The following is a 72,089-nucleotide window of genomic DNA, read 5'->3' as shown; positions in this document are numbered from 1 at the left end:
CATCAGAGGATGAGATGGCCAGATGGCATCATTGATGCAATGGTCTTGAATTTGGGCAAACTTTGGGAGATTCTGAGGGATGAGGAGACCTGGACTGCTGCAGTCTATGGGGTTGCAAAGAGCCAGACATGGCTGGGCGGCTCAACAACAACAATGACAAGGACAATAGACATTAAGGAAAGCTAATGGTAAATATATATCAAGGGGAATGAAAGTAATATATTTTAAGTGAATGTAACCTTAAAGAAAACGTGTCACATTGATAGTCTGAAATTATTTAGAAATTCCAAATGAATCTCCACAAGCTTCCATGTACCTCTTTTTTTCTCCTTTTATGCAACCCTTCATCCTCTAAGAATTAGAATTCACAGCAAACTTCTGAATTCCCATTCAAAATTTCTCTTTACTATTAATATCATAATATGTTCCTGTTGAATTACATTGAAAACACATATGTTTTAGAACCGACATGGGATAAAATTGATATTTGTTTACTGTACTCAGAAACATCATCAGTATTCAAAATATTGCTTCTGTGAGTAATCCACTTGACATTTTTAAAAAGATCTTTTTAAAGTTGGAATTTTTCATTGTTATGAAACATTGCATGTATTAACAGGAAATGGACATAAAAGAGTTTAAAAACAATCTTAAAAATAGGTCAATGAAAAAAAGATACCTGAAATTATATGAACTCACCATTTCCATTTGTAGATCTTTTCTTGGATAATCACCAGTTTGTTCATCAAAGTTAACATTTTACCAGCGGTGAGCAAGTTTTCCCCATGATTAGAAGCATCTAAATCGGAATAGCACTCTTTGGCGTAGCTCTAAATTATATGCCATTTATTTAGCAGTTACTGTGTAATTAGTGTGTCTTAATTTGAGCATTAAAAATGTATTGAGTTCTACATGCAGCATTTATAATTACAAGATCAATTTGTGGTTAACTGATTTCACTGCTAAGATTTTGTATCGCGAATATTTATATGCACTTTCAAAATTGCCAACATAGAGAATTTTGTGTTGGAACTTCAATAAAAATAAATCATCTGTATTTTATACTGGGTTAATATTAAAATATTCAAATTATAAAACCTATGAAAGGACTAATCACGCACTAGAAAGAAACAATTACATAAGCAATCATATATATGTTCATACATTTACGTGTGTACATATATACACACACATACAAACACACAAGCACCCATGTTGCCATTTCAGGTTAAAATGTCTAATCATGCACACACACTAGAAAGAAACCAGTACATAAGCAATCATAAATATGTTCATATATTTATATGTATACACATACACACAGGCAAACACACATGTCCACATATTGGCATATAAGGTTAAAATGTCTATTTAAGAAGAATAAAAGCTTTATTGGAGCTTGATTTGTATTCCTCCAATACCAGACATTTTGAGCTAATGTGACCTTTTGAAAAATCATCTTATGAACTCAGTAAGCAATGTTCTGAAAATACTCCTATGTTGTACATTTGTATTGGCAGAAACATTTAGTTGTAAAGTCTATGTACTATCCTATGCCACTTAAACTTCACAATGACACAAGCTTGACTTTCTCCCATAACCAAGCATAAACATGATTGGCTTTGTAGATTGTGTCATGATATAGACATGTTTATTCTTTGAATAAATTTTATAAACTGATTTTTTCAAGGGAAAAAACCATTTCGGCTATTACTTGGAATTGCAGAACTTTACAGAACTATTTAAGAGCATAAATCTGGAATACAGCACAATTTGCTATAAGAAAGCATAATTAGATAGGTAGCTTGGGGTGCAAAATTTTGCATGAATGACCACATTAATTTTTCCCTTAAGTGATAATAATATTAATAAATCCCAAAGACTCATCTTAAAAATGCAGCTTCAGTAAAGTTGGCATAAACTGTGTGTGAGACTTTAAATGAAACAGTGGGTTAACATTTTAGGCATTAATGAAGAAAGGATATGAGAACAGAAAACAAAATTGGAAAGGAAAAAGAAGATTTAACTGGAGAGCTTAACAATAAATATATCTATGGAAACATAAAATACTTACATTTACCACCAGAGTTATATTTTTGGAAATTAAATAACATAGAAATTGAAATATCATATAAAATTAACATATAACTTTGACATTTAGTATAATTTATATACTTTATAGTAATATACTAGTATAGTTAATATGTACACTAATAAAATTTGAAAGTAAGTGGGAAATCTGGGGAAGATTTTGAAAATAAACACATAGATTTCCCACAGCACTAGTGGCAGATATTTAACTCGCCAGCCAGTAGCTTCATCTGCAGAGTAGTCCTTCACTCAGTTTCACTCACCTTTTCTGGGAAATGCTACTGTTTGGTCTTCTACCCTAAGAAGCATTTATTTGAAATGAAATGACATTTTCTTTCTGGAATTGTTCTAAGATGGACACCTATCACAATCTGGGCTACTCCCTTTTCTCAGCTTTGCTGCTGCTAAGTCACTTCAGTCGTGTCCGACTCTGTGCGACCCCGCAAGACGGCAGCCCACCAGGCTCCCCCGTCCCTGGGATTCTCCAGGCAAGAACACTGGAGTGGGCTGCCACTTCCTTCCCCAATGCATGAAAGTGAAAAGCGAAAGTGAAGCCGCTCATTCGTGTCTGACTCTTCGCATCCCCATGGACTGCAGCCCACCCGGCTCCTCCGTCCATGGGATTTTCCAGGCAAGAGGACTGGAGTGGGGTGCCATTGCCTTCTCCTTTTTCCCAGCTTAAAGAATTTTTTAAAAATGGAATGGAGAGGAAAAATTAATGAGATACACAGGGAGAAGGAAGCGGGGACAGAGAGAGAGAGAGGAAAAGAAGAGGGCAGAAACAAGAGGGAAGAAAGGATGGAAGAAGAAAGAAAGAGACAGAATGATATGGGGAGAGGTGGGCTGAAAAAGAGAAGTCTATCTTTAGTGCCAACAGTACAATGTAGTACACGTCAGTGACTCCTCTGCCAGCTCCACTATGTAGTAGAGGATACTTTCTATAGCAAGAGTGAAGAATGACGCAGAAATGCATAGACTAAAAATAAAAAAGAAGAAGAAATAGTATCTTGATGAAATTTTAATACCTGGTTTCCAGTAGATTCCAATATGATTTATATATTTGCCTTAGGTTCTTTGAGAGCACTAAAATCTTTTCTACTCAAGAGAGTTGAAGGGGCTTCTGTTTCTTGCACTGCAAAGAATCCTCATCTTGTGAAATATAGATGAAGGAAGAGTGATAATTATAAAAAATGTTTTAAAAATGAAGTAATTTAGATTTAAGGTTATAGTGAAAGAAGCAACGATGAGTTAGAAAGCACTAAATATTTATGGCTTAGATATATTTGTGTAAATATTTCATATTAAGAAAGATTTTATCTATAGAAGAAAGCTACAGGTTGAGGCAACAGGCTGCAGAAGACAAGTATATATTAAATTCAAATATATTTAGAATTTATGGTTGTTCATCCATCTACCTATCGTTTACTACAGAGAACTCTTGTAAGTAGAATCACTGTTGCAAATTATGACCTGTCAAGAATTGGATTAGTGAGATTCAGAATTTTTCTATCCATTTTCTCATAATGACATCCCATCCACTTCCAATTTCAATCTGTAAGTGCTATCTATATTTGTTTTATATTAATGGTTCATGTTGCAATAAAATTTTTTATTGATAACTTCTCCGAAAGAGCTTTTGGATAAGAATGTTATTTTGATTAATAAAGAGCCAAGGTCTCTGTTAAGTGCCCCTATTAATAATACACTGGAGGTGTTCTAAAGGTGAATGCCAATAGCTCTTCAGTCAACACTTCATCTTACAACTAACTATGCCTAAACACACACACACACAATGTCAGCTGAGCACAAAGACAGACAGTAGTCGAATATCTGTCCTTAGTCACTGAAAAAACAATGAAAAGATACAGATGCAGTTTTTAAGGAATGTGCAACTTGTATGATGAGAAAAATCAGTAAACCACTGACTGGCCATTTTTAGAATTTATCAGAAAAGCAATCAGAATGGCTCTTTTATTTTTGCTACATTTTTTAGCTTGATTGAATAGGTATGAAAAAATGACACCTACTTTAATCTTTGTGCTTTAAGAGTTGAGGAATGAAATGCTATTACTTCCATTGTTTCTGTAAGGTAGAAGGAAAGAGCAACAATCTACTCTCAGCTTAATTATTCCCCTTTTCTTTCAACATCCACAGTTCTTATTTAGGTTGAAATTATAAAAGGCTGCAGAGAATTAATTGGTCATTAAATGAATCTAAGTAATTCTTAAACAGTAAATGTATATTGATTATCTCTATTGCCTAGTTTCCTGGCTTCAATAAAAATAATCCATCTTTATTAGAAATATGTTTTAAAGTGAACTTTATACTCTACCATTTGGAGAAGGCTACCCACTCCAATACTCTTGCCTGAAAAATCCTATGGGCAGAGGGGCCTATCGGGTTCCAGTCCATGGGATTACAAAGAGTCCGACACGACTGAGCAACTGAACACACTCTACCAATGTCACTATACTGTTCAAGCCAAATGTATAAATATTTTGTCTCTCTTACTATTTTCCCCTCACTTTTTTTCTTTCCATAAGTATGAACATTACTGAGCATTAGGTACACCTCCATTCTTTTTTTGTATGCTTTCCCCAGATAATTTATGTTACAAAAAGACCTCAACTACCATATCAGTGAAAATGAAACATACATATGTGGAACACTCTTCACTTTTACATTTCATTGTAAAATTAGGGATACTTAACTTTGGGAATTATACAACTGTAAAACACTTTAGAGAATATATGCTTTAGATCTTTTATATCATGAAAGAGTGGTCTTCCCAAGTGGTGCTAGTGGTAAAGAACCTGCCTGCAAATGCTAAAAGATGTGGGCTTGATCCCTGGGTCAGAAAAATCCCCTGGAGGAGGACATGGCAACCCACTCTGGTATTCTTGCCTGGGAAATCCCATGGACAGAGTTGCCTAGCCAGATACAGTCCATAGGGTCCCAAGACTCAAACACAGTTAAAGGGACTTGGCACACAGCACATATGATGTGACAAATGAGAGGTAAAACCAAGTAGAAATCTGCACTTCTGTTATGTCTCGTTACAAAAAATAATAAAATAATCCTACTGAGTGTCAAATATTTACAAACAATGAGATTAAATATCTTTGTAATTTTTAAAATCAAAGTGAAAGTTGCTCAGTTGTGTCTGACTGTTTGCGACACCATTGACTGTAACCCGTCAGGCTCCTCCCTCCATGGGATTCTCCAGGCAAGAATACTGGGGTGGGTTGCCATTTCCTTCTCCAGGGGATCTTTCTGACCCAGGGATCAAACCCAAATCATACCCAAATCAAACCCAACCCAGAGACTGAACCTGGGCCTCCTGCATTGCAGGCAGATTCTTTACCATTTAAGCTACCAGGGAAGTCCCTTAGTAGTCTAAGATTTATACAATTTTTTTTTGTTGTTGCTTGGCAGTTATTTGAACATGTAGAAATTTCCTGATTAGTGTAGTTGGAACCTATAGTTGGAAACTTATCTGAAATTAGAAATAAGCATCAGACTATTTAAATCTGTGCTGTGTGTGTGTACATTCACTCAGTAGCCTCTTACTCTTTGAAACCCAAGGACTATAGCCCTTCAGGCTCCTCTGTTCATGGGAATTTCCAGGCAAGAATCGTGGGATGGGTTGCCATTTCCTACTCCACGGGATCTTCCCTACCCAGGGATCAAACCTGCATCTCTCCTGTTTCCTGCATTGGCAGGCCGATTCTTTGCCATATCTGATAAAATCTGAAGAATAGAAAAAAATGAATGAAATAATTAACACAATACTTCCCATAAAAGTCCAAGTTGAAGAAACTTACAGGGATATCTATGAGCTAAAATTTAATCTTTTCAAGGTATATGAGTTATTTTTTCACATAGCCAGAATATCAGAAATGCCAAAATATTATAAAAGTAAATATTAAAGTGGTAAAATTAAAACTAATTTATTGATATTTACTTTATAAAATCCTAACAAATATAATCCAAAAGTATTTACAAATAGGATTTTTCCCCAGAAAGGTAAGAATAGATTTTTTTCTTCTAACTACATGAGTATTACATGCAATAACTAACTACATGCAATTTGACTGATTGGTGTAGAAAATGAATACAAAGACAACTGAAAAAACAGCAGCAGCAATTATGGGTAGGGCAAAGATAGAGATTCAGTAGACTGTCTAGATATCAATAAAATACACACTTAAAATAACATTTCAACTTCAATTAATTGCAGACTAAAATAGACTATAATAGGTAACATTGAGAGCAGAGAGATATTTTATTTTCTCTTTTAGAGCTATTTGCCTCTCTCTGTCTCTCACATACACACATATGTATGTGTATACATACACACATTTATTTAATGATTATTTTTCTATTAATTTATTTTTTATTCAAGTATGGTTGACTTACAAAGTTGTGCTAATTTCTTCTGTACACAAAGTGACTCAGTTATGCACATATATGCATTCTTTCTTTATGTTCCTTTCCATTATGGTTTATCACAAGATATTAAATATCATCCCCTGTGATATACCTTAGGACCTTGTTCATCCATTCTAAATGCAATAGCTTGTGATTCCCAATTTCTGGTCCATCCCTCCTTCCTCTCCCTTGGCAACCACACATCTATTCTCTATGTATAAGAGTCCATTTCTGTTTTATAGATAATTTCATTTGTGCCGTATTTTAGATTCCACATACAAGTGATATATGCATTTGTCTTGCTCTTTCTGACTTAACTTCACTTAGTATGATAATCTCTAGTTGCATCCATGTTGCTGCAAATGGTATTATTTTGTTCTTTCATATTGCTAAATAATATTCCATTGTATATATGTATGTCTTCTTTATCCACTCGTCTGTTGATGGACATTTAGTCCATTTCCATGTTTTGCCTATTGTGAATAGTGTTGATATGAACATATGGGTAATATATCTTTTTGAGTCATAGTTTTGCCTGGGTATATTACCAGGAGTGGGATTGTTGGATTATACGGTAATTCTAGTTTTAGTTTTCTGAGTAATCTCCATACTGTTTTCCATAGTGGCTGTGCCAACTTACATTCCCAGAACAGTGTAGGATGGTTTTCTTTCCTCAACACCCTCTCCAGCATTTGTTTTGTAGACTTTTTAATGATGGCCATTCTGATCAACATCAGGTGATATCTCATTGTAGTTTTGACTTATATTTTTGATGACTATTTTTTATTGCATTTGTACTTTTTATTTCTGCTGGAAATGTACCTTATGTAAGTAACTTGATATACTCAAATATTTAAACATTATAATATTTAAATCATTTAAAAATCATATAATATAACTGATAGCACACTTTTTTACAAATTAATGACTCTGTTTAAGAATAATGCACTAATCATTGTAATGTGTTCAGTGAAAAATAAAATCCACATTCAAAACCATATGCTTCCATGTCTCCAAGGTATAGAGCTATATAATACCACATACACACTCACACACACACACACACACACACACACACACACACACACATGTTGGGAAAAAAATAAACATATGTGTAGTATTCTGAGACGTTCTATAAATTTCAACAGATTTCTAAAGGCAATTATAATTTCCCAAACTACAAAAGAATATTAGATGGTAATCAGGATGATCATGCAATTTAGAAGATACTTGTAATTTTAAATTTCTTTTTACTGGCTATCCAGTTAATCTTATAATTTTTAAAATTAAGAATATTTTGTAATTATTAAAATATGTCTACAAAAGCAATCCATATTTATTGGCACCAAATAGCACTAAAGATAAATTTTAGACCAATGCTAGAGCCATGGAAGAAAAGCTATGACAAATCTAGACAGTATATTAAAAAGCAGAGACATTGCATTGCTGACAAAACTCTGTATAGTCAAAGCTATGGTTTGACTATAGTCATGTATGGATGTGAGAGCTGGACTATAAAGAAAGCTGAGTGCTGAAGAATTGATGCTTTTGAACTGTGGTGTTGGAAAAGATTCTTGAGAATCCCTTGGACTGTAAGGGAATCAAGCCATTCAATTCTAAAGAAAATAAACCCTGAATATTCATTGGAAGGACTGATGCTGAAGCTGAAACTTCAATACTTTGGCCCCCTGATGCAAAGAGACAACCCGCTAGAAAAGACCCTGATGCTGGGAAAGATTGAAGGCAGGAGGAGATGGGGATGACAGAGGATGCGACGGTTGGATGGCATCATTGACCCAATAGACATGAATTTGAGGAAACTGCAGGAGATAGTGAAGGACAGGGAATCCTGGAAGTCCATGAGGTCACAAAATATCAAACATGACTGAGCAAATGAAATACAACAGAACCTGTTGTAAGTGTTCCTTAACTGCACAATCTTTTTTTTTTTTTTTTGTATTCACAAGTGACTTTTCTGAAATGCATTAAAAACATACTAAGAGACATTTACTGATTCTTATACATTTTCTTGGAAGTACCCCAGATTGTGTTTTGATAATGATGAACTTAATAGTACATGATAGATTGTACAATTTGTTTTAGTCTAGTTCCCCTGAGGAGCAAACACTGATGCATGATTAAATATGTTAGAATTTCATTAAAGTAAATGCCTATGTGAAAGAAAATAAAAAGGGAGTTGGACAGGCTGAGAGGGCAATAAAAATCTCATCCTAAGTGCCAGAGATGAAGAAAAAGTTTACTGGAAACATCCTAGACATTTGTGAAGTCTAAGATGTTTTGGTAAACCCTCTGGAAGTCTTCAAGCCAGTGTTGGTCACTAGAGAAATTTGCTTGTAACTGAATCAGGTCTGCCCTAATATTTCTATTGCACTGAGTCTTGGCTGGGAGAGACTGTGGAACATGTGTGCTTGCGAAACTGTGGTGATGGATTTCAAAGTGCAGTAACTGGGACACCCACAAGTTATATTATCAAAACTACCACGATTAGTGCATCTTATAACTTACTCTATAATTATTAGTATAACTCATTATAGATTTATTACCATTACTTTTTCTGTTTATTTTACTTAATTATTCATTTCTGTATATTTATGCATGTGGTATATATCTATTTTTGTTGTTTATTCACTAAATCATGCCTGTCACTTTTACTACCCCATTGACGGTAGCCCACCAGGATCCTATGTCCATGGGATTTCCCAGGCAAGAATACTGCCATTTCCTTCTCCAGGGGGTCTTCCTGACCCAGGGATCTTACCTGCCTCTCCTGCATTGGTAGGTGAATTTTTACCACCAAGTCACCAGAAAAGCCTGATATCTATATATTGTTGTTTGTTTACTCACTAAGTCATGTCAATTCTTTTGTGACACCATGGGCTGTAGCCCACCAGACTCCTCAGTCCATAGGTTTTCAGACAAGAACACCGGAGTGGGTTGCCATTTCCTTCTATTGAATCCACATCTCCTACATTGGCAGGTGGATTCTTTACCACTGAGGCACCAGGAAAGCCCATGTATCTATAGATACACACATATAAATAAATGCATGCATGATCAATTCAGTTCAGTCGCTCAGTCATGTCCGACTCTTTGCAACCCCATGAATCGCTGTCCATCACCAATTCCCGGAGTTTACTCAAACCCATGTCCATCAAGTCGGTGATGCCATCCAGCCCTCTCATCCTCTGTTGTCCCCTTCTCCTCCTGCCCCCAATCCCTCCCAGCATCCGGGTCTTTTCCAATAAAGCAGCTCTTCGCATGAGGTGGCCAAAGTATTGGAGTTTCAGCTTCAGCCTCAGTCCTTCCAATGAACACCCAGGACTGATTTCCTTTAGGATGAACTGGTTGGATCTCCTTGCAGTCCAAGGGACTCTCAAGAGTCTTTAACACCACAGTTCAAAAGCATCAATTCTTCAGCACTCAACTTTATTCACAGTCCAACTCTCACATCCATACATGACCACTGGATAAACCATGGCCTTGACTAGATGGATCTTTGTTGGCAAAGTAATGTCTCTGCTTTTTAATATGCTATTTAGTTTGGTCATAACTTTCCTTCCAAGGAGTAAGCGTCTTTTAATTTCATGGCTGCAATCACCATCTGCAGTGATTTTGGAGCCCAGAAAAATAAAGTCTGACACTGTTTCCATTTTTTCCCCATCTATTTCCCATGAGGTGATGGGACCAGATGCCATGATCTTAGTTTTCTGAATGTTGAGCTTTATGCCAACTTTTTCACTCTGCTCTTTCACTTTCATCAAGAGGCTTTTTAGTTCCTCTTCACTTTCTGCCATAAGGCTGGTGTCATCTGCATATCTGAGGTTATTGATATTTCTCCCTGCAATCTTGATTCCAGCTTGTGCTTCTTCCAGCCCAGCATTTCTCATGATGTACTCGGCATATAAGTTAAATAAGCAGGGTGACAATATACAGACTTGACGTTCTCCTTTTCCTATTTGGAACCAGTCTCTTGTTCCATGTCCAGTTCTAACTGTTGCTTCCTGACCTGCATACAGGTTTCTCAAGAGGCAGGTCAGGTGCTCTGGTATGCCCATCTCTTTCAGAATTTTCCACAGTTTATTGATATCCACATAGTCAAAAGCTTTGGCACAGTCAATAAAGCAGAAATAGATGTTTTTTTTCCGAAATTATCTTGCTTTTTCGATGATCCAGAGAATGTTGGCAATTTGATCTCTGGTTCCTCTGCCTTTTCTAAAGCCAGCTTGAACATCTGGAAGTTCACGGTTCATGTATTGTTGAAGCCTGGCTTGGAGAATTTTGAGCATTACTTTGCTAGTGTGTGAGATGAGTGCATTGTGTGGTAGTTTGAGCATTCTTTGGCATTGCCTTTATTTGGGATTGGAATGAAAACGGACCTTTTCCAGTCCTGTGGCCAGTGCTGAGTTTTCCAAATTTGCTGGCATATTGAGTGTAGCACTTTCACAGCATCATCTTTCAGGATTTGAAATAGCTCAACTGGAATTCCATCACATCCACTAGCTTTGTTTGTAGTGATGCTTTCTCAGTCCCAATTGACTTCACATTCCAGGATGTCTGGCTCTAAGTGAGTGATCACACCGTCATGATTATCTGGGTCGTGAAGATCTTTCCTGTACAGTTCTTCTGTGTATTCTTGCCACCTCATCTTAATATCTTCTGCTTCTGTTAGGTCCATACCATTTCTGTCCTTTATTGAAGTCATCTTTGGATGACATGTTCCTTTGGCATATCTAATTTTCTTAGAGATGCATGCATGATAGGCATGAAGAAATACATAGAAGCAATTATATACATGGAAATGAGTGCATTGATATTTAAATATATGCATTATATATATGTATATATCACACACATGTACATATATGTGTATATATATATATATATAACATTTACTTAAACCCTGCCTGAAATCTTAAAAGTGCAATGTATCGTTATCTATGGCTAATTACAGGTTTCAGAATATAAAAACTTATATACTATGAAAAATTAAAAATAGATAGAATGGTTATTATTGCACACATTTTAGCAATTCAGTTTCTGTTGAAAAAATAATGAGTATAAAGATTAATTATATAAGAAATAGAAAGGAGAGGGGGGCAAGATGATAGATTAGGAAAGCCCTGAAATTACCTCCTTCCATGGAAACACTAAAATTAAAACTACTTATATTGTAGTAATCTATGAGAATGACCTGAAGAATAACAGAAAATAATTCCACAAATAAACTCAATGTAGAAAAGGAGCCAGAAGATAAATAGGAGGGGAAAAGATGTGATCTAGTCAGGATCCATTCCCTTGGGTCAGTGACTGTCAAACTGGAAGAATACCACCGTCAGAGAGGACCCCAACAAAGAATGAGAGGGTCCAAGCCCCACATCCAGCTTCCCAGCTTGAGTACGTCCTGCACTGGAAGAGACGTTCTGTAATATCTGGGTTTAAAACCAGTGGGGTTCATGCTCAGGAGAACCGTAAGAAGGCTATAGGAAACAGAGGGTGCACCTAAGTCTTAAATACTTCCAGCACAGAGGAAATAACTGGAAAGAAACCTGGGTCAGATTGACTTAATGATATTGGAGAGTCTCCCGCAGAAGTAAAAGGCAACTGAGAATCTCCCTGGTGATGGTGATGCAGGCAGAAGTCAACTTGGAAGGTTTGTTCTGCTGTCATAACACTGACACGGAGAAGCCTTTGGAAACCCTTTTTCTAGCCTGTTAGCCTGTTCCCCACTGGACTGATAACAGACGCAATTGCTGTGAAACTGCGCAGATAGCTGAAGAGGGTCCCAGTCCTCCCCTCTAGCGGGTGGACCCCAGCCTTGAGCCCCAGCAGTCCCTGCAGACCGCGTGTGAAAGCATGGCCCTGTCCTCCAGCGGCCGCACACCAGCCCCGAGCCCCCACGGGCTGTGCAGAGAGCCTCATGCACCTGCGCTGCATGGCCAGCTGAATGGGGGCTGCCCCACCCTCCAGTGGGCACACGGTCACCCCCCAAAGCATGGCTCTGTAACCAGCTGGATAGGAGCTCAGACCTGCCTACCAGCACTCCCACAATAATTAGCCCTTTCACAGCTGAAGGGTGCATGGAACTCGCATATGGGGGATACCTAGAGAATATAGTTCTAGGGAACGGAAGGTATGCTACTGAGCCCTATAGGATATCTCCTATATCGGGCCATTTCTCTAAGATCAAGAAATATAACCAATTGATCTAACACATAGAAATAAACACAGAACACTAGGTGAAATGTGAAAACAGTGGAATGTGTTCCAAACTAAGAAGCAAGACAAAATTTCAGATGAGAAACCAAATGAAGTGGACATAAGCAATCTACCTGACAAAGAGTTCAAGGTAATGATCATAAAGATATTAATTGAACTTGAGAGAAGCATGGATGAATATTATGAGAATTTCAGCAAAGAGAAAGCTTGAAGTAGAGTCGAACAGAGCTGAAAAATAAAATAACTATAACAAAAATATATTCAAAGGAATTCATAATAGGTTAGATCACATAGAGGAACAAATCAGCAACACAGGAGACAGAGTATTTGAAAGTACCCAAGCTGAACAGAAAAAAAAAAAAGAAAATAGTAGTTTTTAAAAGTAAGAATAATTTAAGTTTCATCTGGGACACTAATGGAACTGACAGTCACATTATAGGAGTTCCAGAAGGAAAAGAAAGAGAAAAAGTGATGGAGAAATTATTTGAATAAATAATTGAAAGCTTCGCTAACCTGGTCAAAGAAACAGACATTCATATCTGGAAAGCTGAAAGAGTCCCCACAAGATGAAACTGAAAAAGTCCACACCAAGACAAGTTGCAATTAAAATAGAAAAATTATGAAAGAAACATAAAGAGCTTTACAGATAAATAAAAGCTGAAAGAGTTCATCACCAGTAAACAAACTTTACAAGAATTATAAAGGATCTTTTCTAAGAAGAAAAGAAAAAATATGACTAATGATATAAAAATTATGAAAGGAAAAATCTCATTGGTAGAATTAAAAGAGAAAAGTAGTAACATCATATATATCCCCAATACTTGAGATACAGAAAACAAAAATGTAAAATATGACATCATATATATTAAATATGGGGATGAGTAAAATAAAATGTTGTTAGAACACATTCAAGTCTAAAATAATCACACACATATAAATTATTATATATAAATCTTTTGTTAAGCACAAACCAAAAATCTGAAATATAATAGATGCTCAGACTAAAAAGAGAAAGAAAACCAAAGATAATACTAAAAATATTTATCAGATCACAAGGGAGAGAGCAAAAGAAGAGGAAAGAAAGAGAAAAGAACTGCAAAAGCAAACAGAAAACGAGTAATAAAGTGTCAATGAATATACATCTATCAAAAATTCCTGTTTATGTAAATGGACTAAATGCTTCAGTAAAAAGGCATAGAGTGACTAGTTGGACACAAAAACAAGTGAAGAGAAGTGAAGTGAAGAAGAGGATATTCCATACAAATGGAAATGGAAAGAAAGCAATACTCATATAAGACAAAATAGACCTTAACGAAATCTGAAACAAGAGAAAATGAAGAACATTAAATAATGGTGGATGAGTCAATCCAACAAGAATTTAAATATATGTAACATCTAAATATGTAAATTACCATCTAAATATGTAAAGAAAATATTAACACAAATAAAGGTAGTATGAGGCAATAAAAAATAGTTAGGGACTTGAAGCCAGGGCAAACCTAGATAGCATATTAAAAAAGAGACATCACTTTGCTGACAAAGGCCCATATAATCAAAACTATGTTTTTTCCAGTAGACATGTACAATGTTGAGAACTGGACTCTTAGGAAGATTGAAGTGAAGTGAAGTCGCTCAGTCGTGTCCAACTCTTTGCAACCCAATGGGCTGTAGCCCCCCAGGCTCCTCAGGCCATGGGATTTTCCAGGCATGAATACTGGAGTGGGTTGCCTTTTCCTTCTCCAGGGGATTTCCTGACCCAGGGATCGAACTCAGGTCTCCCGCATTGTAGGCAGACGCTTTACCGTCTGAGCTACCACCGAGCAGCCAAGAATTGATGCTTTCAAATTGTGGTGCTGGGGAAGACTCTTGAGAGTCCCTTGGACATCAAGGAGGTCAAAGCAGTCAATCGTAAAGGAGATCGACCCTGAATATTCATTGGAAGGACTGATGCTGAAGCTGAAGCTCCAGTACTTTGGTCACCCGATGCGAACAGCCTCTTCATTGGTAAAGACTCATGCTGGGAAAGACTGAAGGCAGGAGGAGAGCTGAAAGACAGAGGATGAGATGGTTGGATGGCATCACCGACTCAATGGACATGAGTTTGAGCAAGCACCAGGAGACAGTGAAGGACAGGCTAGCCTGGTGTGCTATAGTCAGTGGGGTTGCAAAGAGTCAGACACAATTTAGTGACTGAACAATAGCAAAGAGGCTGTAATCCTACACTTACACCAATGTCAGATCATCTTAACAGAAAATTAATATAGAAACATTGACTTTTAGTCACACATGAGACCAGATGCACTTAATAGATACAGAAGTTTCTATCCAATGAAGAAGAAAAAAAAAAAAAGGGAGATTACATGTTCTTTCAAGTGCACGTGGAGCATTCTTCATAACAGATAATTATGTTGGGCCAAAATCCAAGTATTAATAAATTTAAGATTACAATCACATTAAGCATCTTTTCCAGTTATAATGCTGTGAGACCTGAAGTCAGCTACAAGAAAGAAATCTACAAAAAACACAAACAGGTTGTCTAAACAACAAAACAATCAATGGATCATTGGAAAAAAATCAGAGGATATTTAAAAATATGGAGATAAATGAAAACTGAAAAAGAATTCAGAGTCTGTTGGATACAACAAAAGCAATCGTAAGAGGGACATTATAGCCATATAGGTCTACCTCAGGAAACAAGAAAAATCTAAAACAACCTAATTTTACATCTAAAGGGACTGGAAAAAGAACAAATGGATCCCAAAATTAGTAGATGGAAAAGAATAAGGATCAAAAAAATTAATATAGACACAAAATAGAAAATATCAATGAAACTAGTTTACAGTTTGAAAAAAATAAATGAGTGATAAACCTTTAGTCAGACTCATGACAGCCCAAGTTACTAAAGTCGGAAATGAAAGAGAAGTCACAGCCAACACTGCAGAAAAACAAAGGATCATGATAGATTCTACAAACAACTATAGTACATGCTAACAAAATGGAAACCTAGGGAAAAATAGATAAATTCCTGGAAAGATACACTCTCCTAAGACTGAACTGGGAAAAAGAAATAGAAAATATGAACAGACTGATTATCAATAAATAAATTGAATCAGTGATAAACTCCAAAAAATCCAAAAGTCCAGGGCTGTCAGATAACTTCACAGTGAATTCCACAAAACATTTAAAGAGGGGTGAGACCCTATCCTTCTCACTATTTCAAATTCTCTCCCTATGTAGAGTCCAGAAATAAACCCATGATATTATGGTCAACAAATCTATGACTAAGGAGGCATGAAAATTCAATGGAGAAAAGAAGGCATCTTCAATAAATGGTGTTGGAAAAACTGGGCAGCTACTTGTAAAAGAAACAAATGGACTATGTTTCCACACCATATACAAAAAAACTCAAAATGGATTAAAAGCTCAAACATGACACCTGAAATCATAGAAATCCAAGAAGAAAACATGCACAGTAAGCTTTTTTACATGAGTCTTAGCGATATCTTCAGGTCTGTTTCCTCAGGCAAGGGCTACAAAAACATAAATAAACAAATGGAACCACATCAAACTAAAAAGCTTTTATGCACCAAAGGAAAATGTTAACAAAATGAAAAGGCAGCCTGCTGAATGGAAGAAGGTATTTGCAAGCAGTCTCTCTGGTAAGTGGTTAATATCCAGGATATACACAGAACTTGCACAACTCAACATAAAAAACAATCTCAGTTTAAAAATGGGCAATGGACCTGAAAAGACATTTTTCATAAGATATACAGATGGACAACAGAAGCATTAAAAATATTCAGTATCTGTAATCATCAGGGAAATGTAAATCAAAACCACAATGAGATGTCATCTCACACCTGTCGAGTGGCTATCATCATCAAGACAACAAATATAAAGGGTTGGCCAACTTGGGGAGAAAATGTGGGATTGTAAATTGGTGAGGCCCATATGTCAAATGGTGTAGATATGCCTTTGGAAATTAAAAATAGAACTGCTATATGATCAGGCAATGTCATATGTGAGTGTTTATGCAAAAAAAGGGAAACATTTATTTGAAAAGAAAATGCACATTAGTGTTCACTGCAGCACTGTTGACTGTAGCCAAGATATGGAATCAACCAAAGTATCTATCGATAGGTGAATGAATATAAATAGTGTGGTATGTATGTATGTATGTATATATATACATGTATATATATTCAGCAGAATATCCCTCTGCTGTAAAAACTGGAACCCTGCCATTTGCAACAATGTGGATGGCTCTAATGGGTATCATGCTAAGTGAACTAAGTAAAACAGAGAAATAAAAATGCTGTGTAATCTCACTTGTATGTGGAATCTGAAAGGCAAACCAAAAGAAAGCAAAGGAAAAACAGATTTGTGGTTAAAGAGAACAGAATGTGATTGCCAGAGAAGAGGAGGGTGAAGGAGCAAAACAGGTTAAGGGTGTTAAGAGGTACAAACCGCCAGTTAGAAAATAAGTAATCCACAATGCTGCATTATACAGCATAAGGAATATGGTCAATAATACTGTACTATGTATGGGGACAGATGGTTCCTAGCTTTATCACAGTGATCATTTCATAACGCATATAAATGTCAAATCAACATAAAGTACATATAAAAGTAACATAATATTGTATATCAACTACAGTTTAATTTTCTAAACAAAATAGGAAAAATATGTCCACATTAGCATATGGAATAGTATTAATAGATTTCAAAGAGAAGTCTTAAATTACTAAGAAAATTTATTGCCATGTAAGTCCATGATTATGTTTCTCTTTATTATTCCTCTAGTTTTGGTTTTTCTTGTGCAAGAAATTTATCCATTGTAGTTAACTATATAAATTTATTAGTGCTGTATTTTAAATCTCCAATTTAACAGAAATTTTATCTTTGGTCTGTATATTTCATCAGTCTTGTCAAAACGACACAAAATCTTGAGCAATCTTTGACTACATTTATTTGCTTTTTAATTTTGGCTGTTTTTGTTTTCTATCTTATTGCTTTCCATCTTAATATCCTCTCTTGTTTCTTTGATTTTATTCTGCTGTTTTTCCATTTTCTTTAGGTTTTTTAATTCTTTTTTTTCTTGTGTTCTGATATATTGAAAGCGGTGTCTTTTAAGTATCAAGATGTTCAATTTTTTTGTCATCACTGTGTGTTTGCATGTTCAGAGGCTAGAGTTATAACATCAAATATGTCTAGCTGAATATTTATTTTACTCTTTTAAGTGGATATAAAATAGAATATGGACCATTGCCAACTATTAGGTGCCTCTTACTGACCTGTCTGAACTCATAAGCAACAATTTAGAGAAAGTGTATGACTTTATGGTAACTGGAACCAGACAGTTTTCATCATCCTTGATGCAATTAAGAGGTCAATCTATCCAGAGTAGATACCAGGAATAATTAAAATCAATAAGGAGAGCATTTTTTTTTATTATTTTTAGCATGCCCAGGATATGCAAAATAGTCAATGTGTTCAAACTATTCCATATTTTCAGGGTTCAGACGTGTTTCATTACAGAAGCCATGAAAATGGAAAAACTCCCCAAGCTAAAGTAAAGAAATATTCAGTTAATGAATTTGAAGTGTTCTTATTTGGATCTGTATCTATATTGCATGGCCATAAATCCGAAATCTATTTCTATTTTGTAATCTGACGTTTTTATTTAGGTGGTAAATGCAAATGTCTTTAAAATTAAGAGTTTATTGACTCAATTTGTGGGAAAGCTTCTGGCTCAAAAACAACTCAGAAATAATTTATTTATCATAGTTTTTTCTTAAAACTTGTTTCTTGACCTTAACAAGTTCCTTCTCATCTTGTGCTTCAAGAAGTCAACGCAACTGCAGCATATGGTTGCCAGGATACCTGTGCAGACATTGCCTGGTGAAAGTATAATGTAACAGCTTGATTTGTCATCAAAATGGAGAAATCTTGAGGGAAGGGTGATTTGGTGAGTGGCAACTGGAATTTGAAAATGCTGATTTTCCCGTAAGTTAACAAAACAAAAATTTTAGAAAGTTGGTACCAGGCACACGTTTGTGTGTATCATCTGTATACTAAAAGTTGCATGGATATATATTCCTTACGTGAAAACCACATGAGAAGGGATGATGGTTTATTATTAATATTTGTTAAAGATTTGTGTTTCTTATATAGAATCAGTAGATAATAAAATTGCATCATTTCCAGGATTAGCTTGTCATACCTGCTTAGTCTTACTGGTTTAAATACTTTAACAACAATTGACTTATTTTTTCATTTTTTTATTGAGATAACATTGGTATTTAATGTTATATGTTTCATGTGTACAATATTATATTTCTACTTCTGTATATGCAACACTGTGACAACTACCAAAAATTTAGATTCCATCTTTATTTTTCATGGTTAGTAAATATTACCCTTACAGAAGTTCCAGAAAAATCTTTTTTTTTTTCCTTGTTGATTATCCATTTTTTTTTTAATTTTTATTTTTTTTATTATTATTATTTTTTTTTCCAGTGGGTTTTGTCATACATTGAATAAACTATGATTACTGAGTTTACCATTTGCTATTTCTATACTTCCAAAATAAGCATCATTTAAAAAAAATAGAGAGGGTCTCTGGGTTAATTTTAGCATTTTGACCCAATTACTAATGTTGTTTGAAGTGTTCAATAGTTAGAATTCTTTAGGAGATGGAGTTCTCTGCAGCCCTAAGAGATATTCAGAGTTGCATGATATTTATTTGTATAAGCAAGATATTTTTAGAAATTTTGATTTATTTTCACAACATTGAAGCTATATATAAAGTGTCATATAACAAGCTATGAATGTCAATTGTGTACTTTCTTATCACAATTTGATACATTTTCTCCCATAAATCCTTCTTAATTTTGTGATTATGTTTAGTTATATTTTTAACATATTAACTTTTAATGGAATCAAAGTGGTTAAAGATGATTGATAAAGAAGACTAAAAATGAAGAGGAAAAAAGATTAAACTTTTAGGTGTACTAGGAAATTAAAATTTTAAAAGAGCTGGGAAGTGACTTATGAGTCGTTTACTGTTTAAAAATTGCAGAACTTCTGTAAATTAAATTTTCTCACTGCTACACCATTACCATGTTTTTAGAAAGGGCAAATATACAGACCTAATCTTTTTCAAGATAGAAAAACTCTTAAAGGAATATCAAGTTGTAAGAAATTTCTGTGTCAAAATCTTACATAACACATAGATATTTAATTGAGGATATTAATTTCTGTAGTCTAGATGCTGACACATAGCCATTTAACATTCATGTCATTGACAGATATTTATTCACCACTGCAAGATATAACATATAAAAATTTAATTATGGATATTCATTTCCTTCTTTTAGCCTTGATGTATACCCATTTAATATCATATCATAGATACATTTTTTTTCACCACCACAAGCTGTGAAATGTTAAAATTAAACTGCAAATATCCATTGCCTTGTTGTAGTTACATGCACATAAAAACCAGTCATCAAACTGTAGACAGATATTTTTCTCTCAAATACTTGTAATAAAATGATACCTTCAATCATTAGTAAGTGAATATTTAACCTTTTAAAGGATTACTGTAGCTATAAATTTAGATGTGACCAATTATCAAACAATAAATAATATGAAGCTAAAGTCATTTAATAAAACTTCAAAAATAAGACTTTGGTTTTTGCAAAATGAACAATGTGTGTTAAACAATGTCAAACTAGAAAGAAACACATAAACTCAAAAATTTGCACAAAATTCCTAACACTTGAAGACAGTCTCTGACAAGATTCATCTATGCTATAGACAGTCTCTCTTTACTGTATATAAAGAGATACAAAGATAGAAATAGATAGGCGGGTAGATAGATAAAGTTACAGAAAGAATACCATTTTAGAAAGACATGTTTAAAATGCCATTGCATTTAAATGAAGAAAATGAAGCTAAAGTCAACGTGAAGAAATTAATGAAAATGAATTTCAGATGAAGTTTGTCTTACCACAGAGATACAGTTACTAAAAATTGATCTAAATTTAGAAATAAACCCAGAATTGTGTAGCTCTACACTGGATCAACAGAGAGGCCTTATCAATACTGATATCTGAGCCTCCCCTTAAAGGTTCTGATTTGAGGATGTGGTGAGATTATTAAGAGCTTTAACTATGATTACAGTGTAAAGTCAGAGTGAGAATCATGGTTTTAAAGCAAGGAACATTATAGTGAAAATCCTAAGTTATGTAAAATTATACAGTGTTAATTTTGTATTGTTAAATATCCTTTAACTATATAAAAGTACACATAGTAAAAAGAGAAGAAATTAGCAGACTCACAATTCTATGATTAGTCTCTCACCTCCCTATTTTTTTTTTTTTTGTTGTTACTTTAATGTCTAGGAGTGAAATGTATTTTATATAATCAGATAATTCTCACTCTTGTTGAATTGGTTTGATGATCAGGATACCCTCCCCTAGCCCCACTCTTTTTTATTGAATATATTTTACTTACAATAGTGTATTAGCATACTATCAACTGGGGGATTTTTGCAGAAACTAACGCCTGTGGCCAGTGATGTAAATGAATATTGAAACACTCCAGTTAATAACGTTTGAGTAACAAAAGACTTATTAATAAGTCTCTGGTCAATAAATTGTTAGTTTGAAGTATGTGCATTCTGCATGCTGACTCACTTCAGTTGTGTCTGACCCTGTGACCCCATGGACTGTAACTCACCAGGCTCCTCTGTCCATGGGATTCTCCAGGCAAGAATACTGGAGTGCGTTGCCTTGCCCTCCTCCAGGGGATCTTCCCGACCCAGGGATCGAACCTAAGTCTCCAGAGGTTCCTGCCCTGCAGGCAGAGTCTTTACCACTTGAGCCACTGGGGAAGCCCAGTTTCAAGTAAACAACATAGCGATTCTTTTTTTTTTTAACAGATTACACTCCATTTAAAACTATTATAAAATATGGGTGATATTCCTTTTGCTGTGCATTGCAACCTTATTTGTTTTATACATAGTTTTTGTACCCCTAACCCCTACCGTTATCTTGCTCATCTTCCCTCCCACTGGTAACCACTAGTCTGTTCTCTGATCTGTGGGTCTCTTTCTGTCTCATAATACTCAATCACTGATTAATTTTGGAATCCACATGTGACTGAAAACACATGTATTGGCCTTTCTCTGTCTGACTTATTCCACTAAGCACAGAACTCTCCATATCCATCCATGTTCTAGCAAAAGACAAAATTTCACTTTAATGGTTGAGTAATATTCCATTTCATACACAAATACCACATCTTTATGCATTCTGTTAATGGATACTTAGCTGCTTTCATATTCTGCTGTTGTAATTAACGCTGCTATAAACCCTGGGCAGCATGTATGTTTACAATTAGTGTTTTAACTTTATTCTTTCATTCCATTCCTACATACCTAGGAATGGAGTTGTTGAATAATATGATACTTCTATTTTTAATTTTTTGAGAAATCTCTATACTGTTTTCAGTAGAGTCTATACCAATGTACTTTACAACCCTCAGTATACTAATGTTCCCTTTGATCCCCTTTTTTGCCAACATTTGTTATTTGCTGTCTTTTTGAGCATAGCTATTCTGACAATTGTGAGATGATCTGTTATTGTGGTTTTGATTTGGATTTCCCTGGTGACAAGTTTTCATTGAGTATGTTTTCTTGTGTCCATTGGATATCTGTATGTCTTCTTTGAAATAAATGCCTATTCAGGACCTTTGCCCCCATTTTTTTCTTATCCTTTTTTTAAGATTTTATTGAAGTATATTTGATTTATAATATTGTGTTAATTTCTTCTGTATAGCAAAGTTACTCATATATACAAGTACATATATATATATATGATTTTTCATATTCTTTTCCATTATGGTTTGTCACAGGTTACTGGAAATGGTCCCCTGTGCTATACAGTAGGACCTTGCTGCTTATTCATCCTATATATAATAGGTTGCCTCTGCTAATCCCAAACTTCTTGTCCTTTCCCTCTGCTACCCCACCTTCCCATTAACAACTATAAACCTGTTTTCTATGTCTGTAAGTCTGTTTTTGTTTTATAGATATATCAATTTCCTAAATCAAGTTGTTTGTTCCTTTGATATTGACTTGTATGAGCTATTTATATAATTTGAAATAGTAACCACTTATTATACATATCATTTGCAAATAGTCTCTCCCATTCAGTAGGTTGTCTTTTCTATTTTTTTTGATAGTTCCATTTACTGTGGTAAAAGATTTTATATAATTATGTTTAATTTGTTTATTTTTGCTTTTGTTTACTTTGCCTGAGTTGACAAATTAAAAAAAAATGTTTCTAAGCCTTCTGTAAAAGGGTGTATTGATTATACAGCAATTTTCTCTAGGAGTTTTATGATTTCCAGTCATATTCAGGACTTTCATCCATTTTGAATTTATTTTTGTGTTTGGTGTGAGAAAATGTTCTAATTTTATATGGGGTTGTGAAGATTTTACCAAACCACTCATTGAATCAAGTATATTTTTTCTTTTTTTTGCAATAGATTAATTGACTGTATATGTGAAGGTTTGTTTCTGGGCTCTCTATTATGTTTCACTGATCTATGTGTCTGTTTTTGTCAACATTATAATGCTTTCATGACCATATATTTGCAGTGTAATCTGAACTCAGAGAACATGATACCTCCAACTTTGTTCTCTTTTTTCTCAAGATTTCATTAGCTATTTGGGAGCTTTTCTTTCTTTTTTTTTTTTTTTTTATTTCTTCCAACAACAAAAAAAGAAGAAGCTATTTATGTTTCCACATAAATGTTAGGATTATTTGTTCTAGTTTCATGAAAACGTCATTGGTATTTTGATAGGAATTGCATTAAACCTGTAAATTGCATTCAGTAGTATGAACACTTTCACAGTATAAATGCTATTAATGTTTCCAATTAACTGGATATCTTTTCATTTATTTGTATCACCTTCAATTTCTTTCATCAATGCCTTACAGTTTTTAAGAGTATATCTTGTTCCCCTTCTTGGTTAAGTGTATTCCTAGGTATTTCATTCTTTCGAAAGATTTTCTTGCTTTCTCTTTCTGACAGTTCATTATTAATGCATACAGAAGCAATAGGTTTTTGTGTATTAACCTTGTATCCTGCAAATTTACTGATTCATTTTTTTAGCTCTAATAGCTTTTTTGGTGGACACTTCAGATTTTTTTATGCACAGTATCATGTCATCTGCAAATATAGTTTTATGCCTTCCCTTCTAATTTGGATACCCTTTAATTCACTTTTTTGATTGCTATGACTAGCACTTCCAATACTATGTTAAATAAAAGTGGTGATAGTGGGAATTCTTTTTTTCCTGATTTTAGAGGAAAAGATTTCAACATTTTAGCATTGAGAATGATATTATCTGTAGGTTTGCCATAAAGAAATAAAGTGAAATTCTCTCAGTCGTGTCAAACTCATTGCGAACCCATTGACTATACAATCCATGGAATTCTCCAGGCCAGAACACTGGAGTGGGTAGCCTTTCCCTTCACCAGAGGATCTTCCCAACCGAGGGATCAAACCCAGGTCTCCCGCATTGCAGGAAGATTATTTACCAACTGAGCCACAAGGGAAGTCCAAGAATACAGGAGTGGGTAGCCTGTCCCTTTTCCAGCAGATCTTCCAGACCCAGGAATTGAACTGGGGTCTCCTGCATTGCAGGTGGATTCTTTACTAACTTAGCTATGAGGGAAACCCTGTGGTTTTTATTTTATTGAGATAAATTCCTTCTATACCAACTTTGCTGAGAGTTTTTCTTTTTTTTTTTTAATCATAAATGGATGTTTAATTTTGCTAAATGCTTTACAACACCTATTGAGATGATCACCTTCTTTTTATCCTGCATTTTATTAATATACTATATTATACTGATTTATTTGCATATATTGAACCACCTTTATATTCCTGGAAGAAATCCTACTTAATCATGGTATATGATCCTTTTTATATATTGTTGAGTTCAGTTTGTTAATATTTTCTTAACAAATGATATCTACATCTGTATTTCTCAGAGATATTAACCTATAATTTTTTTTTATTTTTCAGTTTTAATTTTTGTAGTATCTGTCTTATTTTGATTTCAGGATAATAGTGGCTTTATAGAATGAATTTGGAAGTGTTTCCACCTCTCCAATATTTGGAAATGGTTTAGGAAGTATAGGGATTAACACTTTTTTTGTATGGTTTGTAGAATTCCCCTGTGAAGTCATCTGGTACTGTACTGTTGTTTGTTGAGAGTTTTGATTCAGTTTCAATACTAGTGATCCATACTGTTCAAATATTTCTTCCTTATTTATTTTGGAAGACTGCATGTTTCCAAAATTTATCTATTTCTTCTAGGTTTCCCAATTTGTTGGTATAGAACTAGTCATAATATTCACTTATAATTGTTTACATTTTGGTGATATCGGCTACAATTACTCTTTTATTTCATGTTTTGTTTGTGTTGGGGGAGTGTGCAATTTTCATGGTTCTGTCTCACCCCAGCCAAAATTTGAGATGCAGTCAAGTGTTAAGCTTGGTTACAGCTCAGAGTTTTATTCAGCAAGCAAAGGAAAGTACACTCTCATGAGTGCAGGTCGACCCCAAAGGAGAGGCCTTTATTTTGGGGGCTCCAAAATTAAAATCAGTCTTGGCTTCCTCTTTACATACTTCTGTCTCCTCCTCCGTGAGTCCGCCCTATGTAAACTGGGCTAGTCCGGAGGGCTGTGTGCTTCACCTGAGGTGCTCACTCCAGTCCTGATTTTCTTTTGTTCCATTTCGAGGGCTCATCCTTTCCTTGTCTTTTAGCCACCACCATTTCAGACTCCTTTTTACTATTCTAACTACCTAAGCAGGCTTCAACAATATATGAGCCATGAAATTCCAGATGCTCAAGCTGGTTTTAGAAAAGACAGAGGAACCGGAGATCAAATTGCCAACATCCGCGAGATCATCAGAAAAGCAAGAGAGTTCCAGAAAAACATCTATTTCTGCTTTGTTGACTATGCCTAAGCCTTTGAGTGTGTGGATCACAATAAATTGTGGAAAATTTTTCAAGAGATGGGGAATACCAGGCCACCTGACCTGGGTCTTGAGAAAACTGTATGCAGGTAAGGAAGCAACATTTAGATCTGGACTTGGGACAACAGACTGGTTCCAAATAGGAAAAGTAATACGTTAAGGCTGTATATTGTCACCCTTCTTATTTAACTTATATGCAGAGTACATCATGAGAAACGCTGGGCTGGATGAAGCACAAGCTGGAATCAAGATTTTCAGGAGAAATATCAGTAACCTCAGATATGCAGATGATACCACCCTTATGGAAGAAAGTGAAGAAGAACTAAAAAGCCTCTTGAAGAAAGTGAAAGAGGAGAGGGAAAAAGTTGACTTAAAGCTCAACATTCAGAAGACAAAGACCATGGCATCTGGTCCCATCACTTTAAAGCAAATAGATGGGGAAATAGTGGCAGACTTTACTTTTTGGGCTCCAAAATCACTGCACATGGTGACTGCAGCCATCAAATTAAGACACTTGCTCCTTGGAAGAAAAGTTAAGACCAACCTAGACAGTATATTAAAAAGCAGAGACATTACTTTGTCAACAAGGTCCGTTAAGGCTATATGGTTTTACCAGTGGTCATGTATAGATGTGAGAGTTGGACTATAAAGAAAGCTGAGCACAGAATAATTGATGTTTTGAACTGTGGTATTGGAGAAGACTCTTGAGAGTCCCTTGGACTACAAGGAGCTCCAACCAGTCCATCCTAAAGTAAATCAGTCCTGAATATTCACTGGAAGGACCGAAGTTGAAGCTGAAATTTCAACACTTTGGCCACCTGATGTGCAGAGCTGACTCATTTGAAAAGACCCTGATGCTGGGAAAGATTGAGGACAGGAGGAGCAGGGGACGACAGAGGATGAGATGGTTGGATGGCATCACCGACTCAATAGACATGGGTTTGGGTGGACTCAGGGAGTTGGTGATGGACAGGGAGGCCTGGCGTGCTGCTGTTCATGGGGTCACAAAGAGTCAGACAAGACTGAACGACTGACTGAACTGAACTGAACTGAATTATCAGGACTGTAATAGCTGTAGAATTTTGAAGGCAGGGAAAGATCTCTTCCAAATAAGAGAGTAAGACACACAGAGACCACCAGAAACTGGTGGGGAAATATTTGTCCATCTCAACAGCAAAGGAGTGCTTGGGTGAATCTTTTTATTTTTCCTGTAGTACCCAAAATGGTACAGATTTGGGAGGAGAAGGCTCTGGAGTAGGAGGTCAGAACTGAGTGGGTAGCCCCTGTGTCGACCAAGAAATTCTTGGGCCTACCTACCACATCCAGTTGGACCCTAGGCTCCAGCCCCATGATGGTTATCTGTGACAGGCGGGCTGGCTGGAGCGGGCCACTTCACTGCTGTTGAACCATCGTGAGGGAAGGCTGGGCGCTTGAATTTGAAGCTCTTGGGTCCCAAGGGTAGAGTGCTGCCCAATGTCCTAATTGATGGCATTTGTAGCAAGGCATTTCAGGAGACTTGTCACAGTTTAGACACTCTCTGGCCCAATGTCCTGCCTGTATACAGATTAGGCATTTGCCTCAGGCTTTGTCCTTCAAGGACTCGGGGTTTGCCATAGGGCTTCCTTTGAGGCAGCCAGCTTCTGGGCATGTCTTATCTCTTTCCTTCTCTTCCTTCCCTGGGCCTTGACCTCCCTCCCCTGTTCTCTTTTATAAAAGGTATTAGTGGCTGTCTGGACCATCCCATCTAAAGAGGAAGCAGGGTCCTGCTGCTGTAGCTGTTATAACTTTATCCTGATGCCTGATGTACACTGAGACAGGAATTTGTCCTTTAAAATCACCTGTCCTTCGTAAGAGTCGAAGTCTAGATTGGTAAACTATTGGAGGGCCTCTTTTAGACTTTCCAGAAAGGCAGTGGGGTTCTCTTTGGACTCCTGAGTTATTGCTGAGATCAGGCATGGTCCCACAACTAATAGGCTTCCTTCTGTTTCCATGGATCAGCTTCCTTAGGGGTGAGTCTTCCTGAAGGTTTTCCTACCCAGTACTGTTGCAACCTGAGAGTCAGGTATCTCCGGGTCAGGGTGCAGATCCCCACAGAGGATGAGGCGTGACAACCTTCTGTAGATCCAATCCCCAGGCAGGGTGAGGCATGCGAGCCTCTCAAGAATTGGGTCCCTGGGCATGTCGAGGAAGGTCGACCTCCTGGGACCCCCAGACTGGAGGGTTCCTGAGCAGGTTGGGGTGTGATAACCTCCTGAGGACCATATCCCTAAGCAGGTTGATGCAGGTCGACCTTCTGGGATCCCCAGGCTGGAGTTGGGAGTCCCCAAGCCTCCAGTGTGACTAGTGCTGAGTAGGATTAAGGGGTAGTTATCTTAACTCATTGCCAGTTTGTCCAGCATGAATGGGAATAGATACAGTGATGTAAAGCAATCCAAGCCTGTGCCCTGAGAATGGGAACCTAGTGAAACAGCCATAAGGCTTATCCTCTTATTGCTCTGAGGGAATGTAAACCACTGATTTCTTCCCTAGTCCTCCATAAGAGCAGTTTAGGGTGTTTCCAACGGTCAATCTAAATGCCACACCCAGAGGCGCCATGACAATTCCAAGACACTATAAAGAGACCAAGGAGTGGGTGGTTCCCCAGTTGTTGGAATGATCCTACCACTCATTAGCATATGAAATCACTCAGCTTACAACCACACCACATTTCATGGCCAGTGCATACACTCTCTGTGATGGCCCACACTCTGTGGACTGTGCGTCTCGCTAAATCTTAACAGATCTACCTGTTACCTATCACTGTGTAGCTCACTGAATTCTTTCTGCAATAAGACATCAAGAACCTGAGCTTCATTAGGTCTTGAAACCAGGCACCATGGGTTTTGGCCAGGTTAAAGTCCTGGTCAGACTCGGCTGCGAGACTAAGCATAGCACAGAGTCCCTGCCACATGGGTTTGATTCCCACTTGGGTAAACAGTTTCAAACACAACTTTCAGAAATGGAAGGAAGATGACCTGCCCAATACTTTGTAAACAGTGGCATAGATGGACAGAGGAACTGAAGGATGGGAGGAAAAAGCAGTGGGAAAAACGTGCCGAGGAACCCCTTTCATAACTTGCTGGAAAAACTCTAAATGCCTGACCTGTGTCTACAATTTTCATTGGCCTGATCCTTGGCGCAAAGGAGATTAAGGGCAGCAGAACTCTCACCCACTTGGGCAACAGCTACTAAGGCGCGGCAGATGGTGGAGCCTTCAGGACACGCTGGGGAGTAGCCCCTGCCAGATTTCCTCAGCTGCACCCACTGCCGCTCGCCTGTTCACAGGGGGTTCAGGGAAACAAGAAACAAGAGACTGTAAAGGAATTAAGACTTTGTTAGCTGTGTCCTTCTAGCCATAGGTGTGAGGACCTCCTACCTTAACCGGAGTCTTCTGGAATCTGAGCTGCGTGAGCTTTCTGCCGAGTGTGTTTTTGCTGTCCAAGTCTCCAGCACGCGGGCTTCTTGTCACTTCCACTGCGCTGGGTTTCCTTCACCTTCAGCTTCCACAGCGTGAGATTTTGCCAAGGTGGGCTTCTGCTGGGCTTGGTCTCCGCCTCACTGGGGCCAAGCTGAGGTTGCTTCAGCCAGGCTACATCCGAGACACTGCACCAGATATGTCCTGAGAGTGTGCAAGTTCCTTGGCTCTGTCTAGCTAGAGCCAAGGTTTGATACAGCGGACCAGTGTTACAGCTTGGTTACAACTCAGAGTTTTATTCCACAAGCAAAGGAAAGTACACCCTCGAGGCATGAGGGTGGGCAGCCCCAAAGGAGAGGCCTCACTCAGTCTTGGCTTCCTCCATTTATATGTTTGTTTCCTCCCCGCTGAGCCTGCCCTATGTAAATTGGGCTAGCCAAGAGGGCTGTTTGCTTTACCTGAGGTTCTCACTCTGGTCCTCGGATTTTCTTTTGTTCCATTTTTATGGGTTTTTTTCCTTTCTTTGTATTTTACCCACCGCTATTTTGGACTCTGTTTTCCTATTCTAACTATCTAACATTTGCATCCTTAATCTTTTTTCGTGATGAATCTGGCTAAATGCTTATCAATCTTTTATTCTTTTAGAAAACCATTTCTTGGTTTCATGAATCTTTTCTGTTGTTTTTCTTTTCATTTCTGTTTTATTTATCCCTTCTCTGGTCTTTATTATTTCCTTTATTATGTTGACTCTGGGTTTTGTTTGTTCTTTATCTAATATTCTTGCCTGGAAAATCCCGTGGAGGGAGAAACCTCACAGGCGATAGTCCAAGGGGTCGCAAAGAGTAGGACACGACTGAGCAACTTCGTTTTATTTTCTACTTTTCTTTATCTAATACCTCCAGATGTCAAGTTACACTGTTTATTTGAGTTTTTCTACTTCTCTGAGGTACTGTTATATTATATATTTATAAAGTTATCTCTTAGAGTTAGCTTTGCTGTATTCCATAACTTTTGCAAAGTTGTGTTGTCGTTTGTATTTGTCTTAAGGCTTTTTATGATTTCTTCTTTGATTTCTTCATTGACCCAGTGGTTTCTTGGTAGCATGCTGTTCAATTTTCACATCTTTGTGCTTTCCCCATTTTTCTTCATAAAGTTGATTTCTAGTTTCATACCATTGTGGTTAGAAAAGTTCTTGACTTAACTTTTATAATTTGTTTAGACTTCTTTTGTGGCCAAAATATTATCTATTCTGGAGAAAGTTTCACGTGCAGTTGAAAAGAATGTATATTCTGCTGTTTTTGTGCGGAAACCTGTAGATTTCAATTAAATCCACCTGGTCTGTTATTTATGGCCACTATTTCCTTATTAAGTTTCTGATCTTTATGATGTAAATGGGATGTTAAAATTCCCTATACTTAATTATGGGCTTCCCTGATAGCTCCATTGGCAAAGAATCCACCTGCAAATGCAAGAGACCCTGGTTCGATTCCTGGGTTGGGAAGCTCTGCTGGAGAAGGGATAGGCTACCCACTCCAGTATTCTTGGGCTTCCCTGGTGGCTCAGCTGGTAAAGAATCCACCTGCAGTGCCGGAGACCTGGGTTTGATCCCTGGGTGGGAAGATCCTTTGGAGAAGGAAAGGCTGCCCACTCCAGTATTCTAACCTGGAGAATTCCATGGACTGTATGGGGTCACAAAGAGTGAGACATGACTGAGTGACTTTCACTTTCATACTTCATTATGGTATTATTATCAGTTTCTCCCTACATATTTCTTAATATTAGCTGTCTATATTTAGGTTATTCCACTAATAGGTATATAACTAAAGGACTTGAAGACTTATATCCATTACTATGAACAAATGAACAAACAAACTTGAACATGAATATTCATAGCAACATTATTTATAATTAGGGCTTCCTTAGTGGCTCAGGTGGTAATAAATCTGCCTTCACTGTGGGAGACCTGGATTCTATCTCTGGGCCCGGAAGCGCCACTGGAGGAAGAACTGGCAACTCCCTCCAGCATCCTTGCCTGGAGAATCCTATGTTCAGAGGAACCTGGTTGGCTACAGTCCATGGGGTTGCAAAGAGTTGGACACGACTGAGCAACTGACGCACAAAAGGTAGAAACTACTCAAATGTCTGCCATCAACTGATCAATAAATAATCAAACTGTGATATATTCCTTCAATGGAATATTTATCAATCATCCAAGTGAATGAAGCCTTGATACATGTAACAATATGGGTGAATACTATGCTAAATGAAAAAGGCACAGAAGACCATGTGTTTTACGATTCCACTTATGTGAAATGCTCAGAATAGGTGAATTCATGGAGACACTGAGCAAATTAGTGGTTGCTAGGTGTTGGAGAAGGTTGATAATTGAGAATGACTACAAATGGATATAGATTTTCTGTTTGGATGATAGACATGTTCTAGAATTAGATAGTGGGTGATTACACAACCCTACAAATATACTAAAAACCATTGGAGTGCACACTTTAAAAGGGTGAATTTTATGAGATGTGAATTATATCTCAAAAAACAATGAAATTATACATCTAGATAAAATCATCCATTGACATTAAAACTATTAGTTGAAAGGTTGATGAGGAATTTATAATATATGAATCTATCTGACAGGCAGTGGATTTATTCAAAATTGGACTTTTAAAGTGCCTTCTGATGTTATACAGTGGGAAGAACACACCGTATAGATAGGATTCTTTCTAAAAAATTGAACATGGATTTATCAAGTCTATAAGATTGTAGGAAATATGAAGGATAGATAGACATATTAAATTATGTTTATGTCTATATATATATAGACCACAAGAATATAAGAAATCAAGTCAAGAAGGTGGGAAATTCAATAAGAAAGCAATTCAATCTTTTTGATAAACAAGTGTTCTGAAAAAAAAAATTGTAGGGAATGGTAATGCAGACGCAAAGAGACTTAAGACATAAGAGACATAAAAATTTGAACAAGAAAAGAGATATTTTTCCAAAAATTTAGGGAAATGTGCATGTCAGATATTAGAAGATATTAAGAAATTATTATATTCCTTAAAGTTCATAATTCATTAATATCATCTAACACTAAACCTGTGTAACTTTGCATATTATTGACTATGGGTGATAACTGGTGCTTGCGATTTATAGTACTATTTCTTCTCTTTTGTGTATGTTTGAAAATTTCCCCATAATACAAATTTAAAAAACAATAAGCCTAATATTCAGTGGCAATTTATCAGTATTAATTAATTCACCTTCTGATCTACAATTGCTTTGCTGGAGAAGGCAATATTGAGTCAATGAGATCATAGGCCTTAGAATTAGAAACACTTTGGTTTAATATGTCTTTGCTATGTTTAAAGCACTATTACCTTGGACAAGTAATATACTTTTCTGAATCAATTTTCCCATTTATGAACAGGAATAATATTACCCACTTAAGAAAGTTTTGGAAAAGCATGTGTAATATATTTGACATAGAATAAATGCTCTATCAATGTCAATTATCTTAGAACTTGACACAAAGTAATCCCTATTGAATATGACTCCTAAATTAAAAAAAGTGTATATATTTTCAATTTTAAGTTAATTCTTATTAAAGGTCAATCAATGATCATCCCCTAACTCCTCATGAATCTCCATAATGTATTAGGGAAGCCAAAATAGGCAACTCATAATATGTGAAAACAATTTGACAGTTTCTGATTTTGTTAAGGAGCTGCCTGATACAAGGTGTCCCTATTTGGAACAAAATCATGAATACTAAAAATGCGAGCAGCTTATTTCTGAAGAAAAAAAACACAAAAAACCTGTTTTAAGATGTTGGAGGGGGGAAAAACAAAAGCCAAACTATTTTAGCCATTAACAGTAAATTCAAGGTGAGGTTTTGAACCTGTCTTCCTTCATGAGATTAGCCATCTTAAAGCTAAATTCAAGATACTATACAGAAATTTTTATAACATTCTTACTTTACTTTAGCTTACTTGTTCCCAATTTTGAATCATTTATCACCTCATTTCCAAGAGCCCTTGTATCTCAAACCTATTAATCATTTCCATATGTATAGATTGTTTTCCTCATTGAAGACGATAAAGAAAAGGAACATGATCTCAAGATTTAAATTGTGTAATCTCCTCTTCTTTATGATGTCCTATTACCTTTGTCAATTGTTGTCACTTTATTTTCTTCATAATCAATAACATATATAGTTTCTGTATTTTTCAGGTCCTTATAGTTCTATTTTCATCTAATAGAAAACTGGTATATGTTCTTTTTATAATTTAAATTTATTTATTTTTAATTGGAAGATAATTGCTTTGCAATTCTGTGTTGCTTTCTGCCATATGTCAGCCACAGCTATACATATGTCCCTTCCGTCTTGAATCTCCCTCCAACCTCCACCCGTCCCACCCCTCTAGGGTGTATACAGCACCAGATTTCAGCTTCCTGTGGCTTAGAGTAAATTTCCACTGGCTGTCTAATTTTACATACGGTGATATGTATGTTTCTGTGCTACTCTCTGCATCCTTCTGCTTCCCCCACTGTGTCTCTTCTCTATGCCTACCTCTCCATTGCTGCTTTGCAGATAGTCTCATTAGTACCAGCCTTCTAGATTTCATGTATGGGTGTTAATATATGATACTTGTTTTTCTCTTTCTGAGTTACATCACTCTGTATAATAGTCTCTAGGTTCATCCACCTCATTAGAACTGACCTGAATGTGTTCCTTTTAATGGCTGAGTAATATTTCATTGTATATATGTACTAAACTTCTTTATCCATTCATCTGTCGATGGGCATATAGGGTGCTTCTGTGTCCTAGCTATTGTAAATAGTGCTTCAGTGAACACTGGGGAGCATGTCTTTTTCATATTCTTTATGAAGAAAAACCCAGAGGCTTTGAAAATCTTCTATGTACATATTTTCTTTATCTTCGCATATTTGAAAGTTCAGCTCATGAACTTGGACAGCAAATTAATTTAAACATTTTATTAGTCATTATTCTGAGCCTGAAATTACTTAGTAATATAACATTAAATATATTTAAATTAAATAATTTGAATTTAATGTAGTCTATATTAAATGTACACCTTTGTTTATTTTAAAATTAATAGAAGCAAATAGTAAAAAGTGGAAATGGAATAAAACAATTTACACTAAAACAACAAAAAAAATAGAATGAAAGCTACATTTCCCTTATCAATTAACCAATCTTTTCAATCAGAAATGTGTATATTATTTTACAACAAAATATTCTATGTATTATTGTGCCACCTTTCTAGTTAACAATATATTTTAGTGATATTTCCAAATCAGGAGAAATAGTTGTGAGTCATTTGCCTTAAAGAATACACAGTATTTCAATTTAAAACTACCAAGATTAATTTTAATTACCCTATTTAGATAGCTTATTTTTACTTATAGATCGATGATATTGAAAACAATGCTATCGTAAATATCCTTCCATTTGTATCAGGGCAAAGTACAGCAGCTTCTTAGAGAGTTGGGTTGCTAGTGTAACTGGTACATTTACGTCCAAATCAGTTTCTGAAATATTTGCATTGACACTGATAACAAAAAGAATACTTGTGTCTAATTTTTTCAAATCCCTTGTTTTTACCAAATATATGCAAGTTTTATTTTACTCCAATGGATAAAACATAATAGTTTGCAATTTTATTTCCCATATTTTTCAGGTTATGTGTGATACACAACATTTTCACATATTTGGGAGACTTTATTTTATTTTGTTTAATTTTGTTTTGTTTCATATTTTTGTGTCAAGCTATTGGTATCTTTCCCCCAATTTTTCCTTTTTTATAATTGATTTATATAAGAACAAATTTGAAGAGATTAGCCTTTTGTCTGTAGGATATTGCAATTATTTCAACAAGACTGTCATTTCAGTATTGAATTTATTTATGATTTTCTTCCATATTTTAAATCTATTTCGGTTTTAAAAATATTTTCTATTTTTGTTGTGTCCAAGATTTTTTTTCCTAATTTATTAAAACTATTAGGTTCTATGTAGAAGAAATGACCTTTCTCTTGAATGATTTTTTAAAAATTAAAAGTTCTGTTAGATTTAATCCTTTTAGTTTTATGGCTTCATTTAAAATTTCTTCCAAATGTTCCTAATTACGAGAATATTTTAAAGTGCTGCTATATTAATTTTGTAGCTTTTCTATCTTTTTCTTTGTAAAAAAAATTTTCCAAGGAAATAAGTATTTCTTTAAATTGCATTAGTTAATGTGCTTATGTCTATTTGACGTTTGATATTCTATTCAGTATATTGTTTCATTTAGCTATATGTCTGTTGTGTATAGATCTTGAGAGCTAGCTGTTTTAATCACTAGGACTTTAGAAAAATTTCTAATATTTGCTAATACTTGTTTGTTTGCATTGTCTTTCTTTTGTGTATTTTACTTGATTTTCTATCATGCTTATATTTTCAGAGGAACTAAACCAAGAGTCTGTAAATTTGAGACAAAACTTGGAAAATAATTGACCAAGGCAGCCCTGGATTTTGGGATCAAAATTAAAGAGAGAAGAAAGCCCATTCAGGTGAGTCTCAAATTCATAATTGCTTTTAATGTGGAGGCATTCTTTCTGATTTGTAAGTGGCTTGGGCCAAAGGCTCAGCATACGAAAAGAAAGCAGGGGTTGCTAAGAGGTAAGAACTCAAGCAAAATGGCTTTGGGGCCTCATGTGGCTGGGGTGAGAAATATTTAAGGGGGAAGTCATTTCAGGGGGAAAACAAAACAAAAACCAAAACAGAAAAGCTCCTATTAGCTGCAGACTCTTTGGTAGGATGAGCCACTTTTAGCAAAAGGCTTCCGCTTCAGATGCCACTGACTAGCAAGGCGAATGTGGTTCCGAGTGAGTGGTGCAACTGTTCTTCCTTCCACCCTCTTCTTTCGAAGCAGCTCCATGCGTGGTGTTCCGCCACGATGCTCATGACTCCTTTTTGGTTATACTGAACTCCTTAGTAACAAGAGGATATTTGATTAGTCACCGGTGAGTTCCTTCAAATTGATCCCACCAACACCATATTTTGCAGATATTCTTTTGTTTTTCATATCATAGAGCCTGCCCTATTCCCTAATTTTGTACTGATACTGTTTGTTTGTTTTTTTCCCAATTTGTCTTTATCTTTTGTTGATTCCTTAAGGTTGGGATACATCTGTGGTAGCTGGTATTTCACATCCATCTTTTCTATATACTACCATCAAATTATTTGTAGAATAAATGCTTCTTAAATTTGAATTTTTTGCTTCATCTTATTAAAACAACCTTTTTTTTTTCTCATAAGTGCAATTTTAGAAAAAAAGGTAATATTAAGAAAGCATTTGGTTTTTTACTCTTTCTGATAATTATGAGGCAACTAGTTAAAGATAAACTTTGTATTATGTGTCAAAATCTGTGAAGGGTCTAAGATTTTACCCTGCATGCAAGGTTACAAGTCAGCCTTCCACACTTTCACGGATACTGGCAGAGGCTATAAGACATCAGACAATAGGCAGTTTGGCTCATGGTCCATCAGCGTCAGATTTATGTTGGTTCTTCTTGCCATTCACTCCCTAATGGCGATGCAGAGAAGTCAGGTAGATGTTGCATGCACAGGGCATTTGTCCATTTTAAAAGAATCTCAAGCCTAGGAAATCCTACTCTTTTACCGTAACGGACAGCCATACTGCCCTTTGCCTCAGAAGGAGATTTTATCTCTAACTTCTAAGGTTGTTCTAAACTATATATGTATCTTAGTAAATATAGTCCAGAGGAAAAGGAGCAATTACTAATAGTATCTTCTTATTCATAAGATATGCATATTTCATAAAATATGAAGGAACCATAAATTACCTCCCAACATGAACAAAACCAAAAAATGAACACACACACACACACACACACACACACACACACACACACACACACACACACACACCCCTATCTGTTTAAAGGTATCAGAAGCTATTATGCTAGACAGGGCATAGAAAACAAGGACCCCTTACTTGGGAGTGGGAGAGAAACTTAAAGAGAGATTACACTATAGGCTGGACATACAATTTAATTTTTCTCAACTGTTGCAGATTGATCAAAATAAAAATATATATATATCTACTCTGTATCTAGGAAAGCACAAATAGAAAACAAAGGTGTACCTGAAAGCACTTTTCTCTAACCTGATTTTTTGCTAATTTGATCAGTTTACTTGAGCTAGAAGAATTTTACATAATCAGTTTTCTCCTCTGACCATTCACATATCCTCCTTCTATCTGGAAAAATGATGATCACCCAACCTGGAAAGCATATGTACTGGAAATGATTGCATGCATGCGTGCTCAATCACTTCAGTCCTGTCTGATGCTTTGCGAGCCTATGGGCTGTATGTAGCCCAGCCATCTCCTCAGTCCATGGGATTCTCCAGGCAAGAGTACTGGAGTGGGTTCCTGTTTCCTCCTCCAGGGGATCCTCCCAACCCAGGGGTCAAACCCACAGCTCCTGCGGCTCCTGCATTGCTGGTGGATTCTTTACCGCTGAGTCACCTGGGAAGCCCAGGGAACCTGGTACTGGGGGTCATATTCAGGCATGTTTACCTATTAGGTGAGCTTTGATCCACCCATGTGCCTTCAGCTTTCCATGCCATTATTATTCTTTCACTTGAAAATAAATATACGATTATTTACTTAATGGGCTTCCCTGGTCATGAAGATCACTGCCCAGACCTTCATGACCCAGATAATAACGACGGTGTGATCACTCACCTAGAACCAGATATCCTGGAATGTGAAGTCAAGTGGGACTTAGGAAGCATCATTATGAACAAAGCTAGTGGAGGTGATGAAGTTCCAGCAGAGCTATTTAAAATCCTGAAAAATGACGCTGTGAAAGTGCTGTACTCAATATGCCAGCAAATCTGGAAAACTCAGTAGTAGTCACAGGACTGGAAAAGGTCAGTTTTCATTCCAATCCCAAAGAAAGGCAATGTGAAAGAATGCTCAAACTACTGCACAATTGCACTCATCTCACACACTAGTAAAGTAATGCTTAAAATTCTCCAAGCCTGGCTTCAGCAATACATGAACCGAGAACTTCCAGATATTCAAGCTGGTTTTAGAAAAGGCAGAGGAACCAGAGATCAAATTGCCAACATCCCCTGGATCATCAAAAAACAAGAGAGTTCCAGAAAAACATCTATTTCTGCTTTATTGACTATGCCAAAGTCTTTGACTGTGTGGATCACAATAAACTGTGGGAAATTCTGAAAGAGATGGGAATACCAGACCACCTGACCTGCCTCTTGAGAAACCTGTATGCAGGTCAGGAAGCAACAGTTAGAACTGGACATGGACCAACAGACTGGTTCCAAATAGGAAAATGAGTATATCAAGGCTGTATATTGTCACCCTGCTTATTTAACTTCTATGCAGAGTACATCATGAGACACGCTGGGCTGGAAGAAGCACAAGCTGGAATCAAGATTGCAGGGAGAAATATCAATAAACTCAGATATGCAGATGACACCACCCTTATGGCAGAAAGTGAAGATGAACTAAAGAGCCTCTTATGAAGGTGAAAGAGGAGAGTAAAAATGTTGACTTAAAGCTCAACATTCAGAAAATTAAGATCATGGCATCTTGTCCCATCACTTCATGGCAGATAAATGGGGAAATAGTGGCTGACTTTATATTTCTGGGCTCCAAAATCACTGCAGATGGTGATTGCAGCCATGAAATTAAAAGACGCTTACTCCTTGGAATGAAAAGTTATGACCAACCTAGACAGCATAATAAAAAGCAGAGACATTACTTTGCCAACAAAGGTCCAGCTAGTCAAGGCTATGGTTTTTCCAGTGGTCATGTATGGATGTGAGAGTTGGACTGTGAAGAAAGCTGAGCACCAAAGAATTGATGCTTTTGAACTGTGGTGTTGGAGAAGACTCTTGAGAGTCCCTTGGACTGCAAGGAGATCCAACCAGTCCATCCTAAAGGAGATCAGTCCTGGGTGTTCATTAGAAGAACTGATGCTGAAGCTGAAACTCCAATACTTTGGCACCTTGATGTGAAGAGTTGACTCACTGGAAGAGACCCTGATGCTGGGAGGGATTGGGGGCAGGAGGAGAAGGGGACGACAGAGGATGAGATGGCTGGATGGCATTACCAACTCAATGGACATGGGTTTGGGTAGACTCCAGGAGTTGGTGATGGACAGGGAGGCCTGGCGTGCTGTGATTCATGGGGTCAGAAAGAGTCGGACACGACTTAGCGACTGAACTGAACTGAACTGAACTTCCCTGGTAGCTCAGTCAGTAACAAATCTGCCTGCAGTTCAGGAGACCCGGTTTAGATCCCTGCTTCAGGAAGACTCCCTGGAGAAGGACATGGCAAACCGCTCCAGTATCTTGTCTAGAAAATCTTATGGACAGAGGGGCCTGTCTGGCCACAGTCTATGAGGTTGGAAGAGTCATACAGGACTTAGTGACTAAACTACTTATTTACTTTCCACAATTGTTGGGATGATTAAGTAATTTAATAGAGAAAATGTCCTTAGTACTGAACACATAGAAAAGCTCATTAAGTAAGCTGTCATTATTATCAGGAAAAATAAAGAAATATAACCACTGTGTAGATAGGCCTGGTAATTTAATTTAATCAAATCTGTTAGGAAACAAAGAGCTAAATTACCAAGCAAGTATATTACTCTAAATGTAGATTTCTCATAGTAAATATTAGATATCAAAGTGAAATAAAATAGTCATAGAGTTTAAGAGTTACCAATGGTTAAATAATGACTGTATACCAAGTAATATGTAATTTATATATGAATATAATATAATATTCAATGGACATGAGTTTGAGTAAAATCCGGGAGTTGGTGATGGACAGAGAGGCCTGGCATGCTGCAGTCCATGGGGTCACAAAGAGTCGGACTTGACTGAGCGACTGAACTGAACTGAACTGAACTGATAATATAATACATATTCAGATATTTCTAAAAAAGCATATGCATTTCTCATAAATGGGAGAAACGGATATGACTCCCTAAAGAACAAATTCAAACTCTTATGAAATAATCAAAATGAAAGACTCAGGATATTTGAAAATCATACTAATTTTCATATGAAAATATTTAAATTAATTAATTATAGCATAAGTAGAAATGTACTCTAAATTTTCAAGAGTAAGATTTAATGTATGTAGCAATAGTAAGAAAACAAAAAAGAAACAAAATTCAGCTTATAAAATAGTAATCAACCAATCTATAATGAAATAAAGATTAATGAGATCTTTTAGTTTGAAAATCTTACTCAAATGCTCTCATATTACAAATTACTCAATATAAGCAAAGATAAGTAAGTAAGCCAGGGAAATGTGAACATAAAATGATCAGATATTTTAGTATCAATATAAAATATACAATAGAATGTAATAGCATAGCTGAAAATTAATGTTTCTTTTAATGAAAAAATGTTCAATATGTAATGGAAAAGTTTATTCAGTCTCAATTTATATAAAACATATATTGCTAATTACAGTGGAAAAGTAGAATAAAAATACAGTTGAGTTTTCTAAACATTTTTCTCATTTTGAATATGTCAGATTCAGGAATAAATAAAAACATGGAGAATGCAAGCATTTCAATTAAAGTTTGATATCAAAATTCATATCATACAAATAACTTTATTAAAATTCATGTAATAATTATAAATATTACCACATGTAAGAAAAGTTTAAGTGGTGGTAAGTTTAGAATAAGTGTTTGACAAGGATATAGGCAAAACTGTAAACATATTCTACTAATAAATGTGTGAATGGATCAAATTTTGTGGAGAAGAAATAGGATCATAGTAATATATGTGCATATATTTACCCATATCGGAGTTATTTTCAAAGCATGTACCATTTTACCAGAAAATATTACCTTTAGGAGTTCACCCTTAATGTAAAAACTGAAAATTTCATAAAATCTTAGATACAGAGATAACTATGCTACAAATTTATAATGGCAGCAAATTATTACAGAAGCAGTCTATGTCTACCTATGTGTATTTCTTAAATGACTCTCATACACTCTCATAATGCAGCCCAGATAAAGAAAGTGAATACTCAATACCTATTTGAACGTGCAGAAGAGAAAATACCTGCCATTGGTTCCTTTATTTTTTATTTTTAAAATTGTGACTTAAATTGAATAGCTTTCAACAGAGATGGAATTTTAAAATAAACAGCTATTTCAGGTGTATTAGAATATAGCATTGTCATGTCTTACTTGTGAAAAATAGTTTCAACCTTATTGCAATTGGCTGTACATATTTAAATTACATATATTTTCTCTGAGCATTCTAGTTCTTAAAACTTTTTCTCAGAGTGATATTTGAATAAATTTATACAGATATACATACAAGGATATCCTCTGAGTAATATGTAATAGTTTAAAATAGAAGCAGCCTATACGACTATCAAATAAGGTTTGGTTCAGTATTATTTTATATCCTATACTTAACAAAAAGTATGATGCATTTTAAAATTCGCACCTATAATAGAACTATCTGAATTGGTATGTACTTAGCATCAAATTCATATGAATTTAGCTCCATATTTAGTCAATAAATGAAAAACATGTTGGTAGATAGTATCAACAGTGTCATATCTGAGAGAGAAGGAGAATGAAAAAGAGAGAAGGAAGGGAGGAAGGCAGAATTAGTAAGCCTGTATACTAAAACACCAGTGATGTGTCCTTTGACATAGGATTTGTAGAGATCTTTCCTTTCTATCTAAAGCGAAACATGGAAGAGATTTTTACATATTGCCTTATCTTAAAACAAAATTATTTTATACTATTTTACTATAAAAAAGTATAAAATAATAATATTTTCTTATGTTTTTATTTTTCTGTGAAACATATTATTTTTAAACAATTTTAAGGGGAAAATAAAAAATATCTTTGTATGACTTCAAAGTATGCTGTATAATTTTACTATTTTCTAATTGATGTACAATAAGAAAATATCTTTATCATTTAACAAATCAAGGTATTATGAACTATTTCTTAGAAATGTATTACCCAGGGTAAAAGTATGTTTCCACATAATTTTTTCCCAATGAGTTTGCTTTGATACTTTTTCTTAGTTCTCAATAGTATATATTATTTATTCCATAAGGAACGGAATGCATATCACTGCAGCAAATGGATAATATGTAAGATGCACTTTCTCTTATTCCCCTTTTCCAGGCATTAATATTTTTAATACTGCTAATAATTTTACATTTTAAATGGTACCACCAATTCCAAAGGTGATAATTAAAAGATGAATCTCAAAGGAGCTGGATGAGTAGAAAATCCATGTAAGTCACTACCATGATTTTAGTGCCATTTTTTCCATTAGGCATTATTATCTTGAACATATATGTGAAGAAAATTTATTTGATTAGCAAAACTGTTACCCCTTCTGAATGTAGTTACATCAGTTCTTCTGTAGTTCTATTCATGTACATATATGGAAAATTTTGGTATAAAAAGCAACCACCTTAAAGTACTAACCTATGGTGATAACACATTTTTTGGAACAGTATTATAGTGATTTGTAATTATGGGCAGATCATGACTTGTCATAGTCTCTGAATGAAGAAACCAAACTATGGTGAATTTGGCACTTTCCCCCAAAATTCCACAAATAGTTATGCCTATCTCTAGCTGAAATCACATTTCATAAAATATCCAGTACTTTAATTTTACTTATTTTTGAAAACTTCATCATTATCATTATAATACATTTATTTTTAATGTACTTTATAGGAAATTATGTCTTATCTATGATAGAACTTACATGTAAATTTAAAAAAGGAAATGTAAAATAAATAAGATATAATTATTAAGCTGAGATAGGATAGCTGTTTAGTCGCTAAATCGTGCCCTACTCTTTGCAACTCCACAGGCTGTAGCCAGACTCCCGCATCTATGGAATCCTCCAGGCAAGAATACTGGAGTGGGTTGTCATTTCCTTCTCCAAGAGATAGGATACTAGTTATTCAAATAGATACATAAACATGTTATAACTTCCTATCCAACTGTCCAAATACAGTCACTTCAAAGCACCACAACCATGAAACTCCCCTCACCTTCATAAGGAGAGAGAAACTTGGAAATATGGGCAAAGAAGTACTAAAGTGCAAACAAAAATGAGCCAAAATAACAATATCATTTTACATAATTACAAAATAAAATTTAAGAAGAAAAGGAGCAAAAAGAACTGAGAATAATATAAAGCTCTCTTTAATTTTAAAGTCATAGTAGTTTTATAGTTTAAACTCCTACTTTGGCAATAGTAATAGTAATAGATTCTTCGATCATTGTCCAGTTAGGAATCCCTCTTGGCCTCAGTATTTTTTAACTGTAAAAAGTATCACAGCTCCAAGTCCACTGAAAATTTGACATTAAATGAGTTCATCTGACAAAAATCTCACAGAATTGCAGTTGACATATATTGAGCAGTATGAATAAACTTTTACAATAATAATTGTGTTTAGGTACAGTCACAAAGTCGTGTCTGACTCTTTGTGACCCCATGGACTGCAGCATTCCAGGGTCCTCTCTCCTCCACGGTCTTCTAGTTTGCTCAAATTCATGTCCAGTGAGTAGGCGATGGTATATAAACAGCTCACCTTCTGTTGCCCCCTTCACCTTTTGCCTTCAAACTTTGCCAACATCCGAGCCTTTTCCAATGAGTCTACTCTTCACATCAAGTGGCCAAAGTATTGGTTCTTCAGCTTCAGCAACAGTACTTCCAATGAATATTCAGGGTTGATTTCCTTTAGAATGGACTGGTTGGATCTCCTTGCAGTCCAAGGAACTCTCAAAAGTCTTCTCCAACACCACAGTTCAAAAGCATCAGTTCCTCAGTGCTCAGGCTTGTTTATGGCCCAACTCTCACATCTGTACATGACTAATGGAAAAAACATAGCTTTGACTAAATGAACCTTTGTGAGCAAAGTGATATCTTTAATTTTTAATATACTGTCTAGGTTTTTCATAGCTTTTCTACCAAGGAGTAAACTTCTTTTAATTTCATGGCTGCAGTCACCATCCACAGTGATTTTGGAGCCCAAGAAAATTAAATCTGTCACTGCCTCTCCTTTTTTGCCATCTGTTTACCATTAAGCGATAGGACCAGATGCCATGATCTTAATTTTATTTTATTTTTTGAATGTTGAGTTTCAAGCCAGCTTTTTCACTCTCCTGTTTCACCTTCATCAAGAGGCTCTTCAGTTCCTCTTCACTTTCTGCCACTAGAGTGTTATCATCTGAATATCTGAGGTTGTTGATATTTTTCCCAGCAATCTTGATTCCAGATTGTGATTGATTCAGCCCGGCATTTCACATGATGTACACTGCAAAGGAGCTACATAAACAGAGTGACACTATATAGCCTTGTCATACTCCTTTCCCAATTTTCCCAATTTTGAAACAGTCAAGTTCCATGTCCCTGTGAAGTCTTTCAGTCATATCTGACTCTTTGCAACCCCATGGACTGTAGTCTGCCAGGCTTCTCAGTCCATGGGATTTCCCAGGCAAGAACAATGGAATGGGTTTGCATTTCCTTCTCCACTGGATCTTCCCGACCCAGGGATCGAGCCCTGGTCTCCCACATTGCAGGCAGATTCTTTCCTGTCTGAGCCACCAGAGTTTTTACTTCTCCTTCTTGACCTGCATACAGGTTTCTCAGGAGACAGATAAGGTGGTCTGACATTCCCATCTCTTTAAGAATTTTCCTCAATTTGTTGTGATCCACACAATCAAAGGCTTTAGCGCAGTCAGTGAAGCATAAGTAGATTTTTTTCTGGAACTGCCTTGATTTCTCCATGATCCAATGAATGTTGGCAGTTTGATCTCTGGTTCCTCTATCTCTTTGAAACCCACCTTGTACATATGGGATTTCTCAGCTGACAAACTTCTGAAGCCTATTTTGAGGATTTTGAGCATAACCTTGCTAGCATGTGAAATGAGCTCAATTGTTTGGTAGTTTGAACATTCTTTGACATTGTCTTTCTTTGGGATTGGAATGAAGACTAATCTTTTTCCAGTCCTGTGACTACTGCTGAGTTTTCCAAATTTGCTGACATGTTGAGGACAGCCCTTTAATAGCGCCATGTTTTAGCATTTTAAATAGCTCAGCTGGATTTCCTTCACCTCCACTACCTTTGTTCATAGCAATCCTTCCTTCCTAAGGCTCACTTGACTGCATACTCCAGGATGTCCAGCTCTAGGTGAATGAGCACACCATTGTGGCATCTGGGTCATTAAGCCCTTGTATAGTTCTTCTGCGTATTCTTGCCATCTCTTCTGCTTCTGTTAGGTCCTTACCATCTCTTTCCTGTATCATGCCTACCATTGAATGAAATGTTTTCCTCAGCTGTTTGTAAAGCCTCCTCAGACAACCACTCTGCCTTCTTGCATTTCTTTTTTCTTTGGGATTGTTTTGGTCACTGCCTCCTGTAAAATGTTACACATCTTCATCCATAGTTGTGTTATTACATATTATACATTATATTATTTTGTTATATAATATAGTAGAAAATAAAAGATTATTATAGGTACTATGTCATATGTATCATTATATTTTATAAAAAGAAAATTTATTTGAAATATTATAAACCCAATGTGTATTAAAAAGGCATCAGTGGAATACTTATGGCAAATATTCTGTAAGTAGACAAAAGCCTCATTCTCCATGCATATTTATGTTTATAATTTGTTAGTATCTTATTATCCTGCAAACAGAAAAAAAAGTGTTCCTGAATATTCACAAAAGGTACATTGAAATACAGGTGCAAAATTTCTCAACAACTCTTATCAAGTAGAATCCAACTATGTACAAAAAGAATTATACACCATGACCAAGTGGGATTTAGCCCAGATATTCAAGGGTGATTCAATGTTTAAAATCAATTACTGTAATCTATCACATCAACAGACTTAGCTGCAGAAAAAGCATCTGACAAAATTCAACACTCATTCATGATAAAAACTCTCAGCAAACTATGAATAGAAGAAAACTTCCTCAACCTAGTGAAAAACAGCTACAAAAACCTACAACTAGCATTATTCTTAATGTGGAGACTAGAAGCTTCCCCCCTAGGATCTAAGGTACAAGATATCATTACATCTCCTCTTTAATGTTGTACTGGAAATTTTAACCAATGTAATGTTTCAGCTAATGCAACAGGAGAATAAAAGGAAATAAAAGGGATACAGACTGGGAGGAAAGACATAAAGTTGTTTTTGTTCACAGATGACATACTCACCTATGTGAAAATTCCAAAAGTATCGACCAAAAAACCTCCTTGGAACTAAAAAGTTTTGTAGCAGGGTTGCATTATGTAAGATTAATAGGCAAAAGTCAATTGTTTTCCTTTATATCAACAATGAGCAAGTATAATTTGAAATTAAAAAGCAATACAGTTTACGTCACCACCTTCAAAAATAAATATTTCAGTGCATATCTAACAAAGTAAGTATAGGATCTATATAAAGAAAACTGCAATACTCTGATAAATCAGAGAACTCTATAGATAAATATTTCATATTCACTGATAAAGAGTCACAGTGTTATCAAGACGCTAATTATTCTCAACTTGATTAATAGATTCAATGCAATCTCAACAAATGTTCCCTCAAATTACTTTGAGGATATCTATAAACTGCTCCTAAAGTTGACATGAAAGGGCACAGACCTGCTCTGACAGTTCAGTATTGGAGAAGAGGAACCAAGTTGGATGACTGATACTACCTGACTTCAAGGCTTGATATTTTGGTATATGATGCAGGGAGCTCAAACCAGTGCTCTGTGATATCTTAGAGGGATGAGATGGGTTGGGAGGGAGGTTTAAGAGGAAAGGGATATATGTATTCCTTGACTGATTGACTGATTCATGTTGATGCGTGGCAGAAACCAACACAATATTGTAAAGCAATTATCCTCCAATTAAAAATAAATATATTAAAAAAGACAACATATAATTAAGCAATACAGTGTGGTATTGGTGAAAGAATCCACGTATAGATCAGTAGAACAGAATAGAGAGCCAGAAATAGACCCATATTAACATAGTCAGCTGATCTTTGACAGAGCACCATGCAAAGATGTTGCATTATTATTGACCGTCTTCCCCCTGCCGTGCATTTTTATCCACATGGCTCATTTATTTCATAACTGGGAGTTTGCACATCTTTGTTTTCCTCCCCTTTCTCACATATTCCATGCTTCCATTCCCTCTAGCAACGACCAGTTTGCTTTTGCAATTGGAAACCCTGTCTCTTTTTTTGTGTGATTTTTATTTCCTGTAAGTGAAATAATATGATATTTGTCTGATTTATGTCACTTAGCATAATATCCCCCCAGTACATCCATGTTGTCCCAAGTGGTAGAATTTCCTCCCTTCTCATGGTTGAAGAAAATTGCAAGTATCCAATGGAATATTATTTCACATCTTATCTATTGTTCAGCTATGACTGTCCATCTTGATTATGTTGATATTAATATAAAATAATTTGGCAGTAATGAGAGGAAAATTAATAGAAAATACTTTGTGTTTATATATAAACTTTGATATAAAGTTATTCAAAATATTGAAAGTTATCTTATTCATAATGTGTTTACAGGGAAATACATTTGAAAATTTTACAGTAGTGGTGAGTTTTAATATCAGGAAATAAATTAAAAACATAATTATTTTTACTCTAAGAAACAAGTAAAGTTATTCTATATAAAACACATATTTATTGGGTTTTATAAGTATGTACACAAATGAAAAAAGATCCTCTTTTATACAGATATACTAGTGTTGAGGCTATCACTTGCTTGTGATTGGATTATTTTTTATTCTGTTCAGTTTTTTACATTACCCAGTAATTTTACATTATCCTCTTGGTTCAGAAAAACTTTTCCCTAGCAGTTATTGTTTGCTTATATACTTTGTTTTAACTCCTCAAATGTGACATTTATCTAGAATGCACTTGGATGGACAGTGAAAACATAGCTTATTTGTTAAAATTGCTTTCATTTACTTCATGAGTTGAAGAAGCAAACAGGAAACAAAAAATATAAAATTTTCAGTAAGATATTATTGGGTTAATCCCTTGTCACTTTACATTACTTAATATGTTTGGGTTAAGTGATCAGTTTTTGAGCAAAATCTTTCTCTTGTCCAAAACACTATCTGCATTCCTAAAGGATTGTGGCCAATCTCAAGCTACTGATAAGAGCTTATGAAAAAGAAGTTAGAAAGATATACCTACAGTTAACTCCAACTTAGTAAAATGTAGATGTTAGAGAAGAGTAGGTTTAGTTCAGAATCATAAGCTTAATAGTTAAAGTAAGCCACTATCTTTTGGAAATATTCTCAGATTTTCAGACTTCATTGTATTCCCCACTATCCCCTTAGCTAATAGCTAAGGGGATAAAGGAAGGCTTGCCAATCTCCTTTCTCAATCCCCAAATTTATTGTCTAGTGATAAGGATGGAAGGTAGAGAACTGCAAGATTAAGTTTAATTTTTTCATGTCAACCTATCCTCAATATGCAAACATTTAAATAAAAAAGACTTTTTAAGACAAATGCCTTGGTTTCCATATCTGAGAGTCTCCTGCTTTTGGATGCTCTAGTCACAACAAGGCCCCTTGATCAGAAGGTCATTCTTGATTCTGATGGCATTCATATAATGACTTTTAATGCTATGTAAGTATTTAGCTTGAATATTAGGAAATAAATCAGCATTGAGATGCACATTATGCAGTCTGATCTCTCTTTGGACTTGCTCAAGGTGTATGCAACTCTGATATAATATATAAAAGTTGGTTTCCTTTTATATCTTACTAGCACTATGGTCAACTATGAGTCTTGATCATGTTCTCCATTAAGCCACTGTGAAAGTCTATCCCTCAAACACCTTCTGTGGGGTTACCAAGATCCTTGCTGTGTCAGGAAAAATGGAAGACTTCTCTCAACTTGGTGTCATACTATACACTATGTGGACATAAACGTTAGTTCGGGGTCCTATCTTTGAATGATCTTGCTGCCAAGATTGCATCTGCCTTGGGTTCACTCCCTTGATGACCTCACCATTCCTCATCTCAGGATTTCAATGAGAATGTGGAGCAAGTAACTCCTCCATTATGAGTTTTTAAAACTCAGAAGTATTGTCACCATGACACAAATCTTGCTACATTCCTTTCTTATCTCTACCTTTTTTCCTTATAAAAGCACTGGGAAAGAGGAAGAAGTCTTTTTTTTTTTTTTAACTATTATTTGTTCCACCTTGTATATATGATTCTTTCTATGTTTTGCTGAGATGTAAGTGATGGAACCAGATGCCATGATATTGTTTTTGAATATTGAGTTTTAAGGCAACTTTTTCACTCTCCTCTTTCACTTTCATCAAGAGGCTCTTTAGTTCTTCTTATCTTTATGCCATAAGGGTAGTGTCATCTGTGTATCTGAGGTTATTTATATTTCTCCTGGAAATCTTGATTCCAGCTTGTGCTGCATCCAGCCCAGCATTTTGCATGATGTATTATGCATGTAAGTTAAATAAGCAGGGTGATAAAATACAGCCTTGACATACTCTTTCCCCAATTTGGAGCCAGTCTATTCCCTATCTGGTTTTAACTGTTGCTTCTTGACCTGCATACAGATTTCTCAGAAGGGAGGTAAGGTAGTCTGGTATTCCCATCCCTTTAACAATTTTGCACAGTTGTGATCCACACAGTCAAAGGCTTTGGCCTAGTCAACGAAGCAGAAGATGATTTTTTTGAACTCTCTTGCATTTTCAATGGTCCAATGAGTATCGCTAATTTGATGTCTGGCTCCTCTGCCTTTTTAAAATCCAGCTTGAAACTGGAAGTTCATGGTTCACATACTGTTGGAGCCTGGCTTGGAGATTTTTGAGCATTACTTTGCTGGGGCAAAGTGATTTTTTCCACTCCTGAGTCCACTGCTGAATTTTCCAAATTTGCTGGCATATTGAGTGCAGCACTTTCACAGCATCATCTTTTAGGATTTGAAATAGCTCCACTGGCATTCCATCACCTCCGCTAGCTTTGTTTATAGTGATGCTTCCTAAGGCCCACTTGACTTCACATTCCAGGATGTTTGGCTCCAGGTGAGTGATCACACCACCATGATTATCTGGGTCATGAAGATCTTTTTTGTATAGTTCTGTGTATTCTTGCCATCTTTTCCTAATATCTTCTGCTTCTGTGAGATCCATAGCATTTTTGTCCTTTATTGAGTCCATCTTTGCATGAAATTTTCCCTTAGTATCTGTAATTTTCTTGAAGGTATTTCTGCTTGCTGCTGCTGCTGCTAAGTCGCTTCAGTCATGTCCGACTCTGTGCGACCCCATAGATGGCAGCCCACTAGGCTACCCCGTCCGTGGGGTTCTCCAGGCAAGAACACTGGAGTGGGCTGCCATTTCCTTCTCTAATACATGAAAATGAAAAGTGAAAGTGAAGTCGCTCAGTCGTGTCTGACTCTTAGCAACCCCATGGACTGCAGCCCACCAGGCTCCTCTGCCCATGGGATTTTCCAGGCAAGAGTACTGGAGTAGGGTGCCATTGCCTTCTCCCAAAGGTATCTCCTGTCTTCCCCCTTGTGTTTCTTTTCTCTATTTCTTTGCACTGATCCCTGAGGAAGGCTTTCTTATCTCTCCTTGCTATTCTTTGGAACTCTGCATTCAGATTGATATACCTTTGCTTTTCTCCTTTGCCTTTTGCTTCTCTTCTTTTCTCATCTATTTGTAAGGCCTCCTCAGACAACCATTGTGCCTTTTTGCATTTCTTTTTTCTTGGGGACTGTCTTAATTGCTGTATCTTGTACAATGTTGTGGACCTCTGTCCACAGTTCATCAGGCACTCTTGTCTATCAGATCCAATCCTTTGAATCTATTTGTCACTTCCATTGCTTAATCATAATGTATTTGATTTAGGTCATGCCTGAATTCCATGGACTATATAGTCCCCATGGGGTTGCAAAAAATTGGACACAACTGAGCGACTTTCACTCAAATATTGAATGGTCTAGTGGTTTTCCCTACTTTCTTTAAGTCTGAATTTGACATCAAGGTGTACATGATCTTATTCAAAGTCAGTATCCAGTCTTGTTTTTGCTGACTGTATAGAGCTTCTCCTTCTTAGGCTGCAAAAAATATATGCAATCTGATTTCAATATTGACCATCTGGTTTTGTCCATGTGTAGAGTTGTCTTTTCTGTTGTTTGAAGAGGATGTTTGCTATGACCAATGCATTCTCTTGCCAAAATTCTGTTAGCCTTTGCCGTGCTTCATTTTGTACTCCAAGGCCAAATTTACCTGCTACTTCAGGTATCTCTTGACTTCCTGCTTTTGCATTCCAGTCCCCTATGATGAAAAGGACATCTTTCTCAGGTGTTAGTTCTAGAAGGTCTTGTTGGTCTTCATAGATCCATTCATCTTCAGCTTCTTCGGTGTTACTGGTCGGGTCATAGACTTGGATTACTGTGATATTGAATGGTTCACCCTGGAAGTGAACAGAGAACATTCTGTCATTTTTAAGATTGCACCCAAGTAGTGCATACTGGACTTTCTTGTTGACCATGAGGGCTACTCCATTTCTTCTAAGGGGTTCTTGGCCACAGTAATAGATGAAATGGTCATCTCAATTAAATTTGCCCATTCCAGTCCATTTTAGTTCAATGATTCCTAAAATGTTGATGTTTTACTAACAAGGCATATATGAAATATATTGCTAACAAGACATAGATAACTCAAAGATTATTTTTGAAAGTATTAAATCATGAGAGCTGACAATATAATATGAAAGTGAGATACGTAAATATAAATTCAATGGTGTATGAGAAATAGTACTCTCCCTGAGCGTGGAGTATCAGGTGAGAGCTATATAAAAGGAGGCCTTAATTTAACTCAACAATGCATAATTATTTATCAAGGGACAAGCAGGAAAGAGGCTGCCATCCATGCAAGGAGGAAGAATACTTGCAAAGAAGGTGAGACATGATAAAATTTGAAGCTGAACCATGGGACATGATACTGGACCATGTCCACTAACAAATCTAATATGGTCTGAACTAAGGGAAGGTAGGTTTCATTGTATTAGCTGTGAAAATTGTGTATGGAAGAGAAGAAGGGTGGAAGAGAAGAGTTCACTTAGGAGGCCATTTACATGTTAAGTTAAAGATGGCTGAGGCATCTAGATAGAGTGTCCATGCATACTAAGTCCCTTTAGTCACGCCCAGCTCTCTGAGACCCTATGGACTGTAGTCCGCTATGCTCCATCATCCATGGGATTCTTCAGGCAAGAATACTGGGGTCGGTTGCCATGCCCTCCTGCAGGGAATATTCCCAATCCAGGGATCGAGCCACATCTCTTATGCCTCCTGAATTGGCAGGAGGGTTCTTTACCACTAGCACCACCTTGGAAGACCAGATGGAGAGCATAAAATACTAAAGTTCAGAAAAAAGATCAGGACTCTAGACACAGATTTAGGGTTCAATCGTTATTTATTAATTATTGGAGCAATTGTAGCAGAATGCAGTTGAATTACTTTGTATTGGCTTGGCCCAAAAGTTTTTTTTGGTTTTTCCATAACATCTTATGGGAACCAAAATGAACATTTGTCTAACCCAATATAATGAGATCCACATATACGCAAATACTCATATGCTGTATTTGGGTTTACAGATTTTCAGCTTGAATCATTTAGAATTTCAGGGTGTAGAGGAGGAATTTAGAGTCAACATATATAATGAAAGCTTAAATATTCATAGAAAATTTCCCACTGGAATATTTTAAGCCAAATTGAAGTTACAATATTATTGAAATGAAAGTGCAGTACCTAAGATTACAAGCATTTTGTGTTATTTAAAAAATAAAGTGATGATGTGAGTTTTACATTGACTCTAGACTTGTATTACTTTGTTGATAATAGCATTGGGTCCTAGAAGTACTGTATGCATAGGGTCATTCTACAGAAACAATGGTTGATCTGAAAATTTTAGCTAGACTCATCCTATTTTGATCTACATTTTTGTTACCCCTGGGCCTAGAATTTAAATCTGTTGAATTGCAGTTATTCCCTTTCATTGGGGATGCCTAACCATTTTGGCCAGCATTTATATACTTTTAATGCCTTACCACAGTTAATTTGCATGCCTATTTCATATTACATATTAACTCTTTTGGATGTGTAGAATTCTCTTGAAAGAATTCATTGATGTATAATTCATTAACATTCACTTGGAAGCTCCTGTTCTTAACAGATTTTAGGGAAGATAATTACTAGTACTGAAAGATGGTCTTTGGTATATTTTCTATATTAGGAAATATGCTTTACATTAAAAGCTCATCAAATATGCATAATACCTTATTAAGCCCATTATTATTATTTACTGAACAAATATATGGAGTTGACTCCCTTTGAATAGTACAACATACACTTATTAAAGGTATAATGCTTAAGTCCGTTGATACCACATTGCAGTTAACTTGTTTTACTTTATAAAGTGATTTTGTAAATGATTTTGCTGATTAGGGTTTTAAAGAATATAGAAGGGAATTAGGGGAATAATATAAGAAAAAGACTAATGACCTCATTAAAAACTGTTTTGCAGAAAGTGCATGCACTAAAATGCACACAGTAGCAACAATTAGTTGAGCGAATAGGCAATGAGTTCTGATTCTCTTATGTCACCAGTAAATTCTGCCAGTACATAATTTGTGAGGCATAACCTTACCTGCTAATGACTTTGTGATACAGTGCAGATAGATTTTTTACAAGGAAAATCAATAACTTCAGAAAGCATGTAGAAGGTTTTACTTAGACTGCTAATATGATTAAGTGTGGGAAAAACGACATATATAATTTCTTTAAACCTTTCTCTTACTGGAATAAGGACTTTAAAAAAAAAATAAAACCATAGTGACTTCTACTCTAAACGAGAGTTTGTTTAAAAAACAAAACAACGGACCCCAAATGAAGTCACTTATTATAAGCCACAGGTCACCAAATCAAGACTGACTTACGGGTTTGGTCTCTTCCAGAAATTAAATCTTGAACTAGTCAATCAGGAATCACCTGGTCAGCCCCAGTAAGGTAATCTGCCCAGTGGACAATTTGCCATCTCCTAAAAGGAAGTGACCTTTGCCACAACCAATCCACCTTTTGCTAGCGTAACTTCCTTGTTCCCACTTCCTTCTGTCTCTAAAAGTCTTTCATTTTGTACAGCTCTTTGGAACCTTTTGCTCTCTGCTAGATGGAATGCTACTTGATTCATGAATTGTTGAATAAAGCCAGTAAAATATTCTTAATTTACTCAGTTGAATTTTGTTCTTTTCTTTAAAAACTTTCCAGTGATTTTAGTGTAATAGTTGTATGCATATTTTCACATAGTTTTAATAACCACAAATCTATTTTGAAATATTATTGCTAAAGAAATAATATCTACTATGAGCAAGCCATGACAAAACTAGCTTCAATTCTGAGTAGATATAATTTCTGTAGTTGCATATCACAATTTTATATAGATTTTTTTTCTATCTGAGTACATGGCACTGTACATTATGTTACTATGGAGAATTAGTGTATACTTTTGTGGAGAATTAGTGTATACTTTCCTCTGCCTGAAAGATGATAGAAAATCTTAGGTTTCCTCAGGCTACTTGCTTCCAGATAGAGCTTTGACTTAAGATCCTCAGGAGGAATTTTAGATGGAGCTAGGGAAAGGAAGTGAAAACTCAATGATGAAAATTATGGTTTATATTTGCACTTCAATTTCTTGACTCTTGCTGCTGTGAATTATAACTTTACTACCACTTACATGTAGATTCAGAGGCAGCATGTGTGATGAATATACACATAAGTCTTTAAGTGATTTTAACTGTGGCTGATCTAACTAAAAATTCATTGCTGTCCTTTTTTAAACTCATCTGTATTTCTGCGTACACATTTCAGTGGAAAAATCACTTTGTATAGACTAGCCTTTTTTCCCCTCTGTACATGTTTTTATAGACTTAATTAGAGTTCAAAGATTCCAATATGAAATATTATCTTAGCCATAAATCTTATGTCTTTTTTCTTGCTTTGCCTTTTGAAGTTTCATTCTCAAGTTTATCTAGTAATAATTGGTGTGTCCTTTATTCCATTCCCTGGAATTAGCAGATTGCCAATTTTGTAATACACTAGCCTTAATGGGGTATTTTTAGACATCCAGAGGAAATGACACATTTCATTAATTTTATTTATATAGCTTTTATGATTCCTGCACTGATTTTTTTTTCTTGCAATCATTTATTTAACTCAATCTATACTCACTGATGGGGCTTCCCTGATGGCTCAGGGGTAAAGAACCCACTTGCCAATGCAGGAGATGTGGGTTCTATCCCTGAGTCTGGAAGATGCTCTGGAGAAGGAAGTCGCAACTCACTCCATTGTTCTTGCCTGGGAAACCCCACAGACAGAGGAGCCTGGTGGGCCTCAGCCCCTGGGTTTGCAAAATAATTGGACATAACTTAGTGACTAAACAACAGCATACTCACTGATGGACTGATATTATGGAAACCATGTTACTGTCAGTAAGTTACCATTTGGCACATATTTACTGAACACTCACCATGTTTTGGTACATTTCTAAGATCAGATAGAACAACGATAAATAATAAAATCTCCGTTTCCTATGATGTTTCATTAGTACTTAAAAGAAGAAAAAAAAAAGATAAAGAGATTGCTAAAATATCATGTGATGAGTTTAAAAGAAGTAGATAATATGGGATAACATTGAGAGAGACTCTGACTAGGCTAGACTTGGTCTAGACTAGAGTGGATTTTGGATGCTGTCCTAGAAAAAATGACACCTAAGAGGAGACCTGTATTTCAAGCAGTAAGTGGATGGGTTAAGAGAAAGAAGACAAATATTCTAGACAGAAGAAACAGCATGTACTGCAAACCAGGGTGAAACAGTGGCATTTTTAAATAACTGATAAATGTTGTTTAAATATGGAAGATGGGATGAAGATGAGGGGTAAGGTAAATAGGAGCCAGATCATACCACATTTGGATGTTGCAGATGAATGATGGGGAGCCAGTGAACAGCTTTTTAGACAAAAAGCAATTCGATCAAATGTGTCTTTGGAGGCATCACTCTGTACATAGTATGGAAACTAAATTGGAGAGAGAAAGATTTTATTAGAGGAAAACTGTTGAAGCAATTTGAGTGAAGGGTATCAGTTCTCTAAATTAGTAAACTTGTTGAAAATTGCAGACTATTTAGCAAAAGAAATTTATAGAACTTGGTCAATGAAGGGATAGGAGAAATGTAAGTCAAACACGGCTACCAGAAATTTAAATTTCGTTTGCTAAAGTGGATGAGATTACCATCATTCTGCTTATGAAACACATTAGGAGCAGATTTTTTTTTTCTTTTTGGAAAAGATAATGAGTTTTCTTGTTGATCAAATAAGTTTAAGGTGGTCTTGGGGCATCCAAATGAAGGTGTTTAAATGTTTAGCAGGAAATGTATAGGCAAAATACACTGATCAAGGGCTTAGATGAAATTTGCCAAGGAGAGTCTAAATCAAAAGAGAAAAGAAAGGGGTGAAAAAAAAAAAGCTAAGAAGAACAGAAAGAAGGAGCAGCTTCAGAAATGTGAACTGAATCAGTTCACATTTATTAGTTATTATCAAATAAGTATTTAATTAGTTATTATCAAATCTGAAAAAGAGAATATTCCAATAAGGAGAGTTGTCAATGCCACTGAGAATTTAAGAAAAGATATAATTGAAGTGCCGTTTGATTTATTAACAATAAAATTGTTGTTATCTTGCAAGGTTTTAGAGGTTATATTCAATATGGTAGCCAAATTCTAAAGGGTGGTCAGAGGGTTTGAGGTTAGCAAATAGAAAAAGCAAATTTAAATTAATGAAACCCTACCTGAAATTCGGGCTGGTAAGAGAGTTAGCAGTATGAGAGACAGTAGGATTAAACAGAATCACAGGGAGCAATGAGATTTTTTGTAAACATTCCTTCTACTCAATTTCCTTTTCTTCTAGCTATCTTTTCAGGAGACCTCATCTTTACATATCCTCCAACCAAATATTCCCAGTAGTAGATCCTCTTTGCCCAGTTCCAGAAGGAATGAAGAGGCTGAGCCAAAGCAGGAAGAGAAATACAGATGCAGCCAGATATTATATGATAATCAAGTAGATTTGACATCATCAGTGTTCAGAAGACTATTCCAGCCACAGTCATTGCTGAATGCAGATGACAAAGAGCACAGACACAATAGAAAGCACCACTTCACTTTAAACTCTAACAGGCTTTTCTACTCCAGGGCTCTGTTCTATCATACAAAGACACTTCCTAATACCCAGATCTTTAGAGGGTAGTGTCCTGGGGGCTTTCTAGCCCTGTGGAAGATGCTCAATTTGAATACCCCGCCCTCCGACTTCCATTTCACGACTCTTCTCGGCTCCCTCCTCTTTAAATAATTGTCCTCCCCGACGGTCCCAGCCATCCATCCCTTCTGGAGATGCCCTGACTCTCTCTACAGAATGATGAAGCTTCCCTTTTCTCAGTCCTTTCTGTGTTACAATACCCGAGTCCTTGGTACCTGCTCACCTCCTACCAGTTTCTTTTGGCACCTTAAATAAAAGGGTAGCAGCACTTACATAACAAGGCAAATGGCTTCCCAGGCAAATACTAAGTTCTGGCTCTTCCATGGGAGTGGGAACATGCTGGGGACTTTCATGTCCCAGGTAGAATGTGTTTTCTCTGTATCTTAGGTGAAATGAAGTACAGGTTAATGTCATAGGAAACATGTGTTCTCATTTAGAGGAGAAATACAGAAAATATGTCTATATCATAATAGAAATAAGAGCTTGAGGTAAAAAACTTTATACTATCACTTATAACTTTGTTACTGAGGCCACGTTACTTAGGGTCTCTGATAATCAATTATTTTGAAGAGTAAAGTGGGGACAACAATGATGTTTACCCACTAGGACAGTAGTGAGAATGAAGAAAGATAACATAAGGAATTCCTGGTATGTGATAAACTTTCGGTAAATGCTATCAATTATTATTAGTGACTTTTACTTTTGGAAACTAATAGTGTTACTTTCTAATCTTATAATTCTTAAAAGGAACTTGTTTACATTTTCACCTAAACTGTTTTCAAGCTTCTTTAGTTCAATAATTGTCAGCTATCAATGATTTCATATTGTTCAATGTAATATTATCTAAAAATGAATGATGCTACATGTTTGATTATGAGGTGGCAGGGGGAAGTGTTTTAAAGTACTTGTTCCCATTTTCCTATTAAGGGGGCAAGAGAACTTCTTTCATAAAAGAAAGACAGAAAAAGATATTTTCTAGTATGATGAGGGTAGCAGCAAACTTTTAAAAGTTTTTCATTGAATACTTAAAAATACAGTTTCTTTGCAATTAAAAAAATGTATTTTTTATGTTATTTGGGTTTGAATTTGTTGTAAAATTAAGCATTAGTAAAATTCTTAGTATATATTAATCTTTATTTCTTGTGCACATCTGTTATGATTGAAACACTATTATTAGTTGAAGTTAATGAATTTTCTAAAGGTCAGTGTACTTTTCTCAAGCATTTAGTCATTTTAGTTATACTAAGCCTTTTTTAGTAGTGCCCCAATGGAATTATTTTTTAAGCATTGACTTTCAATAAATATTATATTGAGTGGTTGTAGACACAAATTTCTACTTGTTCTCTCTGACTATAAGAAATAAGGAAGCACATAACTTGGCTTAACATTTTAGGTATAATTTAATGGAAAATGTAATTTTCAATATATATTTCTCTGTGGTCACAAGGAAGCAAAACGGGCAACGTGTCCTCTAGTCAACAAAGTTTTTAATATGATTTCCAGTAATTAATTTGAAATCCCCAGCTGACATACCTCAGTAAACAGTACACTTCTTAAGCTGTCTTTTCCTACAATCCATGAATTTCTGTTCAGGAAACAAACTAATATTTAAAAATGCCAAGCAACTTTTCAGTCCGAATTTACTATTCTTGGAACAAGAGAAACAGGAGAAAGAGCACCCTAGAATTAAGTTCAAACTCAAGTAGACTTTCTTTGGTATTATCTAACATGCAGAAAATTCTAGGATTCATCTTTTAAGAGTAAGACAACATTTTTTTTTTAATAAAAAAAGAAAATAAACCCTTAGCAACTGCCACCTCTGCTCCCTTCTTGCCCCTCAGCTAGTTCCTTTCTCTTGGAATCCGTTTTCTTATGAAAGAATTTGTAGTGCCACTCTCAATCTTCATTTAAAGAATGTCTATAAACAGGGGATTTGTATGAAGAATACATATTCTACTGTTATATTTTTAAATAATGGAATTCAGCTTTATTAAGTTCCAATCTTCTAGGAAATCAGTCCGGAAGATTCATTGGAAGGACTGATGCTGAAGCTGAAACTCCAATACTTTGGCCACCTGATGCAAAGAACTGACTCATTGGAAAAGACCCTGATGCTGGGAAAGATTGAAGGCAGGAGGACAAGGGGATGACAGAGGATGAGATGGTTGGATGGCATGACCAAATCGATGGACATGAGTGTGAGTAAACTCCGGGAGTTGGTGATGGACAGGGAAGCCTGGCGTGCTGCAGTCCGTGGGGTCACAAAGAGTCCGACACGATTGAACAAATGAACTGAACTGAACTGAACTGAATCCGTTAAAGGGAAATGTTAACATATAGAGGAGTATTTTGGAGACATGGTAATGAAATAACAAATGTAACTTTTTTTTTCTCAAACCCCTATTCAAAAATTTGCATTATTTAGTGCAATAGTAGGATGAAATATAATAAATTTGAATCATTACTTTTTTATGAAAACACATACCTGACTCTTATCTGGCAGCTTGTTAGAAAGAAAGAAATTAAAAGAAGAAAACTGAGGAAGGAAGGAATAAAGGAATTAAACAGGCTATCTTTGAAAGTGTTGGAAAACAATGCCTCACTGAATAAAAATATGGGCTTAAAGTTGGAGTATTAATAGAGAGCTGGGGGAACTTTCATTCCTGTCCACTGGCTGCAAGGGCAGAAAGGTCTCAAATGTATCTAACTCTCGGTGGATAAATCAACCCCAATTTTAAAAAGGATTTTTTTAACCTTTAAAGGTCTATTTCTATGCCACAATAAATGGTTTGGGGATTATCTAACACTTTGGATTATCTGCACCATTAGTGAGGATAATAAAGAGCTGACTTCATTTTGCATTGAAATAGCACGGTCTATTACGCTCATGAATAGTCTGAGAATGAAGCCTTGGAAAGTCTTTCTTGCTGCGTTTATGCACAACAGTTTAATTGACTGCAGCATGGTTGATGGAATTTTTACGTTGTTTACAAATTATGGTACATCCATCACTTATTCAGTAATTAGTTTCAAAATTATCAAAATTGATTATAGCAGATAATTTTATAGATAGGGTCTTAAGCTTTACATTTCTCTTCTTGCAAACAATGAAGTATTATTTCACAAATGTCTTGTCCTGGGTTTCTTTGTTCCAGTTTTCTTGACTGAAACACTTTGGCCCTGCTCCCTTTTTCAATGGTATCGAAAGGAATTATCAAATTTTAATAATTTTCAGGAAATGTATTTCAAAGTAATGTAAAGGAAACCAATCTCAGTTACCAGAGTTTAAAACTCTGACATATTGGCAGAAATTCATTTTCCCTAAATATATTCCAAGCATTTCTGCTTATGGAAATCATAAAAACTTAAATGAGATTTTCTCCCCCCCTAAACACTACCACATGTCTGGGACTTAAATATCCCTATCAAACTTATGATAAAGATAAAATTCCTTTGTGTTCCTCTCCAAAGCTATTTTTGTTATTTTTCCATGGTTCACGAATCATAGTGATGCTGGAGAAAATGGCATTCTTCACTCACTAAATCAGGCATGAATTTGCAGCAGTATTTCATGCAGAATGTCTGGCAGAGATCATATTACTCTTTCTAATTTTAAAGTTTTAAAAATAACTGTGCAGTGTCTTATTTCTTCAAAAGAAAATTACCCAAGTACTAGGAAATCTTGGATGGTAATATTAACTGCATCGCTTATCTCATAATGATAATATTTAATTAGCAATAGCCTTTGGTACATGTTTCTGCATTTATAGGGAAATAATAAAAACATAATTTGTATGCTGCTATCACTAAAGAGGCTTATATAAATGGTTTTAGGTAAAATTTCCCCATATAACAAAGCTAATTCATAGATTATTCATCCATTTATTCTCATCTTCAATTTTGTTGTTAAGTTGTTGATAGTATTGCAAGTTCTGTTCTCATTGGTAGGGAGATGTTTTAGGAAAAGGTAAAAAAAAAAAAGAACCCTTTTCTTCTTATAAAACTTACATTCTAGGAGCAGAAAAATAGTACCCAATAAAGTCTGCTTTTGCCTTGCTTCTGCCTTGAACAAAATGCCACAATTTATGGTGGAATCTCACTTCCTAAGGCAGCAAGGTAATGGCACCCAGGTGGCTGGGAAGAGTTAGCCCTACGAGGAATGAATTTGATTCAGGATAAATTGATGACACTAAAGGAATAGGAAGATAATAGTTTTCTCATTTCCTCTTTTGATGTGTCATACCAAAAAGAAGAAAATTGCCTTTAGATTGAGGGTAAAAAAAAAGTTTCAACATATGAAAACTTAGAAAATTTACTATCAATAAACTCTGACTAAAAATAATTTCAGTGTGTGACCAATTAAAAAATGGTTTAACATAAGGATTAATCTTAAAACATACAAAAATATTTCATTATGAACAACCTCACACTATTCTAAAATGGAAAAAAGTATCATAACAAACTCTCATATATTTACTGTTGTTTTAGCAAGGATCAAAGAAAGCATGGCTGATCTGGTTTGACTTATTCTTGTTCCCAAAATAAGTCCCCTTTTTGAGTAATTTGAAATGAATTCTAGCATCTGTCATTTAATCCACAATACTTTAAGATATACTTTAAATATAAAATAAACCATCAGTTATTATTTTATGGTAGAATAATAATAATCAGGAAATACTCAATATGTGTCCAAATTCCCTTAATTAAGTCATACTTTTTGACATTTTGTTTGCATGAATAAATGTTCAAAGAAGACTTATGCATTGCAACCAGTTGTTATGCCTATTACATGTCTTTTAAATTACGAGTTTTAAACTATAGGTTCTCTCTCTATGTGTTACAATTTACTTGTCGAATAAATGAGAGCATATGTTTCACAGGATTTCTGAAGTTTTGATTTGTGATTTGTTAATTATGTTCTCATGCTGCCATTTAATCTATCCAATAGGTTCTCTGTCTTGGGTAGTTTCTGTATTTTGGTAGATAGACCTTTAGACCAATAATTTGATGAATTTAGTTCAAAGTGTTGTTCTGATTTCAAGAGGTGGTCTCATTTTTGTGATATTAGCAAACAATGAATATTATTGTTTAGATCCATTTTTTAACTTGGGACTGCAAAATTATGCTATTTTAATTCTGAACTTTAGTTTTGTTATATATAAAATTACTTTACAACGAGAAATTATTTGGTGTCATCAACTATTTGGTTCTTCTAAGGTGCTATTTAAAGGAAGGCAGAACATATCAGTTTTCTAAAACAGAGTTAAAAATTAGTATCCTCCTATGGTGATCTTTTTTTTTTTCTTTTAGTGTCAGTATAAAGTAATGCATTAATACAAATTTGAATCTTAGATTTATTGCAATTGTTACTCTTATCAATGATCAAACTATATTATCTTTGCTCAAACTGTAGGTCCACTTCACTGTGATTCTTGAGTCCTCCTGATATAATTTAAGTGTACCCTTTAAGTGTCATCACCAACTCAATGGACATGAGTTTGAGTAAACTCTGTGAGTTGGTGATGGACAGGGAGGCCTGGCGTGCTGTAGTTCATGGCATTGCCAAGAGTCTGACACGACTGAGCAACTGAACTGAACTGAACTGAAGTGTTTTCTTACTTTCTGGTATTATAAAAAAAATAAAGTAGGATTATATTTTACCTTTTCTGTATCAAATCTCTAATCAGCCCCCCCCCCAAGATTCACTAGTTCAAAGCAAGTATTAATTTATTTTGGATTGATTAGTATAAATATAAATGCTAACATTTAAAGTACTCACGATAAGAAAAGAAGTAGAATATATCACATGCAAACTCGTAGAAAAGTATGAGATAAAAAAGTCAATCCATATAGGGTTATCGTTACCATCTTTCTAAATTCCATATATATGCGTTAGTATACTGTATTGGTCTTTATCTTTCTGGCTTACTTCACTCTGTATAATGGGCTCCAGTTTCATCCATCTCATTAGAACTGATTCAAATAAATTCTTTTTAATGGCCGAGTAATATTCCATGGTGTGTACATACCATAGCTTCCTTGTCTAGGGTGAAACAGATCACCAGCCCAGGTTGGATGCATGAGACAAGTGCTCGGGCCTGGTGCACTGGGAAGACCCAGAGGGATCGGGTGCAGAGGGAGGTGGGAGGGGGGATCGGGATGGGGAACACATGTAAATCCATGGCTGATTCATGTCAATGTATGACAAAACCCACTACAATATTGTAAAGTAATTAGCCTCCAACTAATAAAAATAAATGAAAAAAAAAGGAAAAAAAAAGTCAATCCAAAATACAGTAGAAAGTTTAAAATGAGACAAGATTTTTAAAACTCTTGAAATTGGGTTTTAAAAGTATAGTCCTTTGTTATTTGCAAGAGACATATTTAACATCTAAGAACACTGAAACTTTGTTATTAAAGGGAAAGAAAGAGAGATAATTGGTAATACTATCAAAATGAAAGTTGGAGATACATTACAATTTATAGCAAGATAGATACTAAAACAAAGATAATTTCCTAGAGATAAAGATCAAATTGTCAGCAGTTGCTGGAACATAGAGGAAGCAAGGGGATTCCAGAAAAAACATCTACCTCTGTTTCATCAACTACGCTAAAGCTTTTGACTGTCTGGACCATAACAAACTGGGAAATTCTGAAAGAGAGGGGAATACCAGACCATCTTACTTGTCCTGAGAAACCTGTATGCGGGTCTAGAAGCAACATTTAGAACCCGGTATGGAACAACTGATTGGTTCAAGATTGAGAAAGGAGTTCAACAGGGCTGTTGGCTGTCTCCCTGTTTAACCTATGTGGTGAGCACATCATAAGAAATGCTGGGCTGGATGACTTGCAAGCTGGAATCAAGCTAGGTGGGAGAAACATCAACACCCACAGATACATGGATAATAACATTCTAATGGCAGAAAGTGAAGAGGAACTGAAGAGCTTCTGGTTGAGGGTGAAGGAAGAGAGTGAGGGAGCTGGCTTAAAACTGAATATGAAAAAACAGAACAAAACAAAAAAAAACTAAGATCATGTTATCTGGCCTCATTACTGCATGGCAAATAGAAGGGGCGGGGGGAAGGTGGAAACAGTGACGGATTTCCTCTTCTTGGGCTCCAAAATCACCGTGGACAGTGACTACAGCAATCGAATTAGATGACTGCTTCTTGGCAGGAAAGCAATGACAAACTTAGATAGTGTGTTGAAAAGCGGAGACATTATTCTGCCAACAAAGGTCCGTATAGTCAAGGCTATGGTGTTCCCAGTGGTCACCTACAGTTGTGAGAGCTGGACCATAAAGAAGGAAGAACACCAAAGAATTGATGCCTTTGAACTGTGGTGCTGGAGAAGACTCCTGGAAGTCCCTTGGACTGCAAGGAGATCAAGCCAGTCAATCTTAAGGGAGATCAGCCCTGAATATTCACCGGAACGGCTGATGCTAGTGCTCCCATATTTTGGTCATCTGATGCAAACAGCCTACTCATTGGAAAAGACCCTGATGCTGGATAAGATTGAGGGCAGAAGGAGAAGAGGGCATCAGAGGATGAGACGGCTGGATGGCATCACCGATGCAATGGACATGAACTTGGGCAGACTTGGGGAGATGGTGAGGGACAGGGGGGCCTGGTGTGCTGCAGTCCATGAGGTCACAGAGTTGGACATGACTAGGCAACTGAACAACAACAACAATTAAAGATAGTCACAATATAATGACACACGCTTAAAAGAAAATGCAAAACACTCACATATAAAGATATAAAATTGCATAATATCAAAATACATAAATCAAGAATATATTTATAATAAAAATCCAGCAAATCATAATCATAGGAGGTTTTAGCTTCTTTCTTAGTAAATAACACATTAAGAGAAAAAGAGTCACTGAAGCAAGAGAATATGAATACATTAACAAAAAGAACACTGTGCCTAAATGACGGAAACACTTACGCATTTTATATAAATGTACAAAATTACTAAATACAAGTCATTTTACAATGACAGCCATTCAACAAAAGGACAAACTAGATTCTTCCAAAAACTTTTCCAGAGAATATATAAAAATATTTTTTTATGAAATTAGGGTAGCTTTGAAATCAATAAAAATCCAGAAATTTAAGAGGGTTCCCTTTTCTCCACACCCTCTCCAGCATTTATTGCTTGTAGTCTTTTGGATAGCAGCCATCCTGACTGGCGTGTAATGGTACCTCATTGTGGTTTTGATTTGCATTTCTCTAATAATGAGTGATGTTGAGCACCTTTTCATGTGTTTGTTAGCCATCTGTATGTCTTCTTTGGAGAAATGTCTGTTTAGTTCTTTGGCCCATTTTTTGATTGGGTCATTTATTTTTCTGGAATTGAGCTTCAGGAGTTGCTTGTATATTTTTGAGATTAATCCTTTGTCTGTTTCTTCATTTGCTATTATTTTCTCCCAATCTGACGGCTGTCTTTTCACCTTACTTATAGTTTCCTTTGTAGTGCAAAAGCTTTTAAGTTTCATTAGATCCCATTTGTTTAGTTTTGCTTTTATTTCCAATATTCTGCAGAAAAAGAGACACAGAAGTACAGAACAGACTTTTGAACTCTCTGGGAGAAGGTGAGGGTGGGATGTTTCGAAAGAACAGCATGTATATTATCTATGGTGAAACAGGTCACCAGCCCAGGTGGGATGCATGAGACAAGTGCTCGGGCCTGGTGCACTGGGAAGACCCAGAGGAGTCGGGTGAAGAGGGAGGTGGGAGGGGGGATCGGGATGGGGAATAAGTGTAAATCTATGGCTGATTCATATCAATGTATGACAAAACCCACTGAAATGTTGTGAAGTAATTAGCCTCCAACTAATAAAAAAATTAAAAAAAAAAATCCAGAAATTTATAGTACAAGACATCTAGAGTGGAATATTTAATTGTTAAATTTTGAGGGGAAGCAGTGGGTCTATCAGAGTAGCTTTTGTCTGTTTCCTCTTGTTTCAAATAAGCCAGCCAGTAGGTAGGCTACATTCTGTCCCTTCTTTCATACTTTATAGGGGTAGACTTTACTGAAGATTTGAGAGATAAATTGAAATCCAAACTGTATTATAAAAGGAATCTATCTAGAAGTGCGAATTATAGACTCTTTTGGAGTGAACAATACATGATTTTGCCCTTTGTGCTGTAAACGTTTGGAAGCAGCTTGTACTTAGGAGACAAACTTTTATGATTGCGCTCTTTGTTTCTAACTGGAGATGTACCCTTAAGCATTAAATGCCAGTGAAGCAGCATTTTCAAACTGGCAACTGGTACATTTATGGCATGCTGGGCTATAGCCTAGCAGCTGTTTTAGTTACTTGTATCCATCAGACAGTTAGTTTGGCACTCTAAAGAGGTGAAGATCTCACTTAAGCAAAATCTAACATCTCAGGAAAGATAAAGAGGCTGTATGTCTGAGCAACTAGTGGAAGCTTGGATCTTCATCATATGTTGGACAGTGGAGACCTCAAAGACACATGCGTCTCATTGTAGATGAGATATGCCAGTCACCTGGGTCTCAGAGTGTGGTCCATGGAGGCCCTCTCAGCCAAATGGAGAAGAGATCTCTGGAATGTTTATGTGGAATTGCACAGGTCCACTCTGTCTGCAGTCACGAGCCTGGCAGAGATGGCATCACATCATTTTAGGTGTTGTTGAATAGAAACATATTTGTGACTCTAAAACAAGGCAACTGGGTTTTGCCTGCACTAATTGCACTAGAGTGGTTTTACCTTTGACCTCTTGAAGAGATTTGGTAAAAAACAATGACAATTCATACAAGACTTGGTAACCAAGACCTCTACCATTGCATGATCCAGCAAGGGAAACTTCAAAAAAATCTTTTCAGAGCATCTTCTTCAGAAATTAAAGTTTGACTTGTTTTCTAAAACATGGGGCCAGTGATCAGATTTCTGCTTATCTTAGCTATATTATTATATTTGAATGCTATAAAAAGCAGAGCACAGAGATACCAAGTTCTGGGTACAGTAAAGCTGCTTAAGGAAAAAAAAAAAACCAGATAAATTACAAATCCGAGTGTATATGTATGTGTGTGTGTTTACCAATATTAACTCATAATTTTAATATTAATGCAATTAATAACAATAGCTATAATAACTAAATTTATGTACTCTTTTAATGTTGTAGGTGTAATTCTATGATCTTAATTATATATTAATTTGTGTAATCATCCAAATAATTCCAAAAGATAGACAGTATTCTTGCCATCACTGTTTGTAGATATGGACACTGAGGCTCAGAGAAGTTAAATAACTTGCTGGACAGTATAAGTGATGAGATTGAAATGGAATTTAATCTATAGTTTTTGCTCTTAACCACAACAATATGTTAAGTCAGTTACTAAAATGAAATAAAAACCGTTTTATTTTTTTGAAGCAGACAGTTCCTAATATATAAATTACAAAATAAGAAAATTCAGAAAAGTTTTGAAAAAAATGAGTAAAGAGAGTAAAATAGCTTTTCCTAAACATGTTATAAATCTTCAATAATTGAAATTTGAATTTGGCACATGAACAGAGGGAAAAAAAGGAACAGAATAGAAAATCAAGAAACAGACCCAATTATACATACTGTTTTAGAATGCAGTAAAGGTCTGTCTCAAGTCTACAGCATAAAATTAGACTTTTTGAATAAATGATATTTAGACATCTGGTTAGTCATATGGAAAAGATAAATTTTGTTTCCTACTTCACCAAATTGTACATCAGGATAAATTCCAAGTGGATTAAAACTTAAATTAAAAATATGAAATAATAAAAAGTACCAGAAGCAAATGTGGGGATGTATGGGGGGAGAAAAGAACCAGAAATTTGGAACACTATAAGCATTTTAAAACACAACACAAAAGCTGGAAGTCAAATGTTAAAGAATGATAAAATTTACTACATTAAAAATCTAGAAAGCAAAATACTATAAACAAATGAAAAGTTTAATGATATATTGGTAAAAAGCATTGGCAGTTCATCACAGACAAAAGGGCTCATGCCTTAATATAAACAAAACTCCACATTTCTCCAAGGAAGACATACAGATGGCTAACAAACACATGAAAAGATGCTCGGCATCACTCATTGTCAGAGAGATGCAAGTCAAGACCACAATGAGGTACCATTACACGCCAGTCAGGATGGCTGCTATCCAAAAGTCTACAAGCAATAAATGCTGGAGAGGGTGTGGAGAAAAGGGAACCCTCTTACACTGTTGGTGGGAATGCAAACTAGTAGAGCCGCTATGGAAAACAGTGTGGCTGATTCATGTCAATGTATGACAAAAGCCACTATAATATTGTAAAGTAATTAGCTTCCAACTAATAAAAATATATGAAAAAAAAAAAGAAATGAATAACAAAAACTCAAAATTCATTAAAAAAAGGAGGAAAGGACATACATGGGCATTACACAAACATAGATAAATGGTTCTAAACGCATAAAATATGCTTATGTTGACTGATAATCAGAGAAGTGCAAATTAAACTCTATTGAGATGCCATTTTCATCTAACAGATCGAAAGAAATACCAACTTTGACGACGTACTTGATGGCAAGATTGTGGAGCTATAGTCTTTTTCACTAATTTTGGGGGTGAGTATAAAATGCTATAATGCTTATGCAGCGAGTTTTATAAAAAATATATAAAAATATTAAAAAGACATTTGTTTACCCACTTGATAGAACAATCTCACTTTGGGGAATTTATTGTCCCTGTGTATTTACCAGCTTACAAAGTAACATTAAATACTATTTGTTGCAGATTGACAATAGTAGAATATTGAAAACAATAGTCTATCATTTTTATAATTTCCTTTAATTCCATCAATAAGGCACAATTTCTATAAAATATTTATCATCACAAAATAAATATTACATGGCTACAATGCTCCAGATTTTTAGTTGTAACAAGAATCATATTAAAATTAAAGAATAATACAATTTAGTAATGATCTGAGGGGTGATCTATTCTCCAAGCAGGTGGGAAAATGATCAGAAATAATTATTATTTAATTTGAGCAATTCTGTATTAACTGTCATTCCTTAGACATAAAACGATTATGGAAACTTTTTTTTCAGTAAATGGTAAGCCACTCCTTTGGTTCAGTAAGGTAACTCCTCTAGGTAATTTTTACCTAAATTTTGAAGATAAGTGCTACTTGAAAAAGATTTAGTCTTCATATCATCACTTACTTTAATGAAATACCAGCTACTTTTACATTTATCATTCTCATGTAGGATATTTTCTTGTGTTATGATTGACATTTGATTTTGAACAGATTAGTCACATCTCTTACAAAGCATGTATTATTGGCCTAACTGAAAGACAGAAATATTGGATTTTTACTTTTTTTTTTTCCTGCAATTAGGCTTTTATTACCACTTAAAATTGGTAAAATTGGTAAAATTTTAGGTGGTTATAAAGGTGATAAAAATTCCTTCTATCCTTCCACTTCAAGTTTTTCTGTAATATGTGTGGAGTTTTTAATCATCTCCTTATGTCATTTAAAAATATAACCTCTTTTTTAATGAGGCTCAAACTCTCAAATGTTATAACTCACCTCAGCCAAAACCTATAGTATTTTTTCAGTTTTATTGAGAAATAATTGGCATACATCACTGTATAATTTTAAGAATACAGCATAATGATTTTATTTTTATACATTATGAATTGATTACCAAAATATCCAGCTAAAATCCATTTTCTTATTGACCTGCATACAGGTTTCTCAGGAGGCAGGTAAAGTTGTGTATTTCCATCTCTTTAAGAATTTTCCAGTTTGTTGTGATCCATACAGTCAAAGGCTTTAGAGTAGTCAATGAAGCAGAATTAGACATTTTTTCTGGAATTCTCTTATTTTTTTCTATGATCCAACAGATGCTGACAATTTGATCTCTGGTTCCTCTGCCTTTTCTAAAACCAGCTTGAACATCTGGAAGCTCTCGGTTCATGTATTGCTGAAGCCTGGCTTGTAGAATTTTGAGCATTCCTTTGCTTGCTTGTGAGATGAGTGCAATTGTGTGGTAGTTTGAGCATTCTTTTACATTGCCTTTCTTTGGGATTGGAATGAAAACTGACTTTTTCCAGTCCTGTGGCCAGTGCTGAGTTTTCCAAATTTGCTGGCATATTGAGTGCAGCCCTTTCACAGCCTCATCTTTTAAGATTTGAAATAGCTCAACTGGAATTCCATCACCTCCGCTAGCTTTGTTCATAGTGACACTTCCTTCCTGAGGAACTGGAATTCCATCACCTCCACTAGCTTTGTTCATAGTGACATTTTCTTCCTGAGGCCCACTGGACTTCACATTCCAGGATGTCTGGCTCTAGGTGAGTGATCACACCATCGTGGCTATCTGGGTCATTAAGATCTTTTCTGTATAGATTTCTGTGTATTCTTGCTGCCTCCTCTTAACTTCTTTTTCTGTTTGGTCCATGCCATTTCTGTCCTTTATTGAGCCCATCTTTTCATGAAATATTCCCTTGGTATCTCTAATTTTTTGAAGAGATCTCCAGTCTTCCCCATTCTATTGTCTTTCCCATTTTATACTGGGATTGTATAGCCAGATTGTACCAGATGGTAATCCCACCAACAATGCACAGGGTTTCTGTCTCTCCACATCCATCCTGGGATTTGTCGTTTCTGGTGTTTTGGATGATGGCCGCTATGACAGGAATGAGGTGATATACTTCTTGTGGTTTTTATTTGCATTTCCCTGATCATTAGTGCCTCTTGGCCATTTGTCCTCTATTCACTGCATCTGTCCAATGTTTAGTTCCATTTTCACTTTTGTCCTTGTTTTGCAGTTGAGTTGGAGACATACGGTTTATAAATAATCTTTCCCATTTGTAGGTTGCCTTTGCACTTTGTTAATGTTTTCTTTTTTGTACAGAAGCTTTTTCACTTGAGGTCGTCCCACTTGTCTGTGTTCATTTTATTGCTGACGCTTTAGGTGTCATATCCAAAAACAAAAAAAGAAAAAACCATTACCAAAACTCATGTCAAGAAGATTTATTACTATATTTCCTTCCAGAAATTTCTTGATTCCATGCTCTACATTTATGTTTTTAATCCATTTTGTGTCGATTTCTGTGAGTGGTATAAGATACGGGTCCATGGTCATTCCTTCACTTGTGACTATCCCATCACCAAGCAAGTGGCAAAACACTCCAGTATTCTTGCCTTGAGAATCCCACGGACAGAGGAGTTTGGCAGGCTAGTCCATGGGATCAGTAGAGTTGATCACGATTTAGTGACCAAACCACCGCTATTTATGAAAGAGACTCCCTTTTCTTCGCTGAGTGTTCTTGGCTCTCTTGTCAACTGTCAGTTAACCATATATA

The sequence above is a fragment of the Cervus elaphus genome, chromosome 9 (assembly GCF_910594005.1).
Source record: "Cervus elaphus chromosome 9, mCerEla1.1, whole genome shotgun sequence".
Classification (NCBI taxonomy): domain Eukaryota; kingdom Metazoa; phylum Chordata; class Mammalia; order Artiodactyla; family Cervidae; genus Cervus; species Cervus elaphus.
Note: the sequence above shows the minus strand (reverse complement) of the source record.